The following is a 72,089-nucleotide window of genomic DNA, read 5'->3' on the forward strand; positions in this document are numbered from 1 at the left end:
TGTAGCCTTTAGCAAGATTTGGACCCTCTTTGTACTTATGTCTCTTCATTTGAAAATTGGGGATAACAATACTGGGTAACAATGGCATCTCCCCACAGGAATCCTGTGGGGACAGTGCCTGGTCCATAGGAACCATTCTATAATGCAAATGCTTGTGTCATTGTCCTTACCAGATTTTAGGAAGCATCTTCCCAAGTTCAGACATGGCTAGTCAAGGGTAACAGTTGAAGCATGAGTTGGAAGAGTGAGTATTTGTGCTAAGGAAGTCACATTTACTGGATGTGTATGAGGCATTGGGTGGTGGTGGGGGGGGTGGTTCCCAGGTAGCACTAGTGATAAAGAACCTGCCTGCCAGTGCAGGAGACATAAGAGATGCAGGTTTGATCCCTGGGTTGGGAAGATCTCTTGGAGGAGGGCATGGAAACCCACTCCAGTATTCTTCCCTGGAGAATCCCATGGACAGAGCAGCCTAGTGGGCTACAATCCACAGGGTCACAAAGAGCTAGACACGACTGAAGCAACTTAGCATGCACCCGTGCATGAGGCAGTGGATGCTGGGCCAGTGATCCAGATGTCCTCCTGTTGGATCTGGTCCACCATGATGTGAGGTTGGTATGTTACAAAGGAGGTACCAGGGTTCAGATTGTCCCCAAGTCACACAACCATCATGTGGAAGAATCAAAGACTCCAGTCCTGTCCTTCTGACCCCCATAGCACTCACTCTTTAAATTAAACCATGAGAATCCCAGGAAAAAGTTAAGTTACAGGAGGTTCTTCATGGACCATAGGATGAAAACCCTTAGTCTAGCATTGCAAACACTTGGTGAAATGGGACGTTTCTTTCCTTTCTTTACATTGATAACACAAGAACCACTTCTGAGCCCTCTTGGAAGAGAATGGAGTCTCAAAATCTCCCTCAGTGGTGGGAGATTTAGACAGATTTAGACATTGATACCTACATCAATGATGGCAACAGATTTAGACAGTTCCGTGAGACCCTGGGTGAAATCAAATCCCCATTTGGACACAGCAGGAAAACGATTTCTGTTTCCTAGCATGCTTAGACTGAAGGCTTGGTTAATGTGTTAAAACCAAGGCTTGAGGAGGTGGCTAAGAATGACTACCAGTTATTCACTCGTTCATACCACCAACACTTGCTGAGCCCTTCTCTTCCCCAGATTCTATGTTGGGTGTCGGGGAGTTGGCATAATAAGCAGGCTCTATCAATCAGAGCACAGACAAAAATACAGGTGCTAGTATCTGCTGCTTTCATGGAGGCAGCCACAGGAGGCCACTGAGCACACAGAGGGTCTGAGGGGATGCTGAGAAGAGGTGGTGTCTTACGGGACAGACGGTTTGTTAAGCAGAGAGGAGAAGAGGAATCGCATCTTCAGCAGAGAGAACAGCATGACGACAGGAACGACAATATGAGGGATCTAAATGGAGCTTTGTGTGGCTGGAGCAAAAAGTGAGATTTATGGAGGGCTGAGCCATGAGGCATTAATAACATGCAGAAGGAACTTAAAAAATACTCTGCTCAGAAGCAAGGATTTTATCCTTGGAGCCATCAAAGCACCTTAAGCAGGGGAATGGCCTGACTGTATTCTGCAGGTTTCATTTGTGCCATTTCTGGTTTCACCCTGACGTGCTTTGTCAACAGCATTTATGAAGGTCCCTGCCATCCAAAATTTTCATTTATCCCAGGAAATCTGAGGACAATGATGATTAAAATTATCATCATTTCATATATTGAAATTTCCTCTTTACTTAATTGTAAATCTTAGAAGATAGAGACAAGATCTTGTTTACCAATATTTTCTCAGCACCAAGCACAATGCCAACCACACAGCTGCTTTTCCTCAAGCTAGGCTTGAACCCCAGGTCTGCCTGACTCCAAAATGTTTTGCTTACAAATGCAGGATCACAAGTGTAAAACTGCATTTTAAGGCTGTGAATATCCTTTCCACCACCATTTTAGTCCACTCCACAGGGTGGGCATGAAACCACCCTAAGTGTGAGGGAGGGAGCAGGAGTAGGGAGGGTGGTCTGCGTTCAGTACATACGCAGTAAATAATGAACAAAGGACTGGACAGGAAGTCCAGGCATCTGAGCAACAGGATCGATATACTCCTTTTAAGCTGTAGACCTTGGGCAGCCAGTTGACCTCTCTGGGCTTCAGTGTTCTTGCCGTGTAAGGAAGGGCCTGGAACTGACAAACTCTAAAATCACTTTCAACCTGAGTTGCCATGACTCATCCAGACTGTTTTTTAAAGGCCACTTGAAGCTTTCCTAAAAGATCTTGCCTCTATCAATATATTATTTCATAAGACTTGCCTAGCCCACATTTTAACAGTCTCAGATTTCTCCCTGAGGGAATCTTAAGAGGTTTCTAATTGATGACCAATGCTATATTAAAAATCAAAGAGGAGAGTAATAGTTTTTCCACCCTGGCCACAAAAAGAAAAATGATAATCATAATCAAAATGCTGCTCCCTTGTTAAAGAGGTTTAGAAAACCTGACTTGAGCATGATGTTTTTATCCATCTTCCTACATGTCCTCTGGCTTCAAGGACACAAGGCTGTTTCTCTTGTGGCAAGATCAGCCCTGGGGCACAGCAGCTAAAGAGAATCTTCCCTTGGCCTCAGTTTCCTTCTCTGTAAAATGGAGATGTTCACAACTTTGCTTTGCCTACTTTACAAGGTTATTGGTAGGTAAACAGAGATAAAAGATGAAGAAGATGCTGGACAAATTCAAAGGAGATCATGGTGACTGTACAGTTTGCTAGATAAACAGAACCAGAGAGAGAGGGCTTGATTATAAGGAGCTGACTCACATGATTATGGAGGCTGACAAGCCCCAAGATCTGCAGTCAGCAAGCTGGGACCCAGGAGAGCTAATGGTGTAGTTCCAGTCTGAGTCCAGAGGCTTGGGAATAAGAGCTGATGGTGTAAGTTCTAGTCTGAAAGCTGGCAGGCTGAAGACCCAGGAAGAACTGATATTTCAGTTTGAGTCATAAAGTGGGGAAAAAGCCCATGTCTCAGTTCAAAGATCATCAAGTAGGTGGTCTCTCAAGAAGTCTCTCTCACTTATGGTAGGGGTTGGGGTGGGGTTTGTGTGTCTGTCTTTTTGTTCTATTTAAGGGATTCCCAGGTGACGCTAGCGGTAAAGAACCCACCTGCCAATGCAGGAGACTGGGTCAGGAAGATACTCTGTAGAAGGGCACAGCAACCCACTCCAATATGCTTGCCTGGAGAATCCTGTGGACAGAGTAGCCTGGTGGGCTACAGTTCATAGGGTCGCAAAGACCTGAACATGACTGAAGAGACCTAGCATGAAGCGTTCACCTGATTGGATGAATGAGGCCCACCCACATTAGGGAGGGCAGTCTTCTTTACTCAGCCTACTGATGTAAATGTGAACAAACTCAAATCATGCTTGACCAAAGAGCTGGACATCCTGTAGCCCAGTCAAGTTAACCAATTTAAGTTAATCATCATAATGATGAAAATGTAAACTCAATGAGGGAACCAAATTTTTGTCTATTTTGTTTCCTGTAGTATTTTCAGGGCCTGGTGGGGGGGACAGTTTAGTGCAGAATAGGGGCTCAAAACATATTGAACAAATGAATGAGAAAGAGAAGGAACATTTGAGGCTAGTGGAAAAAGAAATCCCATACACATCTGCCAGGGACTTTGGTCATTTGTTCAATCAACAACTACAGATGTTAACTCTCTAGCAACTGAATCCCAATATTGACTTTGTGAAAGTGAAATTCTCTCAGTTGTGTCCAACTCTTTGCGCCACCATGGACTACACAGTTCATGGAATTCTCCAGGCCAGAATACTGGAGTGGATAGCCATTCCCTTCTCCAGAGGCTCCCTCGTGGCTCAACTGGTAAAGAATCCGTCTTCAATGCAGGAGACCTGGGTTTGATCCCTGGGTTGGGAAGATCCCCTGGAGAAGGGAAAGGCTACCCACTCCAATATTCTGGCCTGGAGAATCCCATGGACTGTATAGTCTATGAGTTGCAAAGAGTAGCACACGACTGAGTGACTTTGACTTTCACCTTCTTCAGGGAATCTTCCCAACCCAGGGATCGAACCCAGGTCTCCTGCATTGCAGGCAGATTTTTTACTAGCTGAGCCACAGGGGAAGCCCAAGAATACTGGAGTGGGTAGCCTATCCCTTCTCCAAGGGATCTTCCCAACCCAGGCATTGAACCAGGGTCTCCTGCATTACTGGTGGATTCTTTATCAACTGAGCTATCGGGGAAGCCCTTGACTTTGTCGTTAGGCATTAATATCCTCATTTTTCAAGGTAAATAATGTGAGGTTCAGAGAAGTTAAATATCCAACAGGTAGACTGTATCTTCATTCCACAACTTTCCAGGTTTCTTTTCCTATCTCACCACTTAGCACCATGCACAATTACATCACTGTTTATTGATTTCATTTTATTCTTGCCACTCTCAGTGAGTTGTATAAAGTGCCCCAAAAGATAGGTCCACCTGGGACCCAGGCAAATGTGACCTCATTTAGAAAAGGGTCTTTGTAGATAGAGATCTTGAAAGGAGATCATCCTAGATCAGGGTGGACCCTAAATCCTGTGACAAACGTCCTTATAAGAAAAGAGAAGGAGAGAAGGCACGCGGAGGAGACGGTAATGTGTAGTTGGAGGATGAGCTTGAAGTGATGGTCTGCAAGCCAGGGAATATGGAGGCTTGCCAGTAAGAAGCTAGGAGAGGGGCCTGGAACCGATTATCCTTCAACGTCTACAGAGGGGACCAACTTCATCAACATCTTATTTCAGACTTCTAGCCTCCAGAACTTTGAGAGGATAAAAATTTCCGTTATTTTAAGACATCCAGTTCTGTGTGTTAGAGCAGCCACGGGAAACTAAAATGCCCCCTACCTCCACTTCAGCCTCCAATTAGGCTCTAAGAGCCACAGGGGCAGTCATAGATTCTATTTTGTTCACTATTTTATTGAATCTAGAGTCTAGAAGTGCCAGCGTCAAAGTAGGAGCATGGAAATTGTTTGTAGAAAAAAACTGAAAGTTTGACTAACCAAATTTCAGATGCTTGCAGTCAGGGAAGTCTCTTGAGTCAGAGCAAAGAATCCTGGGTCTCTGTCCTGCTGCCTCACCAGGACACAGTCCCTAGGATTAGCAGCACAACTTTCAGGGTGGTGAGGTGGGCTGGAGGGGGACGGCTTGGGGACGGGGAGGGAGTGAGTGCATTTGGGTATCCATCTTCCAGTTTGCAAAGTGGGCCTGAGGCTTCCTCCCAGGAGTCTTCAGAGGTGGGCACCAGGTTTACCCACACAGGTGGGTACACAGGAGAGGTGAGGTGCCCTGATGAAAGGGAAAGGATGCTTCCCAGAATTCCAGGCTCTAGTCCAGCTGGGCCCAGGCTTCTGCCTCCTGTTTCCTTCTCCTCCTCTCTTCCTTTTTGTTTTTGTGCCACTTCTCCCTGCTTCTGCTGCAGAAGCAGTGGGTAGGCTCAGAGATGTCAGGTAGGGGACTGCTGTGAGGCCAGGGGACTCAGGAGGTTGGGCTCTACAGGTTCCCACCCCCTCCACCCCCTGTGCACCCTGGGCAGAATCTGCTCCTCTCCAAAAGGGTCAATAAGATCTGCATTATCCATTTAACAAGTCTTGACTCAGGACTTCCCTGGGCCTGAGCACTTCCTGCTTATCAGCAACACATAGGAGGACGGCTCAAAATCCAGGAGGAAGACATGTCCATATACCCTTTCCAAGTAACAAAACTGAGTTGAAGTCCTTGACTGCACTACTTATGTGCAAGTTACTTAACCTCTCTGTGTTCAGTCACTCAGTCATGTCCAACTCCTTGCAACCCCGTGGACTGTAGCCTGCCAAGCTGTTCTGTTCATGGAATTTTCCAGGCAAGAATACTGAAGTAGGTTGCCATTTCCTACTCCAGGGGATCTTCCTGACCCAGGGGTCGAACCTGTGTCTCTTGCATCTCCTGCATTGGCAGGCGGACTCTTTACCACTAGCACCACCTGGGAGCATCTATAAGTTGTGAAAATACCACCCACCAATCCTGTGAAAAGAGGACAAACAAAAGGTGTTAGGTCTTTTAGACTAGAGTCTAATATATAATAGGCGCTCAAAATGCACTTTATCTCCCTTTTCACTCTTTTCCAAAAGAGATCATAGATATTTGCATTCATTCATTCATTGACATAGTAAAGTACTTAGCATGACTCAAGGAATAGCAACTGATATTTTTCATCCTTTGAGCAATTATAGCATCTGTGATCATTTGGGATCTGAAAATCAATATGATGCAAAGGAGTTTCAAGAGCATATAGCCCTGCCCTAGGTTCTTCAAATCTGGAAACAAAAGCTGAGAAAAGGCAAGGGATTTTCCTGAGGTCACACAGCTGGTAAACTTAAGAGTTAGAACTTCACTCAGCCTGCTGCTCATTCACCTAATGACTCATCAAGCCTCAGGCAGTGATGACAAAGGCTATTCACCAACATCCTCTGGTACCTACAGAACCCAAGGCCAGAACTGGCCACTCTAGAGGCCCCAAAAAACCTTCAAGGGCCCCAGAAATGTGGACAGATGGAAGAAATTATAAGGCAGGCATTTAGGAAGCAGTTCCTTTCCAAATCAAATGCATTCTTGCATTCTAACACTCATATCCTAAAAATTGTTGTTTAATGGGCTCTCCACATCCGAACTTGACTCACTCTCTAAAATGGAAATCTGGGCACTTTGGAGTTTGGGTGGCGGTTCTTAACAGCCAGCCACAGGATAGTGCTTGCTGGCAGTGCCACAGGCAGCCCTGACCTCAATCCAGAGCCTCTGCCTCCAAGGCCACTGGGAAGTTTGAGCGCCTCCAGAGCTGGGGCCTCAGCCTGGGGAACCTTGACCTTGCTGGAGGCTGGATCTGTTTCTGATACGGCGTGGCAAATTTCTAAATCTTAGCTGTGGGATGGCATTTGCTCCTTGAAGAAAAAGAGCAAGGGGCCCAGGAGGTTCCAATTGATTCCTAAGTAGAACCAGCTGTTGGAATCCTGCAGCGCTGATTAGGGAAGTTCACTTGCAGGTTGCAGTTTCCAGTTGGTGCCCTCACCCCCTCCCAGTGCTGTCGGAGAAGCACCCCAAAATCTAAACTGCTGCATCTATTGATCCAGAGCTGGAAACGAGGCAAAGGCAGGAAGAGAGACTAGAAACTATAGCTTCCATCTCTTGAGTACCTAGTTAATATGTACCTGCCATTGGGCTAGGTGCTTTGTAAATATCATTTCCAGTTCTTACAACCATACCAGCATTCCCAGATTTACAAATGAAAAACCAAAAGAGTGATTCAGGGAATAATAAACATCATCATCACTCTTTTTCTACCTACTAGTTACTGAGTGCTGACCATATGCCACACATTTCTTAAGCACATTACATGTCATCTGCCAATTTATCTTCACATCAACCCTATGACACAAGTATTATTATTGTCTCCACTTTATAGATGAGGAAACTAAGGCTTAGGAAAGTTAAGTAACTCCTCATGTCCCTCAGTTTGAGATATGCAGCACATAGTTCCTGCCAGGGATACAAAATCCAGGTCTTTCTGACTACAATATTAGTAATAATAATGATAACAGCTGACATCTGTTAAGAGCTTAGTATGTACCACATGCTGTGCAAAATTTCTTTTCTTAAATGACGTGTTACTTCATTGAATTCTCATGACAATCCTGTGATGTGGGCCATAGTTTCCTGCTTTTACCAATGAAGAAACTGAGGCTCAGTCATTAAGAGAAGCAGGATTCAAAGGCTGCCTCATTGGTCCCCAGATGGCTAGTTTTTAATCACTGTGATCTCTACTTCCCCAAGTGTCCTGTCCTTTGGTTTGAGTTCCCAAGTTTTCCATTCTTCATATAGTTTTATCGCATAACGAAAAACAAGGAGCCAGCCTCTGACTCAACTCCAGGTTTCACCGTGACTCTTCTGTCATTCTTTCCAATGTGAACCTTCAAAAGCCACTGTGAAACTGTAGTTGCAATTTGAAACTTGCCTTTATAACTGAATGTTATCAACAGAACATTAATCTAGGGTTGATTTTGTAAACTATTAAGGATGAAATGAGTTTGATATTTACCAAGTTAAAAAAATATGAAGCTTATGGCTTTCAAATTGCTCTGCAGAGTCTTGCTAGAATTTTTTCCTTATTCAAAATCATAATGAATAAAGCTTTTGATAATATATGTTTTATATTCTCAAGTAGAAGTCCACTTGATCTCACAGATACCCTTTAAAGCAAGATGAAATTGGCATATCTGAAAAGGAGTAAAAGGACAAATTACATGTCTCATCAATCAGTCCACAGATACTAAACACTGACTGATGTCTCTGTGACCACTGGACATGTTCCAGGAGCTTCCAGCATGGTTAGACTTGTTTGTTAATTTTGCATGAATATGTGATGTGGTTGTTCATACATTCATGCAATTATTCATTCACTTCTTAATGTTAATTAAATGCCTTCATGTGATATTTACAGATGCTAGGCATGGAAGGGTCCTCCAGAACTTGGGGAACTCAGAACAGGTCATCCAGAACAGGGTCCTCCAAGACTCAAGGGGAAGCCAACAAAGAAATATCACTTAAAGGTTGCTATTGATGCCACAGGAGCAAGAGGAGAACCCTAATACTGCCTGGGAATAAGGGAGATCAAGAATGCTTTCTGAAGGAAATATCACCTAAGCTGATGAATAAAGAATGAGTGGAGTTAATCTGAAGAGAGATAAGCAGGAATACCAAGTGGAGGAAAAGGCTTTGCAAAGATCTTGAGCAGAAGGAAACTGTACTTGCCAAGGGCTGAGAAAATGGGACAAATGACACTGTCAGAGTTTAGTGAGGAAAGCTCCAGTAGAATTAGTGTGGTCAGGAAAGATGCACTGGAGATGCTAGAACTGGAAAGAGTATTTAGCCAGCAGGGGAGGATAGGGAGGTGTGAGGAACTGCATAACTAAAGATACCAAGGGCTAAAGTCATGTAAAAAAAGGTAAACAGAAGACCCACCATAATAAAGCAAAGCACACAACCACCACCATACTCATCATGGCTGATGTTTACTTACAATACACCTGGCTTCTATTGGAAGATAATTCTCTATAGGTCTTTCACATTTCTGCGTGACTTGTGAGTAGAGGCACTGATTGCTTTTGTTCCAGATCATCTTTTCAAGGATGACTGTATAAGAACAGACTTGGAAGATAGAGATAGTGCCCCCACTCTACAGCAGAGGGTAGGTTCACCTACAACCCACTAATAAAAAGATTGAAGTTCCTAAAGCTCAGGGATCCTCTCCATAATGCAACCCACAAATGTCAGGTGTCATCTGGCACCTCTTCACATCATCACATGGGAACTGAAGTTCAAGGAATGAGCATAAGAAAACACTGATACTCATAGATGCAAACAATCATAACAGAACATGATGAATAATTATATGTGACAAATTGGACAACCTAGAAGAAATGGAAAACTCCTAGAAACGCAGCATTCCAAGACTGAATCAGAAAGAACAGAAAATCTAAAAAAAACCAATTACTAGTAATGAAATTGAACCAGTAATCAAAAAACTTCCAAGAAACAAAGTCCACAGAAGAATTCTACCAAATATTTAAAGAAAAGTTAATCCCATTCTTCAACTGTTCTTAAAAACTGAAGAGGAAGGAACACTTACAAACTCATTGTAGGAAGCCAACATTACCCTAATACCAAAACCAGACAAAGAAACTACAAATAAAAAGAGAGAGAAAAAAGAAAGAAAATTACAGGCCAATATCCCTATGAACATAGATGCAAAAATTCTTTACAAAATATTCAGTTCAGTTCAGATGCACAGTCATCTCTGACTCTTTGAGACCGCATAGACTGCAGCAGACTTCCCTGTCCATCACCAACTCCTGGAGTGTGCTCAAACTCAGGTCCATCAAGTCAGTGATGCCATCCAACTATCTCATCCTCTGTTGTCCCCTTCTTCTCCTGCCTTCAATCTTTCCCAACATCAGGGTCTTTTCCAGTGAGTCAGCTCTTCACATCAGGTGGCCAGAGTATTGGAGCTTCAGCTTCAGTATCAGTCCACAAAACATTAGCAAACCAAATTCAATAATACATTAAAATGATCATATATTATGATCAAGTGTGGTTTATTTCAGGGATGCAAAGATGGTTTAATATCTACAAATCAATCAATGTGATATACCACACTAACAAAACAAAGAATAAAAAAATCACATGATCATCTTAACAAACACATAAAAAGCATTTGAAAAAATTCAGTATCCCTTCATTATAAAACTCAAAAAATTTAGTATGGAGGGAACATACTTCAACACAGTAAGTCATTTATAATAAACCCACAGCTAACATTACACTCAATGGTGAAAAGATGAAAGCTTTTTTCTAAGATCAGAAACAAGACAAAGATGTCCACTCTCACCACTTTTATTCAACATCATATGGGAAGCCCTAGCCACAGCAACTAGACAAGAGAAGAAATAAAAAGGCTTCCAAATCGGAAGGGAAGAAGTAAAACTGTCACTATTTGTAGACATGATCCTATATAGAGAAAACCCTAAAAATGCCAAAATATTAAAAGCTAATAAATTCAGTAACATTGCAGGATACAAAAATTAATATGCAGAAATCTGTTGTATTTACATATACTATTAATAAAATATCACAATGAGAAATCATGAAAAATAATCCTATTTACAATTGCATCAGAAAGATTAAAACATCTAGGAATAAATTTAACCACACAGGTGAAAGTCCCACACTATGAAAACTATAAAACGTTGATGAAACTGAAGGCAACACAAATAAATCAAAATATACTGTGTTCATGGATTGAGAGAATTAACATTTTTAAAATGTTCATACCCCAAATAATCAATGTAATCCCTACCAAAATATCCATTTTTCATAGAACTAGAACAAATAAACCTAAAATTTGAATGGAACCACAAAAGATCACAAATAGCCAGAGTAATCTTGAAAAAGAAAAACAAAACTTGAGGAATCAAGGTATCAAGCTCCCTGACTTCAAACTAAACTGCAAAGCTACAGCCATCAAAACAGTCCAGTACTGGACAAAAACAAACACTCACATCAATGGAATTGAACAGAGTCCGGAAATACTCGTATGCCTGTGATCAACTGATTTACGCCAAATGAAGGAAGAATATACAAAACACAGTCTCTTCAACAAGTGATGTTGGGATAACAGGACAACTACATAAAAAAGAATGAAAATAGACCTTTTTCTTACACCATATGCAAAAACAAACTCAAAATGAATTAAAAACTTAAACTTGCCAAAAGGTCAAGAAAAGACTGAATTCAAGGCTTAAATGTAAGACCTGAAACCATAAAATTCTTAGAAGAAAACAATAGGCAGTTCCCTCTTTGAAACTGGTCTTAGAAATATTTTTTTGGATCTGTCTCCTCAGGCAAGGGAAACAAAACCAAAAGCCTTTAAATGGAACCACATCAGACTAAAAAGCTTTTGCACAGGGAAGGAAACCATCAACAAAAGAAAAAAGCAACCTACTGAAGGGGAGATGACATTTGCAGATGACACGTCTGATAAGGGGTTAACATCCAAAATATATAAAGAACTCGTATAACTCATAATATTAAAAAAAAATCCAATTTAAAAATGGACAGAGGACCAGAATACACATTTTTGTAAAGACATAAAGACACAAGTCCAACAGACACATGAAAGGTGCTCAAGATCACTAATAATCAGGAAAATGCAAATCAAAGTCATAAGAAACCATATCACTCCTATCAGAGTGCATGTGTGTGTGCATGCTCAGTTGTGGCCGACTCTTAGCCACCCCATGGACTGCAGCCTGCCAGGCTCCTCTGTCCATCCAATTTTCCAAGTAAGAACACTGGAGTGCGTTGCCATTTCCTTCTCCAAGGGATTTTCCCAACCCAGGGATCAAATCCATGTCCCTTGTATCTCCTGCATGGGTAGGCAGGCTCTTTACCAACTGAGCTTGTCAGAACGGCAATCATCAAAAACACAAAAATACAAATGTTGTCAAGGATGTGGAGAAAACGGACCCCTGTGCACTGTCGGTGGGAATGTAAATTGATGCACTGTGGAAAACAGAATCGTGGTTCCTCAAAAAATTAAAAACAGAACTACCATATGATCCAGTAATTCTACTCTTGGGTATTTATACAAAGAAAATGAAAACACTAACTGGAAAGGATATTTATTGCAGCATTGTTTACAACAACCAAGATATGGAAACAACCTCAACACCCGTTGACAGATGAATGGCTAAAGAAGAGGTGGCATATATATACACATATATATGGGTGTGTGTGTATATATATATCAGATCAGATCAGATCAGTAGCTCAGTCGCGTCCAACTCTTTGCGACCCCATGAATCGCAGCACGCCAGGCCTCCCTGTCCATCACCAACTCCCGGAGTTCACTCAGGCTCATGTCCATCGAGTCAGTGATGCCATCCAGCCATCTCATCCTCTGTGTCCCCTTCTCCTCCTGCCCCCAATCCCTCCCAGCATCGGGGTCTTTTCCAGTGAGTCAACTCTTTGCATGAGGTAGCCAAAGTACTGGAGTTTCAGCTTTAGCATCATTCCTTCCAAAGAAATCCCAGGGCTGATCTCCTTCAGAATGGGCTGGTTGGATCTCCTTGCAGTCCAAGGGACTCTCAAGAGTCTTCTCCAACATCACAGTTCAAAGGCATCAATTCTTCGGCGCTCAGCATATGCTTCCCTGGTGCCTCAGACGATAAATAATCCACCTGCAATGCAAGAGACCTGGTTCACCCATACACACACACACACATATATATGCACACACACACACATACAATAGACTATCACTAAGCCATAAAAAGGAAAGAAATCTTGCTACTTGTGACAACATGGAGGGACCTAGAGGATACTTTGCTTAATGAAATAAGTCAGACAGAGAAACATAAATATTGTATATTTATACTTACATGTGGAATCTAAAAAACAAACTTATAATAAAACAGAAACAGACTCAGATACAGAGAACAAACTAGTGGTTGCCAGAGAGGAGGAGGATGGGAGGATGGGTAAAATAGGTGAAGGGGATTAAGGGGCACAAACTTTAAGTTATATAATAAATAAGTTACAGGGCTATAATATACAGCACAGAGAATATAGTTGACTTTGCATGGTATGTAATCTCTAAAAGTATCAAATCACTATGTTGCACACCTGAAAGCAATATAGTATTGTGAGTCAACTATGCTTCAATTAAAAAAAGAAAGAAGAAACACTGATATACTGACTATTGCAATTGCTGTAATAAAATCCCTGCCTCTAACCTTGCAGACATGAAATTGTGCCAGGTTAAATTATTATTTTGCAAATGACGAAAGACTGTAGATCCTTCACAATTCTTAAAAGCCCTGTTCTAAGTGCTTTTCCATTATGAACTCGCTTAATCTTCACAAAAATCCTATGCTATAGGAATGATTATCATCCCTATTTGGGCAGGAAAAATAGAATAAGAACATTCAAAAAGTAGGTTGGTGTTGGGTCATGAAGAGTTTTGTGCAACAGGCTAAGGAGGTTAGGCCCTATCTATTTTGCAATCATGGAAAGATTCTGAACAGGAGAGGAATATGAAGAAAACAACATTTTCAAAAAGCTTTCCTAGCCATAGTCTGTTGGATGGGTAGGGCAGGGGGAAAATCCTGCTAGGAAACAGGCTAGCAAGTGTTCGGTGTCAGAACCAAGATTCCAGACAGACTTGATAGATGGGCTAAATGTACTCCCGGCAGAATAGAATTTCACTAGCCTAAATGTCAGGCCCTGGACAAGACTTCTTAACACCAATGGCTCCAGTAAATGGTTAGGGAGACATGAGTTAGCAGTATAGCCCTTGAGAATGAGGCCTAAGGTTTCCAGGGACTGGGCAAACTGGGGTGAGTCAGCAGGGGATGTGCCTGCCAAAAGCGCCACCGTGATCCTTGGCCGCATGAGAAGGTCCGTGTTGGGCCAGGAGGAAACAATCCAGCTCCTGCTAGGCTCCTTCAGGTCACCCTATATTTGGTTTTGGGCCACACTTTGCATATGACCACAGCTGATGATTATTGCATGCTTGTCAGACTCCGTGTCAAGTCCTTTGCATTCACGATCTGATCTAAATCCCCCAAACAGATGGATAGGGTATTATGACCATCTTGTTTTACATATGGAAACTAAGGCTCAGAGAAGCTTTCCTGAGCTCTCCTAGTTAATAGGTGGCAAAGATATGCTTCATACTTGGGCCTGGTGAAATCCCGAAGACTGTTCTTAAGCGGCATGCTGCCTGCTACTTTATGAAGGATGTGCTCAAATAGAACAAGTTCAGAGTCAGTGCTCAAAGATGAGAAGGGAACTGGAAACCATGACACTAGTCAGGGGTGACAGAGGCACTCAGGAATGAGGAACCAAGCCACACACACAGCATGGCACATGAGCTATTCCCATATTAAGGGGCCATCCACAAAATTCATGTACACATCTGTGTAGTTCATCAAGGGCACAAGGACCAAGGAATGGTTAAACATTCCCCTTCGTCTAATTCCTTCCCTCTGCCTCTTGGCCTAGAAAGTCTCTGGGCATCCTTTATGCTGGAGCCCATGGACCACTCTGGAGAAGGAAATGGCAACCCACTCCAGTACTTTTGCCTGGAAAATCCCATGGACAGAGGGGCCTGGTGGGCTACAGTCTATGGGGTTGCAAAGAGTCGGACACGACTAAGCAACTAACACACATACACACACACACACACACACACACACAGACCACTTCCCCCAAAATCTTCCCTGCCTGCTCAGGTGCTCTTCCTTCATGAAGCTGCAAGCCCCACACTTCCTTCCATCTACCTGTTTCACCCTGATTGAAATGTTCAAGGCCTCCTAGCCTGGGAATGTCTCGAGGGCAGAGGCTGTGTTCAACTCTACACCCCCAGAGACCTGTGCGTCCCTGGCTCAGCAGAGGGGCATCGAGTGAAGACAACCAGAAGATTCCATGGTAAATAAGAAAGGAAGCCATGAGGTCATGAAATGGATCTGGGAGTGCTGACCTGCAAGGATGCTGGGAAAACTGGGCCAATGAGAAATGGGTAGCGTGTCCCTAGCTCTGGCCAAGAGAGGGGATGTTCTGGCAGGCAGAGTTATTCTTGGTAGTTGGGCACCTGATATTCAGGACCGGAGAGGAGGGACAGGAAGGAAGCATCCACCTTGGACAGTCAACGTTCCCACATCTTAACATCCTATTCCTCCCTGGACATATTCCAGGGAGGGAAAAAAAAAAACAGGTGTTCAGTCAGGGATGATGTTTCATCAGTGTCTGTGGGGGGGTCAGGACATCAGGGACAAAACTCTCTCCCCTCACCTCTGCAAGCCTGCCCTGAGAACAAGAAGATGAGGCAGAAAGAGAACTGCGGCTGCTGCTCCTGCTTAGTTTTGAAGTCAAGTCCAACTCTGAGATCCTATGGACTGCAGCCTGCCAGGCTCCTCTGCCCATGAGATTCCCAGACAAGAATACTAGAGTGGGTTGCCACTTCCTTCTCCAAGGGATCTTCCAATCCAGGGATCAACCCTTGTCTCCCGCCTGGCGGAAGGATTCTTTACCATTGAGCCATCTGGGAAGCTCAGAAAGAGAAAACTCATTAATAAATCAGAACATCAAACTTTTCCTAAGTTCCTTCTATACTCTTGGCGTTGAGAAATGAATGCCAAGATCAACACAGCATAGCATGGTGTAGACAAGAGAGAATAGGCAGGGAGTTAAGCCCCTGCTAGGGGAATGCCCAGCTTCATTCCCCATGAAGCTGGGATGCTGGATTCCCCATGCTGTGGGATGCTGGTCAATGACTTGACCTGTGGGAGCTTTGGTTCCCTCACCTATAGATGGGGGCAGATGCCACCCTCACTGAACTGGTGTGAAGACTGAATAGGACCACATATGGGAAGTCTTAGAAATCACAGGGATGCCCTGGCTGCTAATGCCTACCACCCGCACCCTGACTTGTCCATCGGCATGAGAGCTCACAGGTGGCTACCCACCTCTCAGACTCACTGGGCACGAGCTGTTGCTTGGTAAACTAGGATAAGGGGATGGCTGTGAACATGCTTTGTAAACTGCAAAATGCTTATCAAACATAATAAGGGAACATAGCTATTGCCATTCATTCTCTCCTTCAGAGCATAAAACTTCATGCCTAAAGAGATGGCCTAAAACACAAGTCTGTTGAAGCGCAGTGGTGGTTTAGTCCCTAAGTCATGTCTGACTCTTGTGACCCCATGGGCTGTAGCTCACCAGGCTCCTCTGTCCATGGGATTTCCCTGGCAAGAATACTGGAGTGAGTTGCCATTTCCTTCTCCAGAGAATCTTCCTGACCCAGGGATCGAATGTAGGTCACCTGGATTGCAGGCAGTCTCCTGCATTGCAGCCCCTGTTGAAGTACAGTAGGATTTTTTTTTTAATTTTTTATTTTATCTTGGGGTATAGCTGATTAACAATGCTGTGATAGTTTCAGGTGAGCACCAAAGGGACTCAGCCATATATATACATGCATCCGTTCTCCCCAGACTCCCCTCCCATCCAGGCTGCCACATAACATTGAGCAGAGTTCCCCGTGCTATACAGTAGGTCCTTGTTGGTTATCCATTTTAAATACAGCAGTGTGTACATGTTGATCCAAACTCCCTAACTATCCCTTCCCCCCATTCTTCCCCCTGGCAACCATAAGTTCATTCTTTAAATCTGTTTCTATTTTGTAAATCAGATCAGATCAGATCAGTCGCTCAGTTGTGTCCGACTGTTTGCAACCCCATGAATCACAGCACGCCAGGCGTCCCTGTCCATCACCAACTCCCGGAGTTCACTCAGGCTCACGTCCATCGAGTCAGTGATGCCATCCAGCCATCTCATCCTCTGTCGTCCCCTTCTCCTCCTGCCCCCAATCCCTCCCAGCATCAGATTCTTTTCCAATGAGTCAACTCTTCGCATGAAGTGGCCAAAGTACTGGAGTTTCAGCTTTAGCATCATTCCTTCCAAAGAAATCCCAGGGCTGATCTCCTTTAGAATGGACTGGTTGGATCTCCTTGCAGTCCAAGGGACTCTCAATCATTTATATCATTTCTTTATAGATTTCATATATAAAGGATGGCGTAGGCTACTTCTCTATTTGACTTACTTTGTTCAGTATGATGATCACCAGGTCCATTCATGTCGCTGCAAACGGCATTGCTTCATTCCTTTTAATGGCTGAGTAATATTCCATTGTATATGTGTGACGTGCTGTAGGATTTTAAGAGCAGACCTTCAGAGCTGTAGGATTTCAGGAGAGGAGGCCTGGGTTGCACATGGGCTGAGGTGATTGGGAAAGGCTTCTTTTCCAGAGGATAACTGGACTCAATGGAACAAGTTCAGAAGGCTGCCTGAGCCTCTCTCGAGAACATTCAAGGTCCTTCTAACCTGGGAGGGCACCCTGTCTCTGAACTCCCTCATCCCCTACACTTCCTTCCCAAAGCACATCACTCTGAGCTGGAATCATTTATTCATGCATCCATTTCCCTGCCAGCTCATGAGTTGGGGTCCATGTTTCTCTGCTGTCATATCCCTACCACCTTGCACAGTACCTGTGAATGCTGAACAAGTGCATTTGGGGGACAGTGGGAGGGCTGGGGCAGGGAACCAAACAAAACCTGAACAAGGTTTTCTGAGTCACCAAAAACCTAACAGGTCGTAGTTTCAGCACAAGAGACAGGGCCTGAATGTCTTCAGAGTTTGGTCTTTCCCATCCCAGAAGCTCCAAGCCAAGTGGTTGGACCTGGCCTGGCCTTCTTTATGCCAGATGAGTGCCATCTCATGGGAAGTGTTTGCTATCCCCAACCCCTTCCTTCGTCCCAGCACCTGCTGCCTGACCCTTATATTCTTTCTGCGTAAAAGGGGAATCTGAAGTCTAGATGGGCAGTGCTCAGTAGCCCTTTCTATCATAAAAGTGCACCTCCCACCTTCTAATAAAATTGCTCAGCTCACCTCTCTACTTCTGTCTGCCTTACCTTTTCTGGAATCAGCAGCCAAAAGGGGCTTTGGGGTGCCTATTCCTTTTTCTGCTCCAGGCCACAGAGAAGGAATCTGATTTCCAGGAGTTTATGACTCCTTATCTCGTGTTCAGACCCATATTTACCTTGTTCCTAGGGGATCTGGGAGGAGTAATTATTGTTCCTGGCAACTTTGAAGGTTGGCTTGCTGTGTGGCAATAGAGGTGTCCAGTGTGATGATTACCATTAATAAGTACTATGAGCAGCAGAGCTTAGCTCTTTGAAAGGGAGAATTGCCCTGCAACTATTTCCCAGATGCTGAAGCTCCCTCCATTGCTCGTTTTGCTCTTAAAGGAGATGCCATGATAGGATGAGGCAGGCCAGGGAGTTAGACCACAGGCCTCCTGGAATGATCACAGGCCAACTCTAGCCAAAGAGACGAAAGAGAGAGAATTGTGACCCTAGCATTTAGTATTTATCCAAATACCTGATCTGGCCCCTCCCTCCCTCATCTTGAGCCACTCTCCCCTAGCTCTTCATATGAAGACACACTGGCCCTCTTTGACTTCCTCCACTGTGTGTGTTCTAACCCCAGAACTATTAAACATGCTAGTCCATCTGCTGAGAAGGCCTTCCTCCCATCCATGACCCTGGATGGCGCTGATGTCAGTGCATCCTTTGGTCTCTGTGATATGCTGCTGGGTACTCTGGACTTATCTTCTGCAGCACAGACATTTACTCAATTTCTGTCTTCCTTACTCTGTTGGGATTTTTACAAACACACAGTCAAAGTTCATTCATCAGCCAATTCCTTTCACTCCATTCTCTATACTAAGTTTGATGAAGCAAGTAGGTGCTTATACTATACATTACACTGAGCCAAACTCACATTAAGTGAGGGATGGCAAGATATCCAAAGAGCAATCAGTGCAGAGTTCCCCCCTTATAACTCCAAGCAGGCCTGTGCTCCCAAAGATGGAACATCTTAGAGAAGCCAGAAGCCTGCAGAAATATCCCCTTTTCATATTTCCGAAGAAATATCCCCTTTCTTTCATTGCTTAAATTCCATTTTTGTGAATACAACTGAGTGTAACCATGTCTGTGCTTTCTCCACCCCTTGGCCACTTGAGGTGGAACAATGGTAATATTCATGCCTGGTCACAGGGATTTGTCCAAGGCAAGCACAGGACCCACCCAGGCCAATCACAGGGCTTCCCTGGGATTTTTCTACCTCAGGTTGTAGGGAAGAACTCTTTTTCCTTTCTGACAGCCAGTTGAGAAAAATTGAAGGCTAAACTGTACCTACATCATTATATACATGTAAAGTATATATTATATTTCATGAATTAAAAGACTCTGCAGAAGTTGGAAGGCAAGCCTGGAGCTTGGGCAGTTGTGGCACCCAGCACACATGGGATGCTCTTGAAGCTCAGGAGAGAATGAGGCAGAATCACAGTGAGCCAGACAGGACTTCTGGCAGGACTGGAGAACCGGATCAAGCCATTTCCGAGGTTGGCCCCACCTCTGCCCTTAATTCATCTGAACAAATAAAGTCCCCTTTTTGGCATAAACTAGGTTTCTTCTACCTAAATTGACTAACTACCAAGAAAGAAAAATAATATTTCATGTTTTATTTGTGTTCCCTTTGTTCCATAAATGATTTTTAAAGTTTTTTTTTAATGGGCCATTTTAAAAGTCTTTACTGAATTTGTTACAATATTCTTTCTGTTTTGTGTTTTGGGTTTTTTTTGGCCACTAGACATGTGGGAATCTTAGCTCCCCCAAGAGGGATCAAAACTGCACCCGCTGCATTAGAAAATGAAGTCTTAACCACTGGACCACCAAGGAAGTCCTTTCATAAAGGACTTTAAAGCTAACATCCTTCCTCTGTCTTTTATTTTCTGACTTATGATGTATTATTTCACTCAAGGTCATCTCTCAATATGGTTTTGCAAGGGAAGCAAAGCAAGTTTAATTCATTCATTTTACCGATAATAATATAAGTGAGGTCCAAAGAAGTAAAGAAACTCATGTCACATGGCTAGTAATGACTATTCCTGGACTAAAATCTGGTGTTTGTTTTTCTCCATTTTGCTAATAAATCATGGCTATGAGCTCTAAGAGATGGTTTGACTGTTTGCTTATAACATTCCCCAGGCTCCACCTGTGAGTAATTATGCACCTTTAAGAAGCACATTGTCACGGTACAATAATGCTTGCTAGAAATATTTCTGAGAAGGAATGGAAGTTAAAGACTATCACAAAGTCTTAGGGGTCTGCCAGGTTGAAATAATATATTTAATGTCTCAGTGCTAGCAAGCTCCTGACTTGTTGCTAAGGAGGACAGGGTGCCCTGAGCCTAGTGGAAGGGACTACAGGGTGCATTTGGTGAGGAAGGCTCCACTGCCGTTGACAAGAGGGAGGAAGTGAGAGGGAGGAGGCTGGGAAAGGTTCTGCTTTTATAAAAGGAAGATGAGAAGTTGGAAACCACCGTTACAAAGTCAAACAGACCCAAGTCTAACTAGTTAACTTCTTGGGCAAATCATCAAATATCTTTAAGCCTCTGTTTCTTTACAAGTAAAATGGGGATAATATTAACACCTTTCAAAATGCATGTGTGTGGATCATACAGATAAAAGCACCCAATGGTGCCTGGCACTTAGTAGTTGATCGATAAACATCTCTCTTTCTTTCATTGGAGGAAGGCTCATGCTTTGTCCTCCATTATGAGAACTCAGTAGGAAACACCTGTGTGACCCAAGGCAGAGCAGTGCATGGTACACGTGACCCTGCAACTGGACCTTCCACCAGGTGACCCCAAGTGCCCTACCCAGCCACAATGTCCTTCCCTCTTCCTCCTCCCAGGCTGCTCCAACCATCCAGACTGTTTGTCCTTCTTTGGCCAAATCTCATCCTTCCTGCTCCACCTGCATCTCAGTACATTTCCAAGCAGACTGTTTTCCTAGACAGTTGATTTGCCAGTTAAACTTCCTCTGAAAGAGCTCCTAGTGGTATCCTCTCTGCAAAAAGCATTATCTCTTCCAACAGAGAAAAGGGAAGGAAATAGAAAAGGAAGGAGGGGGAGAGTCAGCAGGATGGAAAAAAAAGAAGAGGAAATATAATAGACGTATTGTTTCAAGGGCTTTCCCAAGAACTATATTAATAGCCATAGGAAAATAGTAGACTCCACTAAAAATCATATTTACCAATTACTATACCCAAATTCTCTATTTTTGGAAAATTCTACATACATCCCTTTGGGTAAAATGCTACATAACCCTCAAGGCCTGGCTCAAAATGTCAAAAAAAAGTCAAATGCTTTTTGACTCGTGTTAATTAATTCATGCATTTGAATTAATATCAAGTGAACTCTGATTACGTGCCAAACACTGGGCTGGGTGCTGGTCTGTCTGACCGAGACAGACACGGTCCCCACCCGGATGAAGCTTTGAGCCCTGCCTGGTTCCTCCTTACACTGTGTGCCCCTCTCTCTGCTCCCCTAACTGTTGTTACTGCCATTATTGTCATTGCTTTTATGTCTTCCCTCCTTTTTAAAAGGCCTATAAAACAGTGTGACCTACTCATCTCAGTTTGCTTGGGGCTTTCCTGGCTCTAGCACTGAAAGTACTATGTCCCAAGAAGCCTCTTGGGCTTCAGCAAATTGGGATGGTTGCTCACCCTATGATAAATGCAATGCTACGTGTGTGCATATGTGTTCAGTCGCTTCAGTCCTATCCAACTCTTTGTGACCCCAAGGACTCACCCGACTCCCCTGTCCATGAGATATCCAGGCAAGAATACTGGAGTGGGTTGCCATGCCCTCCTCCAGGGGATCTTCCCAACCCAGCCATAGAACCCGTGTCTCCTGTGTCTTCTGCACTGCAGGTGGATTCTTTACTGCTGAGCCACCAGGGAAGCCCAAAGGCAAAGCTATGACTACAACAAAAACTATTCCTGGAAGGAAACCACTCAATCATTCATTCTTCAAATATTTATTGAGCTGAGTTAGTATATTATCATAGCTGGCTGCCTCTATTTTGTGTTAGATCTCCCCCACTCTACTATGAGTCCCTGTGGGTTGAGGCCCAGGTCTTTTTCAGAGCGAATTGCTAGGTCCCAGCAGTGTCTGGCACATAAAATTGACTTCATTTTATGAAAACCACTGTATATTGAGAAACAGAGTGTGTTTGTATAAAGCAATATTAAAGTATGTGTTTCTACAATTTTTAAACAGAGATCACCAGCTAGAACCTGGCTTAGAATCTTCACAAGTAATAAGATCTGCTCACAATCTTCTCCCCGCCGAGTCTCCCTCTAGCGCCTCCAACAGATGAGCTGTCTCTTCCCAGCTGTGGCTGCTTAAAGATTGCTATATAACACAGAGAGCCCAGTCTGCACTCTGTGATGACCTAGAGGGGGCGGGATGAGAGGAGAGGAGGGAGATTCAAGAGGGAGGGGATACATGTATAATTATAACCGATTTGTACTGTTACACAGCAGAAACCAACACAACACTGTAAAGCAATTTTCCTCCAATTAAAAAATAAATTTAAAAAATCTCCAATATGCACGTACAAGCGTCACCCACTCCTAGTTGGCTTTAGACAATCCTAGTTTTAATTGTAAACTGATTTGAAATACAAATCTCTGTAGCTTCCACCGATTGGCTGTGGCCCTTTTAGCCAGAGACCCAGTAAAGAGACCCAGACTCCTCTAGCTGGCAGCCCTTCAAGTATTAGAAGTGCGTTCCCATGCCCTTACTTTTCGCCCCATCCCATCCCATGTAAACACACCTGAGGTGTTCTTAGGCATTCTAACAGCGGCCACACTGATCAGTGTGACCAGACTGATATTATTTTAGGGTCCAGGTCACCAACCTCTGAAATTTCCCCACTTTACCTCCCTCTTAAAGCACATATGAACGGTTACTCTAATTGGTGTGACTAGTAGGACTACCATTCACACCTGTACCTAGCTTCAGTTCAGTCACTCAGTCATGTCCAACTCTTTGCAGCAGCACCATGGACTGCAGCATGACAGGCTTCCCTGTCCTTCACCATCTCCCAGAGCTTGCTCAAACTCATATCATTGAGTCGCTGATGCCATCAAACCATCTCATCCTCTGTTGTCCCCTTCTCCTTCTGCCTTCAATCTTTCCCAGCATCAGGGTCTTTTCCAGTGAATTCGTTCTCATCAGGTGGCCAAAGTATTGGAGCTTCAGCATCAGTCCTTCCAATGAGTATTCCTAGCTTAGCAAAACCTAATAATACCACCTAAGATTTAAATGTCTTTTTCTTTATGTGTTGTGGGCCATGTAATCAGGTACCTGGCACATTTTAAGTCCTCACTCAGTAAATGATCGGGCTTCCCAGCTGGCTCAGTGGTAAAGAATCTGCCTGCCAGTGCAAAAGACATGGGTTCAATTCCTGGGTCAAGAAGATCCCCTGAAGAAGGAAATGGTAACCCATTTCAGTATTCTTGCCTGGAGAATTCCATGGACAGAGGAACCTGGTGGACTACTGTCCATAGGGTTGCAAAGAGTCAGACATACCTTAACGGCTGAGCACACAGGCACACATGCAGTAAATGATCACTGGCTGGATGGATGCATGCATGCATAGATTCATTATATGGATGGGACACAATAAAGATTTTTTAAACTATAATCATAAAAACTAACTACATTGCACTGAGTTGCATAGTGTTCTTCCAAAATTCCTATCTACCTAGGACCTCAGAATGTGACTTTGTTTGGAAATAGAGTCATTGCAGAAGCAATTAAACAATTAAGATGAGATCATACTAAAAAAAAAAAACACGTCAATTTGAAAAGCAAAACCCTATAGCTTAAAACAAAGGAGACATATACATAGAGGGAAGACAATGTGAAGAAACACATGGAGAAGGCCATGTGAGACGCAGGCAAAGATTAGAGTGTAAAAAACACCAAAGGCCGTCAGCAGCCACCAGAAACCAGGAAGAGACAGACAGCGATTCTCTGTTAGGATCTTAAGAAAGAGCACGGCCCCGATGACACCTTGATTTCAGACTGCTAGCCTCCAGAACTCTGACTGAATACATTTCTGTTGTTCTAAGTCATGTGGTTTGTGATAATCTATGACAGAAACTATAGAAAACTAATACACACAAATGAAACGTTTCACTCTTTCTCTCTTCCAGTTATCCCAAGAGCATGCTATGAGATTACTGAAAGAATATTCATCAAGGTTAGAAGAGCTGGGTTCAAATCATAGTTTTACCATTCACTAGTTGCGTGACCCTAAAAAGTAGTCTCATTTCTTTTATTCTTAGCTTGATCACTAGCAAAGTAGAGATACAAATATATAACATATAGGATTAATTTAGGAACCAAGATTGATAAGGAATGGGGAGGTGTTTTACAAATTGTTGAAACTTTTCAGGTATCAATTATTTTTTCTTTTTTTTCTTAAGTAGATTGTCTATAGGTTTGCTTATTTTACTCCTCCCTCCCCCAACAATGAATCAGCTCATGAATTTATTAATGAATTCTATTATTTTGCTGATTTTCTAATTCACTTGTTATCCTCATTTTTTTGTACTGCCTTTTTTTTTTTTTTTTTTTTTTTGGTTTTCTTGTGCTGCCCATATTCTAAATTCTTAGACACTTAGTTGCTTTCTTTTCATGTATTCTTATTTTTAAATGAAAGCATGAAGGCTATGAGTTTACCTCTGACTATGGCTTTGGTTGCATTACGTACATATTTCGAGTTAGTGTTCTAAAGATCTATTTATTTTATTTTTTGGCTATAGTGGGTCTTTGTTGCTGCACACAGGCTTTCTCTAGTTGCGTGAGCAGAAACTACTCTGTTGCGGTGCATGGGCTTCTCATCGCCATGGCTTCTCTTGCTGCAGAGCACAGGCTCTAGGTGCACGGGCTGCAGTACTTGCAGGGCATGCGCTCAGTAGTTATAGCACAGAGGCTTCGTTGCTCTGCAGCATGTGGGATCTTCCCAGACCAGGAATTGAACCAGTGTCCCCTGCATTGCAAGGAGGCTTCTTAGCCACTGGGCCACCAGGGAAGCCCTAGACCTAGTGTTCTCATTTTCTTTTTTTCTAAGTTGTTTACAATTGGGTATTTTTTTTAATTTCCTCTTTGAGTTATTATTAATATTATCAATCCTTAGCAATGTATATTGGCTTTACTGATCCAGGAGTATTCATTGTTATTACTATGCTGGAACTAGAGTGTTACAATTTTCTGTAACCAGCTGTTTCTCTGACGTCTTTTAGACACGTACATCGTGACTGAAAAAAAAATTTTTTTAAGAAGAAATTTTATATTTCCTCATCATGAAATCGGAGAAGGCAATGGCACCCCACTCCAGAACTCTTGCCTGGAAAATCCAATGGACGGAGGAGCCTGGTAGGCTGCAGTCCATGGGGTGGCTAAGAGTTGGACACGACTGAGCAACTTCACTTTCACTTTTCACTTTCATGCATTGGAAAAGGAAATGGCAACCCACTCCAGTGTTCTTGCCTGGAGAATCCCAGGGACGGGGGAGCCTAGTGGGCTGCCTTCTCTGGGGTTGCACAGAGTTGGACATGACTGAAGTGACTTAGCAGCAGCAGCATCATGAAATCTCCAGGCACAAAATATTACCTGCTTTCTGGATTCAGGCATTTGTCAGTGAATACATTTCTAGAATGTTCTCATATCTTCCTCCAAATCCACCAGGAACTAAAGAAGTTAACAATCCTGCTGAAAGAACATGTTAGCACCACTAGTCTATTCTAGTGTTGACTTATGAATTATATTCCCAAGGTTGCAGTCTAAACCTTAGCCCTCCTTTAAGCTTAGCAGAAGGCCCAATTTCTCCCTGAAGTCTTCACAAACAACCTCAACATAGGGGAATCTCTTCTTTCTCAGATGACATACTTTGCCCACAAGTCTGTAACTCAGCCCAAGGTCCCAAATGAGGTGGTAAGCTCCTTGAGGGTAAAGGCATGTCTTATATGTCTTTTTACTCCTCCTTATACTCCCTAGCATCAAGCTCCAGTAAATACTACATTGTTTGATTACAATTCTCTGAGAATATTTCCTGAGAGGGAACATAATTGACATTTAGGGTCATAGATTTTAAAGCAGTCTAGTGGTAAAAATTAAGTACCATTTAAAAACCTTTAGAAAGGTTGATACTAATGTCTTAGACACATGCTTTGAAAAGAAATCATGCTGTCTCAAACATCAAGAACATTTTTAGAATTTATGAAAACCCAAACGGCATGTTGGTATTTGTCCAACTAAAGCTACCTGTGGATTCATGTTCTGTCAACTCTGAAGGTGACAGCAATAAAGAACAAAGTGATTCTAACAATAATGCGTCACATATATAAAATACTTCACAATTCACAAAACTCTCCCATGTGTTAGCTCATCTGATGCTCAAGACAAACCTGTGAGTAAGGCAAGCTAGGGACTATTAACCCCTTTATGGAAAATAGATGTTTGGGACTCACAAAAGGTTGGTTAATTTATCCAAGGTCACAATGTTAGTGGGTAGATGGAACACAAATTAAGCCCAGATTTCCTGATTCTCTTATCATAAATTCTTTAGGCTAGAGCTACTCTATTGATTCGGGAATTCGTGGAATATACCTTTACAAAGAGTCATCAGTTTCAAAGGCTAAATGTTCAATTACCAAATACCCTTCCCATATCCACATGCTTGGAGACATCAGAGAAAGAAGACAAAGTTTCTACCTTCAAGAAGCTCACAGAGCAGTAACCTGAGCATCACAATGACAAACTGTTTTTGTTACAAGTGCCATGAGAGAATTAAGATAATAAGAAACATCGACTGAGAACTTGTGTCAATTTCTGTCCTAAGGACTTTGCATCTGAGGTGAGTAACATTACGTACCATATTGCTTGGCACACAGCAAAACTTTAAGTTGGCAACCATTATAATGATTATAGTTTTTAAAAATAAGATCATGGATTGTTATTTGGGAAAAAAAAGAAGAACATTTAACATTTTAAATTATCCAGAGCAACACTATAGAGGAGAAACGAGCTATTCTGAAGGAAATCAGAACTGCGGACGAAATGCTGAAGTGGGGTCTCAAAGGAAGATTAGTGGCTTGTAAACAGGGAGGGGAAGAACATTCCAGGCAGAGCAAGACGGGGGCCCTGAACAGCAGGGAAGGAAGAAGCATGGAAAGGAGGTGCTGCCCTCCACATGGCCAGAGACAACATACAGAAGAGGACAAAGGAGGCGGCCTCCAGTTAGAAAGCAGTAGAAGGGCGTGGTTCTCCCTGTGCCTGACCCAGGCACTCAGGGTGAGGCACAGATTTTCCAAGGCTATTTGTTTGTAGATTATATTTTTCCTGAATAGAATCCAAATGCCTTTGTTTTTGTAAAGAGCACCATAGTTTCCAAAGAAAAGAGAAAACAGACTTCTTGGTCCAAGGGCTTTCCCTGAGAAATATTCTAGTGGCTATGGGCCAAGGCAGGGTTCCACCGAGCTCTGCACTCAGAGAACAAGAGAGCAGTAGGCTAGAATCTTCTCCAGGACCTGTAAGAAAATGGGAATTTAGAGAACATTCCCTGGGAGATTTTTAAATACAAGTAATATGTCCTGTTGGATCTGCCCCAACTAAACCCTCCTACGTGAGGTTCCCAGAATATTGCAAGCAATGTGAAAACTCTGTGCCTGGCAGGCGCTCTCACTTACACCCCACCCGACAGCCCTGCCTCCTCTTCCCTGCTTGGCATGGCCCTGCTCTTCCTACAGGTCCAGCTGAAAGACTCCTCCTCTGTGAGTTTTGCCTGGCAAATCTAGGCCCCAAAACCAGGGTGGGTGGCTGGCTTTGACCTCAGTGCTCCTACAGAGCCACAGACCCACCTCTACAGACAGTCACTGTAGCACTTTGTAATCATAGCACATCTTCTCCCCATCCAACACCACCCCCCATCCCACACCATGTCTCTCTCAATTTTGAGAGCCAGTGATGAAGCAAAGATGGTGAATAGGAGCAGTCTACTCTGGAGGCAGGTAATAAGGGGGATGTTATCTGCAGCAAACTTTAAAAAAGTACATATAATAAAAGTCAATCTTGTTTTAATTGTCACCATGTGCAGGCAATTCTAAACAATGTCAGAAATATTTAATAAAATACTCTTCCTCTCTAGGGCAAAGGGTATGTGGCAAGTGGCATACCCCTTGCTGTGCCACTCCTGTGATCATGCTCCAATGCCTTCTGTCCAGGAAAAGGACATGCATCAGGGACAGAATGCAAGGCTGGGCGGGGTTTTTCAGTCAAGAGTTACTCACTAAAGCCAAGGACGTGCCAGGTACCACGCAAGCCATTTTACATGCATTATAGCCAACTTCCCAACAACCCCGGTATATGGGCACCACCATTTGGTTAGGGTCATATGAAGAAACCAAATCTCAGCATAGTTCAACGATCTGTCCAGGGTTCAACCACAAGGAAGCGGTGGAGAGAAATTCAAACCCAGATCTGTGTACCCAGCGTCTGTATTCTTTCTCCTGTGCCTAGACCACCATGGCTACCCTATACCAGGGGCTACAGCTGCAAGCCACACGTGTCCTTCTTAGAAGTTCACAGTCTACTGGAGAAAAAGACTCAGCAACTCACCATGATTCAGCTTAGCATGTGACAAGTAGCTTCAGGAATAAACCAGACTAAACCTCCCTACGATGGCCACCTCATTGTGGATTTAAGTCTGAAGATCCAAGTGGGGGAGGAGGGCTTAGCAAAAGAAATAATCAGCAGGGATTGAACTTAAAACAGATGCTCTTCTGGATATACGCACATGCTCTCCTGCTTGGGTTTTATCACAAACAGCGCTGAGGTAGGTCTCATTGTCTTGAGTTTTCAGAAGTGCTCAGAGAAGTTAAATTACTCACCCAGGGTCACAGAGCAGCTAGTAGTCGGTGGAGTCGGGGACTGAGCAGAAGCCTCCCTGACTTGAAAGCTGGGGCTCTGGGCAGAGCAGCAGCCTGATGAGGATGGTGTGAACACATCCACCCTGCAGGTCCTCTTAGGGACCAGGGGATGTAATACTGGCAAAGGGGATGAGGAAGAGGAAAACGATAATTCCTCATTTTTCTTTCAGCACTTTACAATTTATAAGATGTTTTCTCATACTGTCTCATTGGATCCCTATGAATTTGGAAGGATAGGTGGTTATTATCTCCATTTTGCAGATGAAAAAAAACACGGAGGCTTTAGTAAAGTTATAAGAGTTTCCTGAGCTCGTACTAAGTGGTTGCAGAGAGCCTATGATTTCTTCATCTGACTTGCTCCATGCATTTTCACAGGTAATAGACAGGTACCTTTGTATAGCATCTGATTCTTGAAACAACCCCAGAAGGTAGGATGGGCAAGTCTGATGCTCCCCACTGTATGGTGAAAGAAACAGAATCCAGAGAGGGTAAGGGACTTCCCCAAGAAGTGGAACTGGGACTAGAAAGCAGGCGCTTGCTATCACACGACATGGAACAAATCATCCACTTACTCATTCAGCACCAAACTTAGCAGGCTTGCCAATCACTTGGGAGTGGGCATGTCCCTAAGAAGCCCCACCAGTGTGTTAGACATTCAGGTCCCCTCTCCTCCAACAGCTCTTAGATCCCCCATTACTGCCACCTCCAAATCTTGGTATCAAAAGGTAACTCTCACAGACTCTTAAGTCTGCTTGGCAAACAGAAGGCAAAGAGTGATCCAACAGTGGACCCCACCCACAACATAAGTGCATCTTAAATGAACCTGAGTTTATTTCCCCTTCCCTCACCCTTTTTTAAAGTTTCCCTCCAGTTCTAAAGAAAAGTATAACACTACTCCTCTGCCAACGTATTTCAAATTTCTTGATCAAGATCCTGTAATTACAAGCAACAAAACAAATAAAGACAATGACTTACAATGCAAGAATATCAATTATGCACAGTCCAACCAGAATTCATTTAGTTCCAGAAAAACATAAATTATCATTTTTGTTGTTTCAGATACATTATAGACACACAGTTGGGGGCCCCGAGAAATAAGACCATGAGCTGGAAATGTCTGGGCCTGGGGATTGTTAAGCATTCTAGAAGAGAAAAGACCAGGAGCTGACTGTGGCTCAGATCATGAACTCCTTATTGCCAAATTCAGACTTAATTGAAGAAAGTAGGAAAAACCACTAGACCATTCAGGTATGACCTAAATCAAATCCCTTATGATTATACAGTGGAAGTGAGAAATAGATTTAAGGGACTAGATCTGATGGAGTGCCTGAAGAACTATGGACGGAGGTTCGTGACATTGTATAGGAGACAGGGATCAAGACCATCCCCATGGAAAAGAAATGCAAAAAAGCAAAATGGCTGTCTGGGGAGGCCTTACAAATAGCTGTGAAAAGAAGAGAAGTGAAAAGCAAAGGAGAAAAGGAAAGATATAAGCATCTGAATGCAGAGTTCCAAAGAATAGCAAGAAGAGAGAAGAAAGCCTTCCTCAGCGATCAATGCAAAGAAACAGAGGGAAACAACAGACTGGGAAAGACTAGGGATCTCTTCAAGAAAATTAGAGATACCAAGGGAACATTTTATGCAAAGATGGGCTCAATAAAGGACAGAAATGGTATGGACCTAATAAAAGCAGAAGATATTAAGAAGAGGTGGCAGGAATACACAGAAGAACTGTACAAAAAAGATCTTTGGGACCAAGATAATCACAATGTTGTGATCACTCACCTAGAGCCAGACATCCTGGAATGTGAAGTCAAGTGGGCCTTAGAAAGCATCACTATGAACAAAGCTAGTGGAGGTGATGGAATTCCAGTTGAGCTATTTCAAATCCTGAAAGATGACGCTGTGAAAGTGCTGTACTCAATATGCCAGCAAATTTGGAAAACTCAGCAGTGGCCACAGGACTGGAAAAGGTCACTTTTCATTCCAGTCCCAAAGAAAGGCAATGCCAAAGATTGCTCAAACTACCACACAATTGCACTCACCTCAACACTAGTAAAGTAATGCTCAAAATTCTCCAAGCCAGGCTTCAGCAATATGTGAACCGTGAACTTCCAGATGTTCAAGCCAGTTTTAGAAAAGGCAGAGGGACCAGAGATCAAATTTCCAACATCTGCTGGATCACTGAAAAAGCAAGAGAGTTCCAGAAAAACATCAATTTCTGCTTTATTGACTATGCCAAAGCTTTTGACTGTGTGGATCACAATAAACTATGGAAAATTCTGAAAGAGATGGGAATACCAGACCACCTGACCTGCCTCTTGAGAAATCTGTATGTAGGTCAGGAAGCAACAGTTAGAACTGGACATGGAACAACAGACTGGTTCCAAATAGGAAAGGGAGTACGTCAAGGCTGTATATTGTCACCCTGCTTATTTAACTTATATGCGGAGTACATCATGAGAAACACTGGGCTGGAAGAAGCACAAGCTGGAATCAAGATTGCCAGGAGAAATATCAATAACCTTAGATATGTAGATGACACCACCCTTATGGCAGAAAGTGAAGAGGAACTAAAAAGCCTCTTGATGAAAGTGAAAGAGGAGAGGGAAAAGTTGGCTTAAAGCTCAACATTCAGCAAACGAAGATCATGGCATCTGGTTCCATCACTTCATGGGAAATAGATGGGGAAACAGTGGAAACAGTGTCAGACTTTATTTTGGGGGGCTCCAAAATCACTGCAGATGGTGACTGCAGCCATGAAATTAAAAGATGCTTACTCCTTAGAAGGAAAGTTATGACCAATCTAGATAGCATATTCAAAAGCAGAGACATTACTTTGCCAACAAAGGTCTTTCTAGTTAAGGCTATGTTTTTTCCAGTGGTCATGTATGGATGTGAGAGTTGGACTGTGAAGAAGGCTGAGCACCGAAGAATTGATGCTTTTGAACTGTGGTGTTGGAGACTCTTGAGAGTCCCTTGGACTGCAAGGAGATCCAACCAGTCCATTCTGAAGGAGATCAGTCCTGGGCATTCTTTGGAAGGAATGATGCTAAAGCTGAAACTCCAATACTTTGGCCACCTCATGCGAAGAGTTGACTCATTGGAAAAGACTCTGATGCTAGGAGGGATTGGGGGCAGGAGGAGAAGGGGACGACACAGGATGAGATGGCTGGATGGCATCACTGACTCGATGGACGTGAGTCTGAGTGAACTCCGGGAGTTGGTGATGGACAGAGAGGCCGGCGTGCTGCGATTCATGGGGTCACAAAGAGTCGGACACAACTGAGCGACTGAACTCAACTGAGAAGAGAAAACTGAAGCTCAGAGACGTTAAGTAAAGTGCTGAAGGTCACACAGCACTCCACAGAGTCAAAAATGAAAACAGAATCTGAATTCAGGTCCCTCTGCCTCCACATTGCTTCCCTGCCCTCTTGGATTAAAATGTGTATTTATCCACCCTCAGGGCTGAGTGGAAGCACACCAAAGGCTGCAAACTGTGCCTCAGAACTGGGTCTTTGGCTCTCCCATAACTGTCCTGCGTCCTAAAAGCATTAGAGTATAATGAATACTACATGCACAAGGCAGAGCTAAGGCAAAAGAATGTCCAGTTCAACCTTGTTTCATTCTGTTTTATCATACTAGATAATGTCATTATTCTGACCAGATTCCAGTGGGATTCCTCTGTATTGGTGGTGTGAGGAAGACCACTAGTGTGGTCTGGTATGACTTCAATGGCCAGTGCTATTCTTGGGAGGCCAGTCAAGTGCTGTAGCTCCTTAAGCCTTGGGTGGGGGTAACTGAAGTGTAACCCACACTCCACAGTCCACCCGCAGGACCAAGCTGAAACTACCCTCTGCAGGTAGCATCTCAGTGCTAGCCCCAAAATTACAGTGGGAGCAACTTGTACATTCAAGTTGGGATGGGTTTGGCAGATTGCTCTTTAAGGAATAACACTAAAATACCCTCTATTTTACATTCAGAAACTCACTCTGACTTTGTTCTATTTTGGTCATTGAAATTCATTTTAAAGATCATATTGTTCTTATACTTTGCTCCAAAGCCTTCATTTTGTTGTTGACTGAAAGCTATAAAAATCTGACCGAGGAATTCAGCCCAATTTTCTGGCTGATAGACCATGCTTCATTCATTCTCTTATTCATCCACCCACAGCTGGCTTGAACTCAGGATAAACTGCATGTTGATTTTATCCCACCTACCAAACAATCAACTTCACCAACAGCTGCCATCGAAAACAACCTGGAACTACCCCCCTGGGACCGACCCCCTCTCCTGCCCCCCGCCACCCACCCATCTTAGGGCCTTTGCACTTGCTACTTTCTCTGCCTAGAATATGCTTCCTCCAGATATTCACCCAGCTTCCTCCCTCACTGCATTCCAGGCCCTGGCAAATGCCACTTCTTCAAAGAGCCTTTCTTGATCCCCCATCTAAAATAGTCTGCCCTTCCTCCATTCCATCTACCTTCTGTGATCCTATTCTTTCTTCATAGTCTGAACTGAGACATTTATTATTTACTTATGTCTTTCTCCCCGAGGAGAATGGAAATAACATGAGGGGAGATATTTTGTCTACTTTGCTCACTGATATATCGGTAGTGCCCAAAACAGCACCTGTGGGTTAGCAGGCAATTTTTTTTTTTTTAATAAACAAAGAATGAATGAGAATAAACTCTCTTCCCCAAACTCTCTTCCTTTTATTTATAAAGTCTTTCCAGGAAAATACTACAAAGTTAAAGGCCTAGAAACTGGGAGATAGTTTCAATCGCCTGAGCAGGTCTCTATGTTACCTGTGGATCAAGGAGCTTTCTACTTCAAAAACCTTCAGTGGCTCCCCATTGCTTCAACAGAGGACAGTTTTCCCTCATTGCTTAGAGCCTGGGTGAAGATTTAAGGCTATAAAAATATCTGATGGTGACATTCAATGTGGGTGTGTATGCATATATTTATTGCACACACGTTTACCAAGTGTTTGCTACATGTCAGGTAGTCTGCTGAAAAAAATGCAAAAACCTGGTTCATCTCAATCACCACAATTTGGGGAGTGGTGGTGGGAAGATGCACAGGGAGGTCATAAGTGATTGAGAGGGAGAGACTTGTCAATAACATGTAAGTATAACAAATGCCAGGAGATGGTTCTACACAGGCAGGCAGGAAAGAAGAATTAGTCCCTTCACTTGGATATATGTAGGAGTCCAGAAAACCTCCTAAGGAAGCTGCATTTCAGCTGCATCTTGATACATAGGTGTTTACCCAGCAAACAGGAGGTGTGGGGAAGGGGTTGAGAGCATTCCAGGCAGAGGATGAGGCCTGGAAGGATAACACACTCTGGAACTCCAGGTGATCAAGTCAGTTTCAAGTGTGGACCCTGAGCTAAGGCATGGTGAGATACCAGAGAGGCAAGCAGGGTGTTTAAACAAAAGACACCACACATGAAGGGAGCCAGGCAGTCAGACCTGAGTTCAGGTGCTGACCATGTCACTAGCAATTCATTCTCCTCTGGGCTCTACTTCCCAGGAAGGAATTGACCAGGAGGTGAGGGGAGTGAGCAGCTCTCACTGGGTTGGGTGGAGGTGAGGAGCTAGAACCAGAAGCTCTGAAGAGGCTTATTAGGTTTAAAAACAAAATATTGAAGATGGTATTTCCCTGGTAGTTCAGTGTTTTAAGACTCTGGGCTTCCAAAGCAGGGGGCTGTGGGCACAGGTTCGATCTCTGATGGGGGAACTAAGATCCCAGATGCCACAGGGCATGGCTGCAAAGCAAAAGAACCAACAAAAAACCTGAAAATGTGAAAATGCTGTCCCTTTGCTTTGTTTTGAATCATAATATTTATTTTGAATTTGAAACTCATTCAGAAAAGGCTTTTGCATTTATCTACAGTGACCTGGATTTCATAAAGAGGCAGAGAAACCCTGGTTGAGGGCAACTTAAAGTCCCCTCTGATTCTTGCCTCCAGGTCTAAGATGACTGACAGCCAGGCATATGGGAAAAAGAAGAGAGGTGCAGTGAATTAGCTGCTGAATTTAAGATTAGACCCAAATTGCAACTCAGATTATACTACTTACTCCCTGGTGAGACAGGCAAGTTAATGAACTTTTTGGAGTGTCAATTTCTTCCTCTATACATGATGTTTTCCTCACAAGTTCATTTTGCAATTAATTTGAAATAATGGACTTATAAGCATCTAGCACATAGTAGGTATTCAATAAAAATCAGTTGACTGGAAAATCTTCAGTGGTCTCTTTGCGTCCCAGTCCCTAATCATAAAGGCTTCCCTTGAGTGTCTACCATTTGCTGAACCCTCTCCACAGCTATCTCATGTTCAAGAAGAAACTCACAATTTAATGCTTTGTCATCAGTTGAGCTCATTGCATTGTCTAAAGGTGGTTTAACTCTCAGAATACAGCATTGCTGGATGATGGGAATTTAGGGCATGCTGCTTGGAACCAGACCAGGATTCAAATCTGAAATTTAAAGCTTTTTTTTTTTTTTTTATTACTCTGGAAACCTATCCACTGCATGCTTTTATTTCCAACCGTTAAGCACTTTCCCCCCTTACTTTCCACATTTAACTCAAGGCTTCATATGCAAAAGGCAAGCTTGAAACGATCATAACATTTAAGCAATGAATATAACAACAGCTTACACTTGCATCGCAGGAAGATCTACATTCTATATTTAATAGCTTTAGTCATTTACAGCAAGAGTTATCACAGGCGCCCCAAAGAGGGAGGGCTGGAGAGGGAGAATTCTGCACCTTTGATTAAAGATGTCGTAGTCATAAGCTGTTTTGGAAATGATTAAGTGATAAATACAGTAAGTTCATCCTCAGTTCTGGGAACCCCACAGCACAGACAGTAATTTTCAGAGGCAGAAGCAATCATTATTATTTAAAGGTCTAAGCCTTAGTGTGTTCGCTAAGTACAGGGAAGGAGGAACTCAGGTATGGGGAGCACCTATTAGACACTAAGTTCTCTATCGCCTAAAACATCTAATGTCCACCCTCCAAGTAAAGACTTGTAACTAGACCACAAAAATAGGGGAAGAGGGAAATTAACAATGTCAAATAGCTCCCTGCCCCAGTGCACACAATGCACATATAAAATATGATAAAGTGCCTACAATGCTTAAGAATAAGCAAGGAAGGCTGGAAAACTAAGAAAGGAGATCTTGCCCTTTGTTGAGGAGATGGCTGTGTGCCATCGTTATTCCTGTCTGCATCCCCAGACCCTACCTCCTACATCTGGTAGGAGTTAGGAACACGGAATAGGAAGCCAGATTTTGCAGCTCTGTGCAAATCCTACTTAGTAGCTGAGTGACCTTAGATAATCATTTAACCTCTCTGTCTCAGTTTCCTATTTGTGAAATGGAAAATAGTAATATCTCTGACATACTGTAATTGTGTAGGATGAAAGGCACTAATAAGTGCAAAATTCTTAAGACAATGATGGCAAATAATAAGAGCTGCAAACATAACCACGTGTGGTCTTGCCAGATGCTGGGGAGGCCGTCTGTCCTCATCCCCACCCTGTGATGGCGATTGTAATGAAGCTGTCTTTTCCAGGTGGGGGAACTAAGAAAGTCCATCTGCCCAGGTCATCCAGTTCTGAATTGGCCTGAGAGTCCCACCCAGGCCCGCCTAGCAATAACAGTAAAACAGCATTTAATTGTTTTTTTCTTTTTAATGTTCTAGACCTTCACAGCTAGGTACACATTTACTTCTCACAGCAATTACATGAGGTAAGACTCGCTAACTCCCATTTTACAGATGCAGAAACTGAGAGAGAGAGAGTTTAAGTAATTTTCTTAAGACCTTAGTGTTAGCAAATACCAGGGGCGGATTTAAGGTCAAGCCTAAGTACCTGATTGTTTCCACGCGCAAGGACAGGGCCGCCGGTCCCAGGACCTGAAGCTGGACGGGCTGGTCAAAAGCTCCCTGCACCTTTTAGCCCCTTTTGGGAGGAGGGGTTTGGGACCGGGATTCTCAGGTCCGGGATGGGTCCCCCGGGCTGGGAGCAGGGGCGGGGCCTGCAGCGCCCGCCGCCTGCGCGGGGCGGGGCCGTCGAGAGTGGTCCAGGAGGAGGCCTACCGCACGGTCGCCCTGCGGGAACCCCGGCGGCGGCCCCGCCTGCGCGCTTTACCCGTCGCCCTCCCGGGCCCGTCGCGCGCGCGTCCCTTTCGCTTTTAGCCCCAGCTGCGCTGACTGCTCGCGATTACTCAGAATCGTCCCTTCGGTTGGCAGAGTGACAAAAATCGGCAGTGGCTGTCCAAGGACACCTGTTTACAAACAGGACCCCCGCCCCCAGCCGAAAGCACCCCAGGCCGAGAGCCCGGAAATCTCGGTTCTCCTCCCACTCGGCCTCTCGCTCTCAGTGGGACTGGTTTTGGGCCTCAGTTTGCCTGTTTATGTACTTGATGTCAAGAATGTGTGTGCAATCGAACGAAAGGTGTGCGAGGTGGAAACAGCCTGACATTTAAGTCTTCTGTTTTCAGCTATCATTATTTTGAAAATTATATTCTTCTCCATCGTAATCTATTTTAATAAATATATTTTTAATTAAAAAAAAAAAGAGTATGGTTGGTCACCCAGGAAAAGTAGGTTGTTACTTATCCTGTGGTTCGAGTCCACTTGTTTGAAATACCAGCAGCTCTGGAAGGCCCTTTCAACTCCCTACGATCTGTTAATCTGATTCGTGTGTGTGTGTTTTTTTTTTTTATTCTTCTCCTTTAAGACCTTTACGGTCTCACTGGTGACCGGTGGGGTGGGAGAAGACTGGGTTTTGCAGCCAGGTATATTCGGTTAGAAGTTCTTGGTTTGCCACTTTTTTCGCCTATGGGACCTCGGTCAAGCCACTTACACTTGGTGAGCCTCAGTCTCTCGTCTATAAAATGGGGAGGATACTCCCAGGGTCGCGGGGAGAATTCAGGACGATATTTGTCAAGGGCCTGCCACGCGCGGGGTGATCCACGGAAGAGGGTGCAGGTGGGTGGGGACTTTCTCGTGCTGGGTTTCTCCGCTTGGCTCATTCTGGGGGGCCCGGAGTGCCGCCCCCGCGCGACGGCTGAGCGTGGCGGACTCCGGGCCTCTCCCGGCGCGGCTGAGGCGGTCGTACCGGTTCCGAACCCTTCCCCCACCGGCCGGCTTCTGGCGGCAACCTGCAGGCAGAAGGCCAGGCTTTATTTACACAAAAGCAGCGGGTGGAAGCTGGCCTTGTAAGGACGAAAGAAACGTTGGCGGGCCGGGAACGTCGCCGGGGGAGGCAGTAAAAGCGGTTCTGATAGGAAGCTGTGAATAAATAAATAACGTGAATCAAAGAATGCATTGAAATTCCCTCCTAGGATCACAGAAACAGGACCCTAAGGCAGCCTTCGGAATCCTCCCACACGTCCCACCCTATCTGATAATTTGTCAAAGAGGCCCAAATTGATTCTGGAGTTATTATCAAACCAGGACGCTTGCCATCCAGATCCTACGGTCTTAGGGTGGCCTCTGGGGAGCACCTTCCGGGCTGGGAGTGAGACCTGGGTCTGAAACAAAGGGAAAGGGAACCCCGTTTTATGAGCACCTACTCATGTGCTAGGCATTGTTCCTAGGCGGTTTCACGACTCCTCACACCACGCTTTGAGCAGGATCCCGTACTCTGATAGGCAGGGGAAGTTACCTGCTCCAGAACACAAAAGCCGATAGATGGGACTGAATTCCAATACAGTTCAGTCCCTGGTTCCTTCTACCAAACCTTGCTGCCCCGGGCAGGGGGCAAGGATAAAGCGCAAAAGGCGCGTTTGCAACTACAGTGGTGCGATGACCTAGCTGTTTCTGGGCGCCGCGCCTTCCCTCCTTTTTCTTTACCTACCTACAGGATGTCCAAAGCCTCTTGTAGTTCTACCTATCGGCTGATTCGCTGCTGCCGCGCCCGCTCGCCTGATTTAGCAGCCGGAAGTCGCACGCCCGGCGACCGCTGACCTAGAGCCCTTAGTCTTATCATTGTCAAACCAGTGTTGGCCCAGAGGACACACAGGTGCGCCCAGGGCACGTATTTCTCCAGCCTCCGCCCTAGTCACGGGGCTGCATCCGGTCCAGGAGCCAAGGAAACTGGTCCAGCTGCTCCTTTCCCGGCAGGGCCCCGCCCACGCCCACCCCAGCGGAGGCCCAGAACAGGTTTCTTCACTTTCCCTGGCCCAGCTCCCGCCGCGGGCGAGAAAGGGAAGCTGGTTGCTCAATGTGCCTGAGGATCGTTCTGGTCCGCAGGCAATTCGTGGACGAGCCATCAGTCAGGTGGCCCCAACTCAAGCCACCAGGCACAGTGCACCGGCTTGTGCACCGAGGTCTACCCAGCAAACCCTTAGGGTTCCTCAGGTGACACCTGGGCCCCTTGCTTTGTGCAGGGCCAGCCAGCATCAGGTCCCAAGGGGAAGGTGAGCAGAATGGGATGAGTTACCCGGCCGCCTGGGTCCACCCAGCAATGAGGGGGTGTGGGAGTCCAGTGTCAGGCTTGGCCTGGGGGTAGCACACTGTCACTGGCCACTGGCCCTCCATCCTCATGTGCCCAGGGTTCCTGGGGACTTTCTCAGAAGCCTGGCTCCTCTGTTTTAGACCTCTTGGCCAAGAGGAAAGCTTGGGCAAAAACCCTTCAGAGAGAATTTACTCACATATTTACTGAGTGCCAGGCACTGTGCTAGGCCCTGGGGAGATCACCATGACCCAGACACAGAACCTGCTCTCAGTAGTTCTAGCTTAGTGAGTCAGCCAGGTAACAAATAGATCATTTTAATACGGGGCAAAGAACCATTTCCTGGAGCTTGTCTGGGAGACGACCCTGAGTTGGTTAGAGGTGGGGTCAGGAAGCTTTAGGAAAAACTTTCTCAGGCTTCAAACACTGCTCTTTTCCTTCTTCCTTTCATCTCTCAGCACTCATTTCTGGAGTACCTGCACCATCCTGAGAGCTCAAGGAGCAGTTGATGACATTAGGGTGTCGTGTTTAAAACATCAGGTCTCTGGCTACAGCCACTTACTTTGTGCCACTGAATGATTTGCATAATTTCTGGAGTGCATAACTCCACTTGCTGTATCTGTAAAATAGGGATAAAGATAATACCAGCTTCATAGAACAAGGTCTGGCCCATGGTAGCTATTAATGAGTGGAATCTATGTACTACTTTGTCGTTTGTGGTTCACATACTTCTTCCAGTCTGCATGACAACCACCAACCCTCCACCCCCACTGTGGTTGGCGCTCAGGTAACTTCATACCCATTTTACAGATGAGGAAGCTGACTTGGACAAATTAACAGGATGGCTCATGTCTGGTAAGTTTTCAAGACCAGGATCCTGGGGAGGAGAGGCCTCCTGAAATAGGGGAGATATTCTGACCTTCATCTGCCCTCCCTGAAACCCCAGATGACTGGTTAAGACTGAACTGTCTGGGGAACTTCCTTTGACCTAGATCCTGTGGGCTCTACCAGAACACCAGCCAAAAAATGCAAGCAGCCACACCCTCAGCCTTCTTGCTCCAACCTGCACTTCATGCTGGGGATTGTGCTTTCAGGGACTGTTCTTTCCAAGGGGGGATTATAACTGGACGGGTACTGTGCGCCAGACCCTACACCAGGCATGCTCATGAGGGCTATTTCATCTTCTGTGAGCCATCGTCTGTGGTCAGGGAAAGGAGGAGGAAAGAATCAGCTTATCCCAATAATAATTATGTGTCCACAATAAACCTTGACACATGTGCATTCAACCCCGAGTGCTCTTTCTAAAGTGCAAATGTGACTATGTTATTCCAACTCTCTTGTTTAAAATCTCTCAGCGGTCTCCCACTGCCTTTTTAGAGTCCACACTGAGGAAAGGCAGACTCAGCTAGTCACATTATCACATCTGCTGTTTCCACTTATCTCCTTGCCTTTGCATATGCAATTCCTTCTTCCTGGAATGCCCTTCCCAGCTCCTCACTTCCTTTCCTACTTTTATATGGTTAAATACTATTTATCCTTCAGCTCTCAGCTAGATGTCACCTCCTCCAGGAAGCCCTCCTTGTCCACTCAAACAGGGCTAAGCCTGACTACACTCTCTTGTAAGTATCTGTTTAACAGTCTCTCCCACTAGATGGTGAGCTCCTTGGTCAGGGACGGTGTCCTCAGCACCAAGAATGGTATGACTCATAACAGGCATTTAATAAAAATTTAATGGATGGATGAGAAAATGTTGAGCATGAAGATCATCTCCATTTAACAGAGGAGAAAACCAAGTCTCAAAGAAGGCAAAAATACCTATCTTAGGTCAGATAGCTGGTTAGTGGGTGAATTGAGCTAGAGAGAAATTCTTCCAAGTCCCATCTTGTTTCACTATTTTACTTATATTGAAGATAATACAACCTCCTTCTAAGTTGTCTTATTGAAGTTGTTCTTAGCACTGCCTCTCCACATTTTACAGAAACAGATTCTGGGTCCTGATAGTGGAATATTTATGAATACCAATCATCAAGCCTATAGTTAGTCACAGGGACTGATTTTAGGTGCCTGAGACAGCTTATATCTCATGACACCTTAGAGAGGACATTATGATGTCTGCTTAACACATGAGGAAGCTTGTTCAGAGAGGTTAAGTGATTTGCTCAAAGTTCCACAGCCTTCAAACCCAAGTTAATCTCCAGCTCCTAAGCCCAGGTTTTTTCCATCTCCCCAGACAGCTTCCTGACAATGGCTCTGGATCCAGCTCTCATGTAGCTTTAGGCACCAACTGGACCCAGGTTCTCTCTGAAAAGGGATATAGATGAAACTCCATAACTTCCAGGGATCTTCTGGACTTGACCCAAATGTCATCCTAACGCTGCCTTTTTTCTCTGGCCGCTCCTCTCTTTTCCCTTGGGTTGCAGCATCTGCGCTGGCTCCACCTCTGGGGAAAAGTCAGGGCATGGGAAGCTGTCCTTGTTCCTTGTTCCCAGTAAATGGCCCCCTTGGGAACCAGGCAGGTAGGAGCAGATCCTCCTGTTCTCAGGTGTCTCAACAAACAAACTATTTAGCAATTACACACGCCTTTGGATGGAGCACCCACAGCCTTTCCTGACTCCGAGGAGCTGCTCCTCGACTCCACCCCAAGAGCTTCACTAAGGTGCTTGCATTGATTTATTGACTGACTATCTGCCCATCTCCTACCTCTATTACGCTGCTCTTTCAGCTAACAGTGTTCCCCTTGGAGCCCTGGCACTTCTTCAACTATCTGAGATGAGGAAGCTCCCCCAACTATCTCATACTAGACAAGAAGGCAGGGGCTGTATCTGTTTTGTTTCTCACTCTATACCCATCACCTGGTGGCTCAGATGGGAAAGAGTCTGCCTGCAATGCAGGAAACCCTAGTTAGATAGCTGGGTTGTGAAGATCCGCTGGAGAAGGGAATGGCAACCCACTTCAGTATTCTTACCTGGAAAATCCCATGGACACAGGAGCCTGGCCGCTATAGTCCTTGGAGTCGCAAAGAGTCAGACATGACTGAGCAACTAACACACACAAACTCATCACCTAGCACTATCCCTGACACATGGTTGGCCTTTAATGAAATGGTTGTTGAACAGCTGAATACTAAAGCTCCATTCATCTCTTTAAAGTTAATCCTCCACTTAGAGATAGGAATCATGGCATGTTAGATCAAAGGGGAACCCAGAGGAAATATAACTTACTCTAAATCCTTCATTCTACAGAAACGGAGACCCAGAAAAAGGAGATACAAAGTCTAGGGAAGATCTACAGGATAGCTCAGGCCTCCTGACTTTTGTCTCAGCGCCCTCTCCGTATTAGGACCCTACCCCCAAACCATAAACATGCTGTGCTGTGCTTAGTTGCTCAGTCATGTCTAACTCTTTGCAACCCTATGGACTACAGTCTGCCAGGTTCCTCTGTCCATGGGGATTCTCCAGGCAAGAATACTGGAGTGGGCTGCTATGCCCGCCTCCAGGAACATATTCTTTTCTAATTCTCACAGCAGGCACCTGGAGCTGGGAGCGGAGAAGGGAGGGCATTGCCACTGCCAAATGGCAGAAAAGAAAAGTGGGCTCAGAGAGGTGAGTGGAGTGTACCCAATGTCACACAACTGGAATCCCGGGCTTTTCCTGTCACAGCCTGTGTTCAGAGCTCCTTCTACCCCATTCTCTCTCCCCATGGCTCTCTGCTTTTATGAGCCTTGAAAGAGATTTGAAAAGACAGGCTCTAGGATTTCAAGGACTTTCGTCTTTATTATTCATCTTGCTTGTGGAAGATCTGGTTAATCTGTGTGCCCAGTGCAAAATATGAAGACCATTAAGGTATTAATCAATATCGTTCAGGTATTCAAAATTGTCATCTACTCTAAAAGGGGGCTGGTGGCCCAAATGCTTATCTTAAATGTTCAAATATGACACTGAGGATATCTACTTTCTATGAGGGGCACTGCTGAGTGGGGCCAGGGGGCTTTGGAAGACTACTAGAGCCCATCACAAATCTCAAAGGTCCCTTTTGGACCCTGGCCACACCAGCTCTCTTTGACCACAGGATCATCCAGGCCACAGGTCCTGGTCATGGCTAATGCTGCCTCAGCAACCACATAACTATGGTGATGGTAGGGGACAGTCTTAAAAGGAGGCCAGTGCCTTAGGGGAAAAAAAGACAAAGAGAGAATAGGGTCAAATGAGCAAGGGTGGCCATTGTTGTACCTTCAGACATCACACTTAAGTGACCTGGGGTGAAGATTTATATCTCTAGGACAAAATAGCCCAATTACTCAAGAATGAAAAGATAAAGCACTTCTTTCTCTAAAAAAGCAGGGGCAGAGTCAGCATGCCAGCATCCTGGTTCATGAATTAGAGATCATTTATAACTTTATTGAAGAATAAAATGTGCCACTGATAACCTTAAAATGTCACTGTAACTGTTGTTTGGACAGCACTGGGCAGGAGCCCCTGCTTTGCTCCACACCAACTGAGTGATCTTGGGGAGATGGCCCCAACTTCCTGAATCTGTCTCCTGGGCCACACAGGGCACTAATGGAGGCCCTTGGCAGGGTTTGTGGGAGTCCAATGATATCACAGATGTAAAGTGCCCAGTACCATGCCTAGCCCATAAGTGTTAAGTGTTAGTTGCTCAGTCATGTCCACCTCTTTGCAACCCCATTGACTGTAGCCCTCCAGGCTCCTCTGTCCATGGAATTCTCCAGGCAAGAATACTGGAGTGGGTAGCCATTTCCTTCTCCAGGGGATCTTCCCGACCCAGGGATTGAACCTAGGTCTCCTGCATTGCAGGAAGATTCTTTACCGTCTGAGCCTCCAGGGATGCCTACCTGGCCCATAATGAGTGCCAAACAAATATTAGCTCCTTTTTTTTAAAAAAAAAAAGAATGGGAAATGAATTGTGCTCTGGAAATAGAATAGTCATGGAACAACTCAGCTTCCCACCCCACCCCAACTGCACCCCCCAACCCCAGCAAAGTAAAGTTCCGCTGGGGCCCCCAGAGCCACTTCCCATTGGTTTGTTCAAGGACTAGCCTCACCATGTGTCTGGCCTCCCACGCGGTGGGCTTGTGTGCTCCCTTTCCTGTTTTCCTTGAGGCAGGCTTTGCCAGCAAAAAATGCAGTTAGCACTCAAAATGCAATCATTACAACTCACCTAGCAGGCACGTCAACATGTCTGTTGACATGTGCTCACAAATACTAAAAATGCATGCAATGCGATGCAGCCAGATAAAATGTGTGGCACCCTTCCATGTACATTCAGTGAAATAGTAGAGCAGAATGGAAAGAGCAGACGCTTTGGAGCTGGGTGAATGGAGGTTCCGAGTTGTTTCCATCTTTTAATAGTGGTATGATCTTGAGCACGTCTCTAGGTGTCTCAGTCCCCCTCATCTGAAACACCGTATTCACAATTCTTAGCTTTTGGTCTTGTTTCGAGGATTGTATAAGACAATGTATGTAAAAGAATGGTCTGATACGCAACAGATGCTTAAAGGTATTTATTGCAGAAATGCCAAGAATCTGAAAAGGGAGGAGAGAGGGAGAGTCCAGTGCTGGACTCACCTTCTTTATGGTGTTTTACCTTTTTTCTGTTTCTCAGCTCCTTAGGAGCTTTTTGCCTCTTGACAGTAAGATCTTGACCTTAACTGATTTTACTGTTATGGACCTGTTTCCATTTTACCTCATCAAATGAGCCAGAAGACGATCTGAGTGTGAATGCTGTTTCCCTTCCACATCTCCCCACCTTCCACCCATAATCCCAAATGCCCCGGCAGAGCTAGAGACAGCAGGTCCTCAGTGAAGGCTGGGAAAGGAGCATTGGATTTATCTTTATCCTCAAACTTCTTGCCATGGTCCTAATCCCCTCCTTCTTCCCTCTGCCTCTTTGAGCCTAGTTGGGTGAGAGGGACTATAGTCAGCAAGAAGGGTGAAGATCAAGAAGGCCACAGGATTTACAGTCCAGATCTGGAATACATATTTTGGAATGGGAAACAAACAAACAAAAAAAGTGCTCTAAAAAGAGTAACCTAGGGAGACCCCCTATCCCCCTCCTCATTTATCTGAAACATTGTCAGGAGGAGAAGGAAGACAATAAAGAGAAGAAATCCAGCTCTGAGACATATTCAAATTTGAGAATCATATTTTGCATAACATAGAGAACTTTCCTCAACTTTGTGCTGTTTCACCTTCACACCATCTTGGTGAGGCAGACACTGTTAGCCCATTCCACAGATGGTAAAGCCAAGGATAAGAGAAGTATAGTCACTTGCCTGAGGTCACACAACAGGGGAATACCAGATATGGCGCTCAAAATGGAGTCTTCCTCATCCAGATCCCTGCTTCTTCCTGTTATGGGGGTCATTTCTCCATAGGACAAGGAAGAGGAATTCTGAGTCATTGACCCATCTTGAACGCTTCTCTATTCTGCCTCTTCTCTGACAATCCAACAACCCAGGTGGTGTACACACAGGGCTATGCACTTATTCATCAAGCTACACTCTTACAACTTGTGCACTTTTCTGCGTATATGTTATACTTCTTAAAAAAAAAAAAACACGACATGATAAATATAATTTTAAAATCTACTACAAAGTCACTTTCCATTACAGGCTTTCTCTAATTTTTATTTTTAATAGACAGATATGTCTATCTCTCCACTACTTTCTGGATGGCTTATAGCACCCTGTCCAGTCTGACCCCTTGCCTGCCTCTTCAGCTCACACCCCCTACTTTGTGGATTCCTTTTCTTCTACCTAGAACTCCTCCCTCTTTGGGCATGGCTGCTTCCTACTACCTCATCCTTCAGGTCTCCTGTGAGATACTACCCCTCCTCCTCCAGGAAGACTTCTCTGAACACCATGCCTCCAGAGCTCTCCAGATCTCCAGACTTTCTGCTAAGCCCCCACAGCTTCAGGGTCCACCTCCTCCAAGCCCTACCATGCTGAGTTGGAAACACCTGTTACTCTCTACCTGTTACCCATCCCCCACACACCCCCTCTCACCACTACCACCACCCTTCCCACCAGTTGGTGGTCACCTTATCATTTCTACTTCCTTGCACCCAACTCAGCAGGGGTTCAGCAGTGTTACTGGATCAAAGAATGAATGAATCAACCCCCTACCCATCTTCCAGTAGGGTTTGTTTTACTCTTTACTTGAAACTCTGGTTGCTCAGCTGTTTGTATTCTGTCCCTTTGCTTAATCTGAAATTCTCAAAGAAATTGTATTAGATCAAACTGTGTCCCCCCTGCCCCCAAAAGATATGTCCAACCCCCAGTGTTTGGGAATATGACCCGATTAGAAATAGGGGTTTTGTGGGTAAAACTAAATTAAGGATTTCATTGTGGATTTAGGGTTAGCCCTAAATCCAGTGACTAGTGACTTAGAAAAGAGAGGGTGATGTGAGACACAGAAATACCTACAGGGGAGGGATGGGAGGCAGGCAGGGATGGAAGCAGAGATTAGACAGATGCTGCCCCAAGCCAAGTGTTATCAGGAGTCACAGGAAGCTGGAAGCAGCAAAGAAGGGATCTTCCCTTAGAACTTTCAGAGGGAGTACAGCCCTGCTAACACCTTGATTTTTTGACCTCTAGAATTATGCAAGAAGAAATTTTTGTTGTTCAAAGCCACCGAGCTTGTGGCATTTGTTACAGCAGCCCTGGGAAACTAATTGGAGCAGAACCATGCCTTTCACTGCCTGCCTACCTGCCCCAGAATCTTCTACCCTGCCGTGCAAACAGAGAAGACTCTTGAGAGTCCCTTGAACTGCAAGGAGATCAAGCCAGTCCATCCTAAAGGAAATCAACCCTAGATATTCATCGGAAGGACTGATGCTGAAACTGAAGCTCCAATACTTTGGCACCTGATGTGAAGAGACAACTCACTGGAAAAGACCCTGATGCTGGGAAAGACTGAGGGCAAGAGGAGAAGGGGGCAACAGAGGATGAGATGGCATCACCAACTCAATGGACACGAGTTTGAGCAAATTCCAGGAGATAGTGAAGGACAGGGAAGCCTGGAATGCTGCAGTCCATGGGATCGCAAAGAGTCGGACAGAACTAATCACAACATGCAAACAGTAGGACCTCTATGAAAGCCTTATGCAGTACCGCTTCCAAAAGGCCTTGTCTCCGTGTTTAGCTGGCTTGTCTATCCCAAAGGTTGACCAAAGCCAAAGTAAATTTACATCACAGCCATGTAATCAGTGCACATGGGAGGCACTAGCGCTGATGAGGGTTCACCATGGCTACCATTCTTCCTCAGTGTTACCTTTTGCCATTTTTCATTCAGCACAGAGTACTGAGCACCTGTTGTCAAGGCCCATTTTACAGAGAAGGGTACTGAGACTCAGGGAGGGAGGGTAAGTGCTCAAGATCTCACAGTGAATAAGGGGTGGTGTTGGGACTGGAAACCCAGACCCCCAGTACAACTGTGCCCTCCACTAAGCTACCATACTTTACAGGAACAGAATCAGGACAGGAGGGTGAAGGCAGGGAGAGACCAGGTGGCTAAGAGTGATTCAGTGCTAGCAGACTTTGTGTTTTTGTTTTCATAGTCTGGGAAAAAGCAGATATTACATCTCTAACTTTCAGTTTGTGGTAGTATGCTAAGTCACTTCAGTTGTGTCCGACTCTGTGCAACCCCATAGATGGCAGACCACCAGGCTCCCCCATCCCTGGGATTCTCCAGGCAAAAACACTGGAGTGGGTTGCCATTTCCTTCTCCAATTCATGAAAGTGAAAAGTGAAAGTGAAGTCGCTCAGTCGTGTCCAACTCTTAGCGACCCCATGGACTGCAGGCTACCAGGCTCCTCCATCCATAAGATTTTCCAGGCAAGAGTACTGGAGTGGGGTGCCATTGCCTTCTCTGTTGTGGTAGTATACTAAACACAAAACATTAGCCAAGAAAATGAGTGATCTTTATCTATGATCGATACATTATCTCTATGAGCAAAATTAATCATATTGCAAAGCTTCCATGAGAATTCCAGACAACAGTGCAACTCTGAATGAAGCAGTGTAAAACCAGGTATGTCACTGCCACAGATGAGACAGATCTGGTCTTGAAGGTGCATATATGAGAAGGGTGGGTCCCTAAAAGGCCACCTAATTTTCCTCTTCGCTGCTCATCACCTTGGCTTGGATACAATAAATACTGGCCAGTGAGCCATCAGGGCTGGAATCACCTGGAACATCTATGCAGGCTCTTCCCTATCATTTCATACAGAGGCCACGCACATTCATCAATTCAGCAAATATTAATTGAGCACCTACTATGTGTTGGGTTCTGGGGACATAGCAGAAAAGACAACAAAGTCTGTTCTTATAGAGCTTACTTTCCATTGTGGGGAGAGAGGCAATCAAAAGTAAAGGAATAAATCTAGAATCTGTCTATGAAAAGTGAGGAGATAAATAAAATGGAGGATTGAGAGTGATTGGGGTGTTATTTTATGTAAGGTCATCACAGAGCACCTTTCTGATAAGGTGACATGTGGGCAGAGGTGTGAGGAAGTGAGAATGAACTCTATAACTGCTTGGAGGGATAGAGAACAGCACTTATAAAAGACCCAAAGCTGGAATGTCCTTGGAAAGTTCCCCGTAATAGTCAGAAGGGTTTTGAGGCTGGAGCAGAGTTAAAAAGTGCTAGGAAGCCAAATCAGACAGTTTGCCAGAAGACAGTTCACACACAGAGCCTTTTGGACTATGGTGAGGGCCACAGACTGCTCTCAGTGTGATGAGAAGCTACTGGAAGGAGTGGCACAGAGGAGTAGCAAGGTCTGGGTCAGGTTATGAAAGGATACCCTGTGTGAGAATACAACCACAGAGTGTTGGATGGAGAGGAGGGTGAAGGAGGCCAGGGAGAGCTGCTGCCACAATCCAGGGACCAGGTGACCCTGGATAGAGGGGCTGAGTCATAGTAGATGCAGGCTGACCGAAAAAGAAAAAAGGGAGGAAGGGAAATAAAAGGGTGGGAAGGAGAAGATAAAGATGGAGTATGAGAAAAGGAGCTTCCTGGTGGCTCAGACAGTAAAGAATCCTCCTGCAATGCAGGAGATCTGGGTTTGATCCCTTGGTCAGGAAGATCCCCTTGGAGAAGGAAATGGCAACCCACTCCAGTATTCTTGTTTGGAGAATTCCATGGACAGAGAAGCCTTTGGGCTACAGTCCACAAGGTCTCAAAGAGTCAGATACGACTGAGCAACAAACACACACACGAGAGAAAAGAATTTGTTTTACATATCAAACAAGAACACAGCCATCCTGAATGTCAGCCTCTGGGATGGGAAAAAGGGAAACAGATACTTCCAATGCGCTATCTGAGGTACTAGGTCTCCATAGGTCCCACCTCATCATGTGACAATCATTTGAGGTGGGAATAATGAGCCTTTATTTCATAGTTGAGGAATCTGAGGCCCAGAAAAGTTAAGTAATTCCTCCAGGGTCACACAGTCAGTATGAAAGTGCTAGAATCAAAACTGAGGAATTGTCTGACTCCAAAGCCTGCTCTTTCCAAATCTCATTCTGACTGGGTGCAGAGAAGTGTACAGATGTAGTCCCTGCCCTAAAAAATCTCTGTGACAACCTAGAGGGGTGGAAGGGGGAGGGACATTTAAGAAGAAGGGGACATATGTATATCTATGGCTGATTCATGTGGCAGAAACCATTATAATATTGTAAAGTAATTATCCTCTAATTAAAAATTAAATTACAAAAAAATCTCCCTGACTTACAGCAATCCCATGAGGTCAGAACTGTTTTAACCCCTGTTTTTAGAAATGATAAAACTGATGCCCAGAGAGGTTAGGTGACTTGCCTAAATCACAACAGATGGTAAGAGACAGAGCCAAAATTCAAACCCTGGTCAAGCTCCGATATCTTAACCACTACTCTGCGTCATCATATAATATAGTTGCTTGGAATATTAGTGAAATATATTTTTAAGCCTCATTTACAGCTGGATGATAGGTAACGAACCAAATCATCCAAGTACACCAGTATCTCAAGACTTCCTGAAGAACACACACCATGCATGCACTTGCACACTACACTTATTGACACATAATATGGACACACCTATAAAATGCATGCATATACAACATTCCAAAGTCATTTACTTCCTAAATTAGCCTCTGTTATCTGGCTGTCTGGGGAAGCTAAGTTGTTTACCCAATTATGATAAATTGCCAAAGCCACCTTGTCCATTCCCAAGAAGTACTGGATGTAGTCTTCAAATTACTTCTTAAAAAGTCAACTGGAAAAGTCTGCTAACATTTCCTTGAGAAGGTCGGGACGAGATGGGAGTTAGAAGGTTGAAATGTTGGTATCATCCCCTAGCAATGGAGGCCTCGGTGAAACACTGATTTTCAACGCCTTGCTTCCTCTCTGGAAATACAGACTCTGCCCCGCTGGTATGTAATTCAATTCCAAGCATCAGAAGCAAAAGTCTCCTGTTGAGAGGTGCTATGGTGTAGGGAAATGTGTGGAAGCTAAATTTGTCCTCCGACAGTTCTAAACCCATCCCCAGCTATGTGAACCCAAGCAGGTGACTGGGTTCCCTTAGAAACAAAATAAGGATAATACCTACGTCTAAGCTATCATGAGGATTATAAAAGATCCCTTAAATAAAGTGTCAAGCACACAGTTGAGGCTGATGGAGTGTCAAAGTTCAGTGTCTTGACCTTTTCCCTACAAGGTAGAAAGTCACTAACTTTCAACCAATAGAACCTATAATTACTATTTTTGGCCACCACCGGAAGGATTTTTTTTTTCTTTTTTTTTAAAGTAGTCAGGTGTTTTCACAAAGGCAGGCAGGCCCAGGCATCATTACCAGGTTGCTAGGTGTTGTTAAACCACCTAAGTAGCCACAGAGTGGGCAGCAATTAAGGTAATTAGCATACTGATGAGTGTCCTCAGCAGCAATAAACAGCTCAGGCCTGTAGAACTTGACAGACCTGCTGCTCCCACAAGGCTTCTGACACTATACGTCCACCTGGGGAATCGTGTAGTGTAGTTTTGTGGAGAAAGACCATCTTTGACTCTGTTGGAAACAGATGTAAATCCTGTCTTTGAAAATTCCTAGCTGTGTGACTGAGGGCAAGCCATGTCACATCTCTGAGCCTTAGTTTCCGTATCTATAAAATGGGATTATTGTAGTTATCCTTATCATCATCACCATCATCATCAACACAGCAGAAAGCCCCCAGCCAAGCTGAGGTTGAACTTGCAAAAGGGTGCAGAGTTCAAAGAAGAGACAAACACTGTGGGCACCTGGCCCTGGAACAGGCCATTTCTTTTTCTTTGGGTAAATGCAGAACATGGAGCAATGATTAGAGTGGCTTTACAGAAACCACTGGAGTTTGGGATAAAAAGGATATCGATACCCAGAAACAAGGGTGAAAGGAAGAGAGAGAGGAAGTACTCTTGGATTTAATTATTTAATATTATGTTATAAATAATTACCACACATGTTATCATCAGCAATACTAGTACTTACATAAAACAAAAGCCACAGCAATCTGGTAGTTGGTAATAAAAGCAGGAAACCAGCTTATAACTTTGAATCTAGCAATTCTGTCCAAATTGACACCCTCACAAAAGAAGTCAAATGATCAAAGGTTATTAAGTGTATGAATGTACATGTTCTTAATAATCATTAAGAATTCACTAATTCACTAATTCATCCAACAGTTGCTGAGTGCCTACTAGTGCCAGGAATACAGACCTTAAGTGTGGGGAGATATATACACACAGACAATTAGGATTCACTGAAATGAAGGCTCTGAATAGGCCTGTAAAGGAGAGGGAATCAAGAGCGGGGAATTGATAGGGAAAGTGCTAAGCAAAGAGAAGGGAACCCCTGAGGCTGACAAGGGGGAGAACCCCATGGATTCTTGGAAACTTGCATATAAGATGGTGTTAAATGAAAGGAAACTAAGAGAAAAGAAAAATAATCACAGAATTCAGAGAATGTCAGAACTAAAAGGACTTCAGAGAACATCCCTTTCAGCAGTTCACAACCTCTTCCATGGAGTCTTTATGACAGTGAGGCTCATATGGCCTAACAATGTAGGCAGAGAAAACTTAAGTTCTGGGTCACAATAATAAAACTGTCTAGCTGCTAGTTGTCAATCCAGGAGTTGAGAAAACTTTTCAATATACTAAAGAATATGGCTCCATTTAATAGAATGGAGGTTGGGAGTGAACATTTCAGTTGAAAACCAGTGATCTGGCCCAAGCCTTCATGCTATTGGTGAGAATCTGAGGCCCCAAGCCACCTCTCTACCCTATTACACCAGCACATACTTCTTGCTCAGTTGGTGTGCATTGAGTGAGTGTTGGTAAGTAATAGGAAATGAGATGACCTAACCAAGATTACCCAACTTGTATGGGGTTGGTAACATGTACTAATTAAAACTTAGGCATTGGGAGTGAATTTAGACCATGGTACATAGAAATACATGCTCATTATATTTCCCTTCTTTAATCTGCTCAAGTGTAACCTAAGAAATAAAATAATTGGGTAATTCCCTGGAGGTCCAGTGGTTAATTCTCTATGCTTCCACTGCAGGGGGCAGAGGTTCAATCCCTGGTCAGGGAATTAGAACTGCCATGCCACTGGCCAAAAAAAAATAAAAATAAAAAAATAAACAACAGCCTGGTCAGTTTGACAGTGTAGAAGGGGTCACAGTAGCCTGAAAAGATATGGAGTTCTAGATTCCTCAGGCTGTGGTTAGTACCAGTACTTGAAAGCCACCACTGAGGGCTCCCAATACAGGAGACACTAAAAATGACCAACTGGAAACAGGATTTTTTAACAAGATTGGCCAAATGCAGAACCAATAGGCGGAGTTCCTCAACATTTGGTCACTGGTGATGGCTCTTTCCTGCCTTTCCTCTGCCTGGAATGCCCCTCCCACACTACCCTGCTCCTTCAGGAGTCAGCACTTATATGCTTTATATCGTAGCTGCTCTTCAGAGAGCCCCTTTTAGATAACCCTCTTTAAGAAGTTTCCCACTGTTGATCTTCTTCCAAATCACAAATGTATAGAAATCTTTCAGGTCCTCAGGTTCCATCATCTCCCCACTCCCCTATAAGATAACGTTTGCATAGTCTACCAACTACAGAGTTAGTTAGAACCACAAAGTTCCAGGTTATTCTGCTCTTTTCATTCATAATACTTATAGCTTATTGTGATTTTATATGCATGTGTTTATTATCTATAGGCAGCAACTATAATACTAGTAATTACAGTTAATATTTATTGGGCACTTTCTAAGTCAGGTACTATTCTAAGTATTTTATATGTCCATTCATTTAATATTCATAACAACTCTCTGAATTGGGTTCTATTATGAGCCTTATTTTACAGGTAAGGAAACAGAGATTCAGAGATGAATTTGGCCAAGTTCATACAGCGGGTAAAAGACAGAGCCAGGTAACAGATCCAGGCAACCTGGCTCCAGAAGTTAAGTAACCTTAATCTCCAAGCAACACAGAAGCACCATAAAGGCAGATTCCATGTCTTTCTTGCCCACCATTTCATCCTCAGGACCTTGTAGTGCCTGGTATGGGGTAGGGACCTGATGGATATTTGTTGGAAGGAAAGAAGGGAGAGAGGAGGAGGGAGGAGGAGGATTTGCTGCTAGCCCCATTGTGGACTTCTCGTAGGTAAAGTGGGGCTGGGACCCATTGAGGACTCCCTGCTTCACTTCGGAGCAACAGGGATGGTAGGGATAGAGCTGAATGAGACACAGTCTTTGTCCTTACGGAGAAGGTGCCTCCATCCTCATCTCAAGGTGGCCCTGTGGTTCTGATGCCCTCAAATGAGCCCAGGGACCATTCGGTGAGTTCTGAGGTTCAACTGTAATGCAACTATTCTGCTCGAGGACCCATTGTGGGTCCTCAGGGCTCATCAGTGAATTAAGACAGAGCCCTCTCTCAAGGAGCTCACAGGCTAGTAAGAAAGAGAAAGTCTGAAACCAAGGAGAGGAAAAGAAGGTAGACAGTTCAGACTAAGAAAGGAAAACAGGTACAGAGAGGAAGACTCATGACCTGGATGAATTCTACCTCTGGGAGTCTGACTGTGCTGCTTATGGAGTCTGGGACCAGGAATTGGGCGTTCAGTTGAGAACTGCACCTCCCCACCATCTGCACGTGTGGGTTGCCCTACTACAATACATGATACTGTGACCCATTTTGCTGGAAGACAAGGTAAGGCTGATCACTAGAGGAAGGAGAGCAGAATAACATGCAAGTTGCTTTTTTCCACACTGATTTTTCCCAGGATGTTAATGTTTTGTTCTACCGAGGAGCAGCGACTGAGCAGAAATGACATTAACAGAGTAGAATGTGGTTGCCTCAGAGGCACACAGATCTGGGAGACAGAATGCCCTTTCACCCTTCATCCTCCTGCTGGGCTATTTGCCTGCATACTCCTTGAGAGAGCTTGTTGCATGGTGCATCCTCATCTTGGAGGATTTGCCCTTGTTGACCCCATAGCTTCAGCAACTCGGTCTTCTTTATGTCTTCCATCAAGTTCTCTTTGCCAGCTTTAAGGTTTAAATGCAGGATTAAAATCCTACATTTGCTGTAGTATGTGTGGGTATGTGTTTATTTATTGAGTCAAAATTTAATAGATCTCCTTAGCTCTATTACTTTTATTAGGATATTCAGAGTTTTATCTTAGCAGTATGGTTGTGCAGGTTGTCAGTGGTCTACCTTAACCCTATTTGGATTTTTAAACAACTTTTAAATGTACAATTTTTAAAAAATGTACAACTCTTCAGAACACAGTGTTTCATGAATGTACACATCACATTATAGCAGAAACACCTGTATCTAAACACCCAAAGACTTTCCCACTCATTATGATGTCATTCCTTCCAGAAGTTCTTTGAAGTAGCATAAATGGCAACCACCACACTCATTTTCAGATGAGGAAACTGAAGCTCAGAGATATTAAATGACTTATCCAAAAGGAGATAAAATGGGACTGGAATCCAAGTCTTCAACTCCATTTACTCATTTGTCATAGCACCCATGCATTTAGTACATTACCGAGTACATGTAGGCAGTTGATCACTAGGTTATTTCATTTTATGGATTAAAATGATGCTCCATCTTATGGATAAGAAACTGATGCTTAGTAATTAAGAAAATTGCCCAAGGTCACACTATCGGGAAGAGAATGAGTTGAGATTTTAACCCATGTCTTCCTGATTGCACAGCCCCTGTTGATAATGAGGTTTAGTCGCTAAGTTATGTCCGACTCTGTGACCCCATGGATTGTAGCCCTCCAAGTTTCTCTGTCCATGGGATTCTCCAGGCAAGAACACTGGAGTAGGTTGTCATTTCCTTTTCCAGTGGATCTTCCCAACCCAGGGATCAAACTCACATCTCCTGCATTGCAGGCAGATTCTTTATCACTGAACCACCAGGGAAGTGATGTCCAGAGACCATACCTTTCTACAATATCAATGGAAAAACACCTACCTTGTGTAGAATAAGAGACAAGTTATCTATTGTAATGATTATGTATTTATTTTTACAGTTGTCTAAATGTTTATGGCAAGTAAATACTTTTTATCAATTTATACTGGTAATATATCATCTCCTATAAAAATACCTTTAAGTTTTAAAAAAGTGAATCTCTTTAAAGAAAACTAGTAAGTATACTGATTTAAAGAAGTAAGTAGACAGAGAAAAATAGAAAAAGTGATGGGTAAATGACTGAAACTTGAGAAATACAATTCTTAATCTTAACAAATAGAGTCCTCAGTAAAACATTTGCTTTATGCAATTGATTCCCATAAGCTATATCAGCAGATATTTCTAAATTACCTAGAAAAGAAAGGAAATTAAAATAGGCATGATTCCCTGGGCAGTGTTTTAGGAAATTTAACATGCTTCTCTTCATTTTCAGAGTCTGTGCCAATGGCGTTTCATTGCATGACTCAGAGGTAGTTGGTCAAAGCAGTACTTGAGTTCTCTTAAGATAAAGGAAACAATAAAACAAGGAGGCTTGATATACTTTTTAAAGACAGAGTAGCGTTAGTTTCAGGGTCTAGTGACTATTCCCAAATGCTCCATATGCTTGATTGTTCATGTTATGCAGAGAAACAAAATGAGAGGCCCTGGGCCCACTCAAGACGTTTAGGTTTCCATCCTATCTTGGCCACTCAGGTAAGTGACAGCTGGGGGGTCTCCCAGTCCCCATGGGCTACCTGAAAGAATTTTGATTCCATAACCATTTCCCAGCAATGTGAGACACACCCAATCAAGAATGACTGTAACTGGCAAAAGCAGCTGTTCATATGAGTTAAGAGGCACCTGCCTACCATAGGCACTAGAGCCTTCCAGGTCCAAGAGTCTGTGATTCTATGATTTAAGTTCTTTGGATTGCAAATGGCCACACAAGTAGCAGTGATGTATACACAGGGCCATTAAACACTCTCCAAATTATGCTCAGAATGTTACACCACGGGCAGCACAAGCCAACTGGTGTAAAGGTCTACCTGCCCTACTAGGCAATGAGTTCTCTGGTTAATTAAATGTTCCATCTTAATATCACTGTGCTCATTATAATTGTAGATATGGAGTTTGTATTTTTAAGAAATGTATAAAGTGACTTTGTAATATATTAAACACAACTTAAACTATCCCTGGTAAATATTCTTTTCCTCACTTTATTTTTTAACTAAGAAAGCAATGAATGTTGATGGTAGATTACTATACAGTGAATATTCACTTTCTCTTTCCAAACCTCTATGACTTTCCAGCCCCACCACTACTGGACTCGGCCATGTGACTTGCTTCAGCTAATAGAATGTGGGCCAAAATGACATTAGGCCAGTTCCAAACCTGGGCCTTCACAGGCTTCCCATGTGTCCATTTGCCCGCACCTCTATCATGAAAAGGACAGACCCCTGGCAGATTCTGCTTCTCCAGGATGGGTTCTAAGATGAGGCATATGGAACAGACCTGAACTTGACCCTCAGCACTGCTTCTCCAGGTTGCACCTGAGCACACACAACACGGCACTAATGTCAGCAGTTCCAGGAAAAGTCATCATCGCTACTTAGAAAACTGCAGGGGAGGCAGACGCGGTGGGAGGAAAGCAAGCCAGACAGGGCCTTGAAAGGCTATGCTGACTAGCTGACTGCATACGCATAAGCAGAAAACAAAATACTTTGCACTCATGTGCTACTGTGGTTTCTTTCACCACAAAAGTTGATTAATCCACATATGGTGATCAGTAAAAATGTACAGAAATCATTTACTTTTAAAAGTAAATAAAATCTCTCTCATCCCACCCCCAAGTAAGATAGCTAACAAAAACCATTCATTCTATTAATAATGTTCTACTCCTTTTTCTGGGTTTTGCAAGGATTAAATGAGCAAATGCATGTAAAAAGCACTTAGCACAGGATGGGCATATGATGTAAGCACTCCTTAAACATTCGCTGCTTTTATTAATATTCTCATGTAAACAAATGTGCTCAGATACAGGGTTTTTAATTTATGCAAAAAAGAGACCAAGTTATACTGTATAACTTGCTTTCTGTAACACTATATTATGGGCTTTTCTCCAGGTCAACTCATTTTTTTAAGGGCAACTACCCATTTTTTACAATGGCTATACAATATTCCACAGTTTGAATAATTTTTTACTTATTTCTATTTTAAAGATACAGAAGCTAAGATTCAGAGAGCTAAGAAGGTGTCTGTCAAAACACTGGCTGCTCTTCCTCATCAGCCTGTGACACACTATGACCACTCAGAGAGGAAGTGACTGTGGGCAAGGCTTTAAGAACTACCCTGGTGGCGCCTCTCCCTTCCCTGTGACACAAACCAGCAACATCTCATCCAGGAGCCACTTCTTCACCTAGGGTCTCTAAATAAAGAGCTAAGCCCTAAATGAGGATGGATAGGTAACACGCACATCAATTAAACTCATGCTGTTTCAAGCCTCTGAGATTTGGGGAGGGGGATTGTTTGTTGCCACAATATAATTTAGACAACGTTAATACAGTGTTTAAAGACTTTCATGAGGTACCATTTCATGCCAGTCAGAATGGCTGCAATCCAAAAGTCTACAAGCAATAAATGCTGGAGAGGGTGTGGAGAAAAGGGAACCCTCTTACACTGTTGGTGGGAATGAAAACTAGTACAGCCACTATGGAGAACAGTGTGGAGATTCCTTAAAAAACTGGGAATAGAACTGCCTTATGATCCAGCAATCTCACTGCTGGGCATACACACTGAGGAAACCAGAAGGGAAAGAGACACGTGTACCCCAATGTTCATCGCAGCACTGTTTATAATAGCCAGGACATGGAAGCAACCTAGATGTCCATCAGCAGATGAATGGATAAGAAAGCGGTGGTACATATACACAATGGAGTATTACTCAGCCATTAAAAAGAATACATTTGAATCAGTTCTAATGAGGTGGATGAAACTGGAGCCTATTATACAGAGTGAAGTAAGCCAGAAAGAAAAACACCAATACAGTATACTAATGCATATATATGGAATTTAGAAAGATGGTAACAATAACCCTGTATACGAGATAGCAAAAGAGACACTGATGTATAGAACAGTCTTTTGGACTCTGTGGGAGAGGGAGAGGGTGGGATGATTTGGGAGAATGGCATTGAAATATGTATAATATCATATATGAAACGAGTCACCAGTCCAGGTTCGATGCACGATACTGGATGCTTGGGGCTGGTGCACTGGGACGACCCAGAGGGATGGTATGGGGAGGGAGGAGGGAGGAGGATTCAGGATGGGGAACACATGTATACCTGTGGCAGATTCATTTGGATATATGGCAAAACCAATACAATATTGTAAAGTTAAATAAAATAAAATTTAAAAAAAGACTTTCGAATGTTTGGGTGTTCACTATCACTGGTTTGACCAAGCAGCAACATGCTAGCCAATCAAGATGTGGGTTGATGGGATAATAAGAAACTATTTCCTCCCTAACTTCATTCTTTAAAATTATCCATAGCCCTCTCCCCTGCTGCCAAATCACTATGAAAAGGACATGAGAGCATCACAGAAATGAGAGGTCTAATTACATAGTCCAGTAGGTGGAGAACCATTTTTTGCATGTGGCAAGCCTCTTATGTCAGTCAGGATCATGAGACTGTGGATCCAATTTCTCCAAGTTGCAAACAACATACATAAGAACATGCAACATGGCACTAAAGTCAGTAGTTCCACAAAAAGCCATCCTCAGTACTTAGATAATAGCCAGGGAGGCAGACGAAATGGAGATGAAGTAGAATGAATGGGACCGGAGGAAAGCCAATTCCAGCACCACTGTGCATCAGTTCTGGACCTCAACTTGCTCAGACAACCACTCTGAGGATCTGATGAAGTACAGCAGGTGCAATCACAACTAAGGAGAAAATATACTCTTGAATTTCAAAATTCCTAATGTAACACATGTTTACTGTATACAGTTTTAAAACAAACAGTTAAACATAAGGGGAAAAATAGAAATTACTCAAATATCACAAATGTTGACATCCTGATGGTAAATCAGCCATATTTTCTTCTAGGTAAATGCATACACTGTCCACACAATTGCGCTCATTTCACTTGCTAGCAAGGTAATGCTCAAACTTCTTCAAGCTGGGCTTCAACAGCATGTGAAGAAAGAACTTCCAGATGTACAAGCTGGATTTAGAAAAGTCAGAGGAACCAGAGATCAAATTGCCAATATCTGCTGGATCATAGAAAAAGCAAGGGAATTCCAGAAAAACATCTATTTCTGTTTCACTGACTATGCTAAAGCCTTTGACTGTGTGGATCACAACTGGTAGAAAATTCTTAAAGAGATGGGAATACCAGATCACCTTACCCTCCTCCTGAGAAACCTGTATGCAGGTTAAGAAGCAACAGTTAGAAATGGACATGGAACAACGGACTGGTTCAAAATTGGAAAAGGAGTATGTCAAGGCTGTATACTGTCACTCTGCTTATTTAACTTATATGAAGAGTACCTCATGCAAGATGCTGAGCTGGATGAAGCACAAGCTGGAATTAAGATTTCTGGGAGAAATATCAATAACCTCAGATATGCAGATGACACCACCCTAATGGCAGAAAGCAAAGACAACTAAAGAGCCTCTTAATGAGAGTGAAAGAGGAGAGTGGAAAAAGCTGGCTTAAAACTCAGCATTCAAAAAACGAAGATCATGGCATTGAGTCCCATCACTTCATGGGAAATAGATGGGGAAACAATGGAAACAGTGACAGACTTTATTTTGTTGGGCTCCAAAATCATTGTGGATGGTGATTGCAGCCATGAAATTAAAAGATGCTTGCTCCTTGGAAGAAAAGCTATGACAAATCTAGATAGCACATTAAAAAGCAGAGATACCACTTTGCCAGCAAAAGGTTCATATAGTCAACGCTGTGGTTTTTCCAGTAGTCACGTATGGAAGTAGAATTGGACCATAAAGAAGGCACAGTGCTGAAGAATTGATGCTTTTGAACTGTGGTGCTAGAGAAGACTCTTGAGAGTCCCTTGGACAGCAAAGAGATCAAATCAGTCAGTCCTAAAGGAAATCAACCCTGAATATTCATTGGAAGGACTGATGCTGAAGCTGAAGCTCCAATCCTTTGGCCACCTGATGTGAACAGCTGATTCAGTGGAAAAGACCCTGACGCTGGAAAAGATTGAGGGCAGGAAGAGAAGGGGGGCAAAAGAGGATGAGATGGTTGGATGCCATCACTGAATCAATGGACATGAGTTTGAGCAAACTCTAGGAAATAGTGAAGGACAGGGAAGCCTGGTGTGCTGCAGTCCATGGAGTCACAACGAGTCTGACGGGATTTAGTGACCGAACAACAACAACAAAATGCATACACATAAAGTACCAGGTCTTCCACATGCATTTATCAAATATGTGCATACATAAATTAAGAGTTCCTCCTCTCATGCTCATCTTCTCCATGCTTCCTTTTCAGCTTACCTTCTGGTCCCTCCAAACACACCCCCATCTTCAAGCCTGTATCTAGGCCTTTGTACGTGCATTTGCTCTTCCTAGAATACTCTTCCTGTCTCCACTGTCTCCTCTTCTTCTGGCTAATCCTACTCATCCTCGTGGTCTCAACATATTCACTACCTTGCTGCTGCTGCTGCTAAGTTGCTTCAGTCGTGTCAGACTATGCGACCCCATAGACAGCAGCCCACCAGGCTCCCCCGCCCCTGGGATTCTCCAGGCAAGAACACTGGAGTGGGTTGCCATTTCCTTCTCCATTCACTACCTTAATAGAGGACAATTCTCTGACTGCCACCCCTGCAGATGTCCCTTCTATGTGCATCCTAGAATATCCTGTCCTCCTTTCTCACAGCACTGTCATGCTCAACTAGTCTTGCCTCTTTATTTCTGTTTTCCTTGCTATACCCCAATTTATGGGCAGGTACCATGGCTTTCGTTCACCAATGTTTCCCAGTGGCTAGCTCATAGTGGACTCTCAAAAACTGTTGAATATGAATAACATTTAATAATTCGTGCTACCTGTGCTTCTTCTGAAATCCCCAAAGCACCTGGAATTGCTCAATAAATATCCACTGAAAGATTAAATATACAAGAGACAAAGCAACATGTCTCATTAAATTTATAAATCAGTTGGGAAGAAAACATGAGCAAAAAGGAAGCATCAGTGTGTAATTAAGTGCGGTGTCTTTTACTTCTGCTTCCTCCACTGATTCTCTTTAAACAAGAAAGGGTGAAACAAAATCCCTAACTTCAGTTCCATGTTTCTTCTCTCTTGGAGGGCATCTTACAGCACAAGTTGGAATAAGAAAACACTAGCAGCTTCAACATATATACTCCAAAAATCTCAGAGTTTCAACACTAAAGTTGATTTCTCATTCAGGTAAAGTCCAGTGCAAAAAAAAAAAAAAACTACTTAGCCAGTGGGCAATTAATCTTCCACGTGGTCATTCAAGATCCAGGCTCCTTTACCTATGGTCTGCCCTTCTCTTCGAACCTGACATTGAACCAGAAGATGGGGAGAGATGGTTTTATGAGCGAGGTCTGTAAGTGGCACACATCACATTCACCTCTTTTGCACTGGTTTAAGCTCAGCCACGTGGCCACACCTAATTACACAGGAGGCTGGGAAATGTGGCTGAGCTGTATGCTCAGGAGGAAAGGAAAAGGAGTTTTAGAAAAACTTTGTAGTTCTTCTTCCACAAATAGTAAGGGACTATCTAGTCTTTTAAGATTTAACTTTATTTTTTAAATTTATTTGGCTGGGCTATGTCTTAGTTACAGTATGTGGGATCTAGTTTCCTGACCAGGGATTGAATCCCGATCCCCAGCATTAGGAGTTCAGAGTCTTAGCTGCTGGACCACCAGGGAATTCCCAGGAGTATTCAGTCGTAAGTGATCCCAAGTACAGCTAATTTTGACTTATAGACATTAAAAACACTTGTTTTGATAGAAGAATGTCCATATAACTAATATTTGACATGAGAAAATATCATCTCAGGTTTTCACATTTTGAAAGGAAAAAAAAAGGGGTGGTCAGTTCCAGAACTGAGAAACAAAGCCACTAATACTGGCGACCACTCCCAAATTCTAAAAGAGAATATTTTAAAAGGTTTTTATAAATTTTGAAAATAAATAATTGTAACCTGAAAACTATAGGTTACTAAAAGATCATTAGGAATTATCATACACTAAACCAATATTGCCAACATCTGCTGGATCATTGAAAAAGCAAGAGAGTTCCAGAAAAACTTCTATTTCTGCTTTATTGACTATGCCAAAGCCTTTGACTGTGTGGATCACAATAAACTGTGGAAAATTCTTCAACAGATGGGAATACCAGACCACCTGACCTGCCTCTTGAGAAACCTATATGCAGGTCAGGAAGAAACAGTTAGAACTGGACATGGAACAACAGATTGGTTTCAAATAGGAAAAGGAGTATGTCAAGGCTGTTTATTGTCACCCTGCTTATTTAACTTCTATGCAGAGTACATCATGAGAAATGCTGGGCTGGAAGAAGCACAAGCTGGAATCAAGATTGCCGGGAGAAATATCAATAACCTCAGATATGCAAATGACACCACCCTTATGGCAGAAAGTGAAGAGAAACTAAAAAGCCTCTTGATGAGAGTGAAAGAGGAGAGTGAAAAAGTTGGCTTAAAGCTCAACATTCAGAAAATAAAGATCATGGCATCCGGTCCCATCACTTCATGGAAATCGATGCGGAAACAGTGGCTGACTTTATTTTGGGGGGCTCCAAAATCACTGCAGATGGTGACTGCAGCCATGAAATTAAAAGACGCTTACTCCTTGGAAGGAAAGTTATGACCAACCTAGACAGCATATTAAAAAGCAGAGACATTACTTTGTCAACAAATGTCCATCTAGTCAAGGCTATGGTTTTTCCAGTGGTCATGTATGGATGTGAGAGTTGGACTATAAAGAAAGATGAGCACTGAAGAATTGATACTTTTGAACTGTGGTGTTGGAGAAGACTCTTGAGAGTCCCTTGGACTGTAAGATCTAACCAGTCCATCCTAAAGGAGACCAGTCCTGGGTGTTCATTGGAAGGACTGATGTTGAAGCTGAAACTCCAATACTTTAGCCACCTGATGCGAAGAGCTAGCTCATTTGAAAAGACTCATGCTGGGAAAGATTAAGGGCAGGAGGAGAAAGGGACGACAGAGGATGAGATGGTTGGATGGCATCACCGACTCAATGGACATAAGTCTGGATAGGCTCTGAGAGTTGGTGATGGACAGGGAGGTCTGGCGTGCTACGGTTCATGGGGTCGCAAAGAGTCGGACACGACTGAACGAATGAACTGAACTGAAACCAGTACTGAGTCTGGTACATAGTAAGCAGTAAGTACGTATTGAGTAGCTGATTTTCCATTCTACTTTAAAAGCAACTGTCACATTGATATATAGCTGATATACAGCTATAACTTCAGAAAGTTCTTCCTTAATTGCAGCAGAGTTTTCCTCTGTAACTTCTAGTCATTACCCTTGCTCTGATTTCAAAACCTACAGGAGAAGTTAACTCCCCCATGTGATGGCTGCACAACTATTTGGAGACTTCTCTACATGGTCTCAAGGTCTTTTATTCCTCCCCCTAGGTATATATTCCCAGTTCCTTCAATTCTTCTCCACTGGACATATATTTGAGCTGCTTACCATTTGGCTGACCTTCTCTGAGATCTCACGGATTGATTACAATTTTATGTCCACAATGTTCCCAATGAGGTCCTATCAGCAGTATTCAGTAGACTTATCAGGCCCCAGCTCTGAGGATCCCTAGAATGATTTAAGCAGAGATGATGCTTTCAAAGGGATTCCTGCATTGGGAAAAGGGCAGGACTTGGAAGGTGGTTTTAAGGGCCCTTGTTACTTTATAATCCCTTAAGTTTGTAGGTATTCTCAAAGACAGAAATATAGATCAATGGAACAAAATAGAAAGCCCAGAGATAAATCCATGCACCTATGGACACCTTATCTTTGATAAAAGAGGCAAAAATTTACAATGGAGAAAAGACAGTATCTTTAACAGGTGGTGCTGGGAAAACTGGTCAACCACCTGTAAAAGAATGAAACTAGAACACTTTCTAACACCATACACAAAAATAAACTCAAAATGGATCAAAGATCTAAACATAAGACCAGAAACTATAAAACTCCTAGAGGAAAACATAGGCAAACACTCTCTGACATAAATCACAGCAAGATCCTCTATGACCCACCTGCCAGAGTAATGGAAATAAAAGCAAAAATAAGCAAATGGGACCTAATTAAACTTAAAAGTTTTTGCACAACGAAGGAAACTATAAGCAAGATGAAAAGACAGCCTTCATAATGGGATAAAATAATAGCAAACGAAACTAATGAAGAATTAATCTCCAAAATATACAAGCAGCTCATGCCGCTCAATACCAGAAAAATAAACAACCCAATCAAATAATGGGCCAAAGAACTAAACAGACATTTCTTCAAAGAAGACATACAGAGGGCTAACAAACACATGAAAAAGATGCTCAACATCACTCATTGTCAGAGAAATGCAAATCAAAATGACAATGAGGTACCATCTCACACCAGTCAGAATGGCTGCTATCAAAAAGTCTACAAGCAATAAATGCTGGAGAGAGTGTGGAGAAAAGGGAACCCTCTTACACTGTTGGTGGGAATGAAAACTAGTACAGCCACTATGGAGAACAGTGTGGAGATTCCTTAAAAAACTGGAAATAGAACTGCCTTATGACCCAGCAATCCCACTGCTGGGCATATACACCGAGGAAACTAGAGTTGAAAGAGACACGTGTACCCCAATGTTCATTACAGCACTGTTTACAATAGCTAGGGCATGGAAGTAACTTAGATGTCCATTGGCAGACGAATGGATAAGAAAGCTGTGGTACATATACACAATGGAATATTACTCAGCTATTAAAAAGAACACATTTGAATCAGTTCTAATGAGGTGGATGAAACTGGAGCCTATTATACAGAGTGAAGTAAGTCAGAAAGAAAAACACCAATACAGTATATTAACGCATATATATGGAATTTAGAAAGATGGTAATGACACCCCTATACACGAGACAGCAAAAGAGACACAGATAAAAAGAACAGACTTTTAGACTCTGTGGGTGAAGGCAAGGGTGGGATGATTTGAGAGACTAGCACTGAAACATGTATATTACCTTATGTGAAATAGAAGACCAGTCCAAGTTCAATGCATGAAACAAGGCACTCAAAGCTGGTGCACTGGGACAACCCAGAGGGATGGGGTGGGGAGGGAGGTGGGAAGTGGGTTCAGGATGGGGGACACATGTACATCTGTGGCTGATTCATGTCAGTGTATGGCAAAAACCACAATATTGTAAAGTAATTAGTCTCCAATTAAAATAAATTAACTAAAAAAAAGTTTGTAGGTGTTCTGAGTGCTGAAAACACATCACAGTCAGGGGGATGGTATGTACAACAGCGTGTTCATCCCAGCCACTTTTCTCTCTTCTCAGAATGGATTTGTCTATAGGATGCACACAGTCAATGTCCATTTGGAAAAGATCTGCAATGCAGGAGATCTGGTTTCGATCCCTGGTTTGGGAAGATTCCCTGGAGAAAGGAAAGGCTACCCAGTCCAGTATTCTGGCCTGGAGAATTCCATGGACTGTATAGTCCATGGGGTTGCAAAAAGTCAGACACAACTGAGCCACTTTTAATTTCACCTTTGCTTTGCAACTTCCTGCCTTTGCCAGAGAGCAGTGGGTAAGTTTAATTCAGGGTGAAACATGAGGAAATCCATTACGTCTGCCATGCCCTCCAATCCAGCCCATATCAGCTATCAAGTGGACATTGCAATCACCATTCATCTGATTCCTGTATCTAACTTTCAGCTGGTTCTGAACTTGGGAGAGAAAGAAAGAGGTGTGATTTATCACACTCCTGAACTTCTATAAAAAACATAGAGACTTATGAAAAAGCATAAGAGAGGGACCTAATTTAGATGGGCGTGGGTGTTGGGGTATAGTATGAAAGAAAGCCTCTTTAAGTGTCATTTAAGCTAACCTCTAAAGAAACAGAAATTGACTAAGGAACAGGGAAGAGGTGGGAGGGTGCATATAAAGGTTCTTAGACAAGAAACAGTTGTCTTGTTTGAGGAACTGAAGAAGTCCAGTGTGGGAGTTATTAGGACTGAAACTTCTAGCTCACTGCCTTCCAGGCAAATAGGATTGCATTTCCTGGTCCGCTTGTGACTAGACTTGTTTTAGCCAATGAATTGTAAGAAGTGTCATGTGACATCCCCTGGAAAATGTACCTAATTGCCTGGCTAAAGCCCTTTAGGGAGCCTGATAGGCTACAGTCCAAGGGGTCACAAAGAGTTGGACATGACTGAGTGACTAACACACACATAAAGTCCTTCAAAGCTCCCTTTCCCTCTATCTACCATGAGATCTATAATGTTCCTAAAAGTACCTCCTCCATCAGACTGGATCCCAGAGGAAGGCAAAATGATCAGAGTTCCTGACAACCCTTGACAGATATGGAACAGAAAGAAGAAATATAACTTTTTTGTCACTAAGCTCTGGAGTTGTTTTTTACTGGAGCATTACTAGGCTATCTTGACTGATACAATCATAGCCAGTGTAGCTGCAGAATAGTGAGGGGATAGGTACAAGTTATTTCAGGCTGGTGAGGTAGGACAGCTCAGATCATGTAGGATCTTATAGGCAAAGTAAAGCATCTGGATTTTATCCCAAGTCCAATAGCATGTGCTTAGGGAGGGTTCAGTGGGGGAATTTGACATGTTCCAAATTTTATGTATTAAAACAAGTTACTGTTGCTATTTGACTAGTAAAATACCCCCTTAATCCCAGTATGTGTGTATTAGTGTTAGCCACTCAGTCATGTCCAACTCTTTGCAACCCCATGGACTATAGCCTGCCAGGCTCCTCTGTCTATGGGATTCTCCGGGCAAGAATACTGGAGTGGGTTGCCATTCCCTTCTCCAGATATTCCCAACCCAGGGATCAAACCCGAGTCTTCTGCATTGCAAGCAGATTCTTTACTGACTAAGACACCAAATACCAGTATAGAAAAGACTGTTTTTAAGAAAACCATCAATAAGCGTTTACTGAGCACCTTCTCTCCTTCCATGTGCCAGACCCTGCATTAAGCATTGGAAATACAAAAAAATGAGTAAGACACAGTTCTTGTATTTGTAGTCAGGGTTGTAAGCAGAATACGTGAGGTACATTTGCAGCTTCAGGTGTGTACCGAGTGAGGCCAGCCAAAGAAGATAATAACTATTTGAGGGTGGAAGCAAGTTTCAGAGGGAGCAATTATTTAAGCAGGGTCTTGAAGGATGAGTAGGAGTTGGCCAGATAACATTTTGATTAAGGATATTTTATAATAAATGGAATTTAATAAATGGAAAAATAATAATAAATAAATGGAATAAATATAATAAATGGAAAACCAGGAAAATGCTTAGGGTAGCTGAGACTATGGAATGGGAGGAACGTGTAGTATAGGGTGTGGTAGACTGTATTACTATTTGCAAATACTTGCTGCCCCTCCCCACAGACAACAGGCTTGGCCACGTGAACTGCTTGCAGCAGAAGCTTTAAAGCACCATGTTCTTCTCTCTCTGTCGTGACAATCAGCAATGTTTCAGAAAAGGTCCCAGAGCAAAGATGATGTATGTGAAGCAGAGACATGGCCAGCCCATTATGGGCATGCAGCAGGAGTGAGGAATAATTCTGTGGTTGTCATTGGGTCAGATTTTTGCATCGCTACTATAGCATAACCTGGCCTATACAAACGCATGCATTTCCAGCTCTTAACTTTCAAGCACATAGTAGGATTGCACTTTCCTGAACCTTTTAAGTAAGACTAGGTCACATGACTAGTTTTTAACCAACACTATATGAACACAAGTAACATATGTCATTTCTTGGAGGCAACTTTTAAAGCCAATACAAATTCAACTTGCTTTCTTTCTCCTGTTAAGGTGACTGGGTGATTGTAGAAGCACACGTTTCAAGATGAAACCTTCAGACTCTCTTTGAAGTGAGTATATTGAGAAAAGCCCCTCTGACCTTGAACAAGTAGTATGAGCAAGAAATAAAATTATTTTGTTAAGCCACTGAGATATTAGGGTTATTATGGTGGCAAATCTAGTCTATCCTGACAGACATAAAGACTGGCACCTAGACATAGGGTAATGTAATAACAACAATAATTGAACTGTTTAGAGGGCAGTAATTAAGAACTCTGTTATCAGAAGGTAAAAGGATGGGGATCTATTTGGTGACTGTGATAATCTAGAAGGCATATCATGAACCTAATGAATTAAAGGAAGAGGTTGTAAAACAAAATGTTAGTAGCATGTGTTGGTGGCTGTTGGATGCACTTAAAAACATTACAAAAACGAGGTGAGGGCAGAGAAGATTTGGCCAGTTTGTAGGCAGGAATGAGTGCAGGCAAACTATAAATTCAGAGATATGAAGGGTTAGAGGAAGGTATTGTTTCTCCATCTCAACTAGTAAAATATAAGATGAAGGAAGGTTTTCAGCAAGAAAAGGCCAATGAAAAACAGCCCCAAAGTATGGCTAAAGTTAAAGGTATGGCCTCAAACCTATTGTTAAAACTTCTGGATAAATTAAGATGTTACTCAGCATATCTTTCAGTTAGAGAAAGGGGCTCTGGAAAAGGAAGAAAAAGTAAGACTCTCCCACCTAAGCCCAACAAGCCCAAAGCACTCAAAACCAAGTCAGCAGAGAGGGAGACAGAAAGAGAAACAGAGAGAGAATATGAGAATGAGATGAATGAGATAGATATTAGCAGCCACAACAGCAAGAAAGCAAAGAAACATGGAAACCATGGATGCTTGTCTAGAAAAGAACTGGCTACAGCTACTGGCACATAGAAAGCCTGGAATCAAATAGATAAGAAACGTACATTATGGGGAGAGCTACACTGCCAGAAGAATATCAGCCTGGATTAAAGGAGATTGTATTCCCCCACGTCTATCCCTATTTTTAAAAGCTGATTTTAAAACCTATTCCCTATGCCTGCTTTAGATGTAGAGAAGGAAGAGTCTCTCAGAGTACAAGGCCAGGGGTCACGGAAAGCAATGGCCAGGGCGGCTACACTTAGGGAGCAGAATCCAGGTCTGATCAGGGTGTTGGGTGAGGTGTGGGATGGGCAACATGTCTGCCCTGTGGATTAATGTCCACAGTGGTGTCCCCTTCCTTCACTTTGGTGTATCCATTGCAGTCCTGTCTGTCCCACTGTTACACCCTGAGGGTGTGCTGGGCAGACATCTTGCCTTTGGATGAACAGGCACACCTGGAGCCAATATAGAGTCTACTACGTATCACCCACTACCTGGAAAGTGAGCTCAATATACTGTGACTAGATGGGTCTGCAGGGTCAACGCCCTTGATAGTGTGAGGGAATTCTGCCTGAGGGAGGACAGTAAGCCAAACATTTGGTGAACAGAAAGGGAGACTGTTCGAATCATTAGTGCTGTTCCCCAAATATTCCTGACTCTCTTCCTTCAAGACACTTGGCAGGATTACAGAGCTTTAAAGTCAGGCAAGGCCACGTGACTGGCTCTGGCCAAGGATGTGTGAGCAGGAGTGCAGTGTGTCATTTCCAGGTGGATGCTCTGAGAGCCAGTGAATGATCTGCTGCCTCCCCTCCACCCAGCCGAGACAGCAACAAGACATATGCATCAAGATGAAGCCTTCTTCAGCCCAAGCCCATGGTGAATGAAACTCCCCTGCAGACTCACAGTGGGGACATGGCATGAGAAGAAACAAACTTGCTGGGGTAAGCCACTGAGATGGTAAGGTTGTTTGTTGAGGCAACAGAGCCCAGGCTTTCCTGATCCTAGGAGTGAGGGACGGGGCCAGAGAGCAGGAGCTAGGCTGTGAAAGGTCCCCCTCCCACACAAAGGCATCTGAACCCTCTCCTGGTTGTGAGGGGAAGCCAGTGAAGGCTTCCAAGCAAGGGCGTTAACATGAAAAGATCTGTTATTTTTTAGATGAAATATGCTATTTCTCAACATAAGGAGAAAATCAGCCTACTAAACCACATAAGGCAGAGAGGAACACACAGAACCCTTAGGCAAAAGATATATATTTATATAATGTCCTAAGTTTTGAAATTTCTAAATACAGGAGCTCTGAAAGGAGGCTTTGAAAGGAGCTACAGAGAACTGGGCAAGACAGTTTCTTCCATCGCACTATCTAAACACCGTTTCCTCTGCAGACAATCAATACTTTACAAGAAAGTCTCCCATAGCAGAGAAGATATAAAAAGGGAATGTAACAAACACCTGAAGTCAATTTCCAGCTGCCTGTGTGACCTGAGCAGGATACTTACAGTCTCTGGGCCTAGTTCCTCATATATTAAATCTGGATAATAATATATGTAGCTCAAGATAGTTGTGGGGGAGAAACAGCATATATAAATTGCTCTGGTGAAGGCCTGGCTGATAGTAGGTGTTTATTATATGACATCCATTTTTATTAGTTATCATTAAAATTATAAAAAACAAAACAAAACAAAACAGCATCTCCCTGATTACAAAAGAAAATGATTCAGGGCAACAATATAGAGGAAAATGTTCCTTCCTGGAGAAAAGTAACTGGATCTTGTCATCACTGTATTCCCCACCCCCACCGCACTGCCTGGCTCACAGTAGCCACAGTTTTCCCTGCTGCATGAAGGAATGAGGGGCAAGTAAAGAAAGTAAAGGAAAGCGGTCAAGATGTCCCTAATACCAGCTGCTGCTGGGCTGCTGAATCTCAACTCTCAAAGCCACAAATACCTTAAAGCTCCGGGCTTATGCAAGCTCAGAAGCTGAAAAGCCAGAATTAGGACCTAGGGACATAAACTGCTGCAGGTCCAACATCAAACCAAGGTCCTGGAGAAAACCCTGGAAGGAGCTGAGTTCTGACCCTTTCCTCCCTCACCCTCCTCACAGGTTAAATCCACCTGTT

The 72,089-nt window shown here is 43.5% G+C and overlaps 3 long non-coding RNA genes across 8 annotated transcripts in view; 2 read left to right on the top strand and 1 right to left on the bottom strand.

Annotated features, from left to right (window-relative positions):
• Nucleotides 1-12,245: 12,245 nt before the first annotated feature.
• LOC129655380 (uncharacterized) lies at nucleotides 12,246-39,178 on the bottom strand. 5 transcript variants are annotated; one of them, XR_008715959.1, is made up of 4 exons: nucleotides 38,651-38,925; nucleotides 36,943-38,366; nucleotides 17,257-17,360; nucleotides 12,246-12,835 (listed from the first exon to the last, which is right to left on the bottom strand). It is a non-coding gene; the product is annotated as an uncharacterized LOC129655380 (long non-coding RNA). The 5 variants fall into 5 exon arrangements; XR_008715960.1 differs by having other exon boundaries at nucleotides 12,246-12,851; XR_008715958.1 differs by lacking the exon at nucleotides 17,257-17,360 and adding an exon at nucleotides 31,108-31,246.
• A 178-nt stretch (nucleotides 39,179-39,356) lies between these two features.
• On the top strand, nucleotides 39,357-49,465 carry LOC129655381 (uncharacterized). Of its 2 annotated transcripts, XR_008715962.1 has the most exons (4): nucleotides 39,357-39,496; nucleotides 40,342-40,386; nucleotides 43,055-43,133; nucleotides 47,147-49,465. It is a non-coding gene; the product is annotated as an uncharacterized LOC129655381 (long non-coding RNA). The 2 variants fall into 2 exon arrangements; XR_008715963.1 differs by lacking the exon at nucleotides 43,055-43,133.
• Nucleotides 49,466-70,820: 21,355 nt separating this feature from the next.
• The window catches only part of LOC129655382 (uncharacterized), a 2,103-nt gene continuing 834 nt past the window's right edge, over nucleotides 70,821-72,089 (top strand). The window contains exons 1-2 of the long non-coding RNA XR_008715964.1: nucleotides 70,821-70,914; nucleotides 72,074-72,089. The exon at nucleotides 72,074-72,089 is cut by the window's right edge and continues 244 nt beyond it. This is a non-coding gene — a long non-coding RNA (uncharacterized LOC129655382). The remainder of the gene's footprint in view (nucleotides 70,915-72,073) is intronic.

The sequence above is a fragment of the Bubalus kerabau genome, chromosome 6 (assembly GCF_029407905.1).
Source record: "Bubalus kerabau isolate K-KA32 ecotype Philippines breed swamp buffalo chromosome 6, PCC_UOA_SB_1v2, whole genome shotgun sequence".
In the NCBI taxonomy this organism is placed as follows: domain Eukaryota; kingdom Metazoa; phylum Chordata; class Mammalia; order Artiodactyla; family Bovidae; genus Bubalus; species Bubalus kerabau.